Source organism: Coffea eugenioides, chromosome 9 (assembly GCF_003713205.1).
Source record: "Coffea eugenioides isolate CCC68of chromosome 9, Ceug_1.0, whole genome shotgun sequence".
NCBI classification, from domain to species: domain Eukaryota; kingdom Viridiplantae; phylum Streptophyta; class Magnoliopsida; order Gentianales; family Rubiaceae; genus Coffea; species Coffea eugenioides.
In genome coordinates, this window is record NC_040043.1 from 427535 (window position 1) to 492215 (window position 64681).

The 64681-nt window shown below is 34.0% G+C and overlaps 6 protein-coding genes and 1 long non-coding RNA gene across 19 annotated transcripts; 4 read left to right on the forward strand and 3 right to left on the reverse strand.

The window, feature by feature from the left end:
- Positions 1–7887: 7887 nt before the first annotated feature.
- Positions 7888–8820, reverse strand: LOC113782842 (photosystem II repair protein PSB27-H1, chloroplastic). The gene has a single exon (XM_027328775.1). The coding sequence runs from the start codon at positions 8765–8767 to the stop codon at positions 8249–8251; it is 519 nt and encodes a 172-aa protein (XP_027184576.1). The 5' UTR covers positions 8768–8820; the 3' UTR covers positions 7888–8248.
- An 11704-nt stretch (positions 8821–20524) lies between these two features.
- On the forward strand, positions 20525–26931 carry LOC113783507 (probable protein phosphatase 2C 52). 2 transcript variants are annotated; one of them, XM_027329659.1, is made up of 6 exons: positions 20525–20776; positions 22290–22728; positions 22804–23148; positions 23266–23383; positions 23472–23695; positions 26212–26931. In XM_027329659.1, the coding sequence occupies exons 2-6, from the start codon at positions 22474–22476 to the stop codon at positions 26680–26682; spliced, it is 1413 nt and encodes a 470-aa protein (XP_027185460.1). In that variant the 5' UTR covers positions 20525–20776; positions 22290–22473; the 3' UTR covers positions 26683–26931. The 2 variants fall into 2 exon arrangements, with proteins under 2 accessions (XP_027185460.1, XP_027185461.1); XM_027329660.1 differs by lacking the exon at positions 20525–20776 and adding an exon at positions 21546–21665.
- Positions 26932–29800: 2869 nt separating this feature from the next.
- LOC113783162 (putative cell wall protein) lies at positions 29801–30196 on the forward strand. The gene has a single exon (XM_027329228.1). The coding sequence runs from the start codon at positions 29801–29803 to the stop codon at positions 30194–30196; it is 396 nt and encodes a 131-aa protein (XP_027185029.1).
- Positions 30197–32502: 2306 nt separating this feature from the next.
- LOC113783397 lies at positions 32503–35255 on the reverse strand. Its single transcript, XR_003469901.1, has 2 exons — positions 35029–35255; positions 32503–32858 (listed from the first exon to the last, which is right to left on the reverse strand). It is a non-coding gene; the product is annotated as an uncharacterized LOC113783397 (long non-coding RNA).
- Positions 35256–36382: 1127 nt separating this feature from the next.
- Positions 36383–41181, reverse strand: LOC113783784 (protein SYM1). Of its 4 annotated transcripts, none has more exons than XM_027330003.1 (7): positions 40699–41181; positions 40238–40378; positions 40029–40142; positions 39765–39938; positions 38933–39048; positions 38127–38205; positions 36383–36977 (listed from the first exon to the last, which is right to left on the reverse strand). In XM_027330003.1, the coding sequence occupies exons 1-6, from the start codon at positions 41083–41085 to the stop codon at positions 38145–38147; spliced, it is 993 nt and encodes a 330-aa protein (XP_027185804.1). In that variant the 5' UTR covers positions 41086–41181; the 3' UTR covers positions 36383–36977; positions 38127–38144. The 4 variants fall into 4 exon arrangements, with proteins under 4 accessions (XP_027185804.1, XP_027185802.1, XP_027185803.1 ...); XM_027330001.1 differs by having other exon boundaries at positions 36383–37024; XM_027330002.1 differs by lacking the exon at positions 36383–36977 and adding an exon at positions 37172–37696.
- Positions 41182–43952: 2771 nt separating this feature from the next.
- Positions 43953–51174, forward strand: LOC113783783 (pentatricopeptide repeat-containing protein At1g03560, mitochondrial). 9 transcript variants are annotated; one of them, XM_027329990.1, is made up of 5 exons: positions 43953–46317; positions 46877–46992; positions 49473–49657; positions 49905–50244; positions 50833–51174. In XM_027329990.1, the coding sequence occupies exon 1, from the start codon at positions 44109–44111 to the stop codon at positions 46131–46133; it is 2025 nt and encodes a 674-aa protein (XP_027185791.1). In that variant the 5' UTR covers positions 43953–44108; the 3' UTR covers positions 46134–46317; positions 46877–46992; positions 49473–49657; positions 49905–50244; positions 50833–51174. The 9 variants fall into 9 exon arrangements, with proteins under 9 accessions (XP_027185791.1, XP_027185798.1, XP_027185797.1 ...); XM_027329997.1 differs by having other exon boundaries at positions 49970–50244; XM_027329996.1 differs by having other exon boundaries at positions 49473–49561.
- Positions 51175–54619: 3445 nt separating this feature from the next.
- LOC113782394 (indole-3-acetic acid-amido synthetase GH3.10) lies at positions 54620–58561 on the forward strand. The gene is made up of 4 exons (XM_027328286.1): positions 54620–55107; positions 55525–55626; positions 55874–56697; positions 57570–58561. Exons 1-4 carry the CDS (start codon positions 54806–54808, stop codon positions 58112–58114), a joined length of 1773 nt encoding a protein of 590 aa, XP_027184087.1. The 5' UTR covers positions 54620–54805; the 3' UTR covers positions 58115–58561.
- Positions 58562–64681: the final 6120 nt, after the last annotated feature.

Genomic DNA, 64681 nt, shown 5'->3' on the forward strand with positions numbered 1-64681 from the left:
TATTGTAATATTTTTTGTAATGTGATATATATGAAATAAAAAAATGATTAAAAATATAAAAAAATATTTATGATACAAGCGAAATATTTTTTAAAATAATATGATATCCAAACAAACCTGATATCATTACCCTCTCATTCCCATTGAAGGGTGCAAAATCCCTCAACCAAACGCATGGTAATTATTATTCCTCAACCAAACAGATGGTAAAATTGGAGCTCGTCTTCGACTTGTCACGCATCATGATGGGGTCAAGCTTGAGATTCTTCACTATTTTTTCTATATTTTTGCCAATTTAGTCAATTCTATTCCAACTAGTCACAATTCTAACACAATAGGGGGAAAAAAAATCAAATCTTGCACTTGAATACTTTGATCTGTCACTTTATGGAAAAAAATTTTCCAGTCCGTGAACTTGGGCCTAAGCACGGTGTTCACATAGAACCAGACAACTCTTTATGTACTATAGTGCACAAAACAAAATGCATGTAGGGGTATTTCTGGTAAAAAAGGCATCACTGGTTCACTAAATTGTACTACATTGTTTGGTGAGTTATGCAAAATAAATAAATTAATTAATTAAATCGTTGATTTTAGTAAAGTAGGGAAGGAATTTGACTTAAAAGGTTCCACATTCGATCGAATCTCCGCATTTGCACTCCAATATAATTTATCAATAAATAAAAGTGTCAAGTATTGGAACATATAACCTCAAAGGAATTACTGAGCTAGCTACTATCAAATTAAAACCATAACAACGAAGCACAAGAAATATTGATGAGGAAATTGACCCTAATACATGTGCAATCCTATAGAACAAGTTAAAATTACATATAGTAATTCCTCAATAATTAATTGGTTGTATAGAAGCATGAATAAAATTACTAGGTTCGAATGGTAAATTAATCAAACTAATCTCACGTTACCTCATGATCATGAATGCCCTTGTTGAATTTCATTGTATATTCTCAGCTCAATTGCAGTTAATTATCAATATATACAAAAAAAAAGTATTTTTTAAAATTTCATTTTAAGTGTACAATCTTATCCAATTTTGTTCTCATTAAGACTCGGTCCTAACTCTACCACTAAATATCTAGACTTAGGCCTGTCAACGAGTTGAGTTTGGATTGGAATTAAAAATTCTGGACCGGACCGATTTTAATATACTAGACTCAGACCCAATCCGTATACCATACATGTCTTGTGCTTAAAATTTTGGAACCGGATTCGATAGGTCTCGGGTGGGCCTGTGTCACCAGGAAAGAAAAAGGCCCAATATGTATCATTCATTTTCTTTTATCCATGTTAGCAAAAAGGCCCAACATGATCCCATGATGTTTAGCAAAAAGCACTTATATGCAACTGTGATGAATGCATTTCTGGTTAAACAAGTTTGTATCTTTTAAATCCTAATTTCTTAGATGCTTCATCTGGGATACGAGTAATTTGATTAATTTGGTAAAATAATATTTTTGTTAATTTAGTCAAAGAATGTATTTAGAAATATTTATATTTTATAATTATTAATGTATTGTTCAAGTCTGGGTCGGATACGGGTCGAAATCCTATATTCCGTATCCGACCCGCTTCTTTGTTAGCGTAAACGGGTACGGGTCTGAGTGCCAAAATGATTTCTCAACCCATACCCAGAATAAATTACTGGATCCGAGCTGAGTTTGGGTCTAAACCCGATCCGTTGATAGTCTTATCTAGACTCCTATGATTTAGTACTAAATACTAAGTAAATAAAAAGCTACTCAATTATAGTTTTACAAGGTGAAGTTCCGCGATTGGAAAATTTTGGTGGGGAATTTTGGTGGGGTTTTAAAGAGGTATAGAGCACTTATAGGGGCAACACGACCACAAATCACAGAATCATAGGCTGTTTTCTAATACACAACACCCCTTCATTAGTTTTCCTGTATATTTTCGTTTTTTTTAACTTATTTTTAGACTAAAACATGAACCAATCTATTAGATATTCGAATTGAATTGAACTTGATAAAAGCTCGTTCGAGCATGTTTCACTAATTATTAATTCAAATTTAAATAGTATTTTATGTTCGATAAATCACAAAATTTTCTCAAAAAACAAGACAAATAGATTAAAGTAATGAGGTATGCTTGATTAGTCGACAGTTGGTGCAAATCACCACCATGATGATACTTAATTATTGGAGTAACACAACCCAGGAAATAAAATATGAATAACGGTGATGAGTAATGATCCTCCACCGACCATGTCCTCTTTATTTATGAACCTTTTGCTTGGATATCACATCGGCTGAAATCAGACCTTTTGCTTGGTCTTGGTTTATTTTATTCTCTGCCATATCAAATAGCTAGGTAAACTGTTAATTATCTCCTTTACACCATGAAAGATGGAAAGACTGATAGGCTGGCTTTCTTGATGATCCAAAAGATGAAATAACACGGGAACATTTTCACTGTTAAATCAACAAATTAAGAAGGTGCACTAGAGACAAATAGCTATTGAATATTGACCAATTCATATATGCTCTTGAAATAATAAATGCCAAAATTTTTTCTTCTAATAAAATAAAATTACAAGCAAACTATAACAAAGTAAAACAAACTAATTGCAACTCGACAATAATAGTATAAATTATCTCACAAATGACAGAATAAATGTTACTAAAAGTATATAGTTAGAAAACTTTCATTTAGACTGCAACTTGAATCGAGGACTGATAATTTGTGAGACCTCAATTTTGACCATTCAACTAATAAAAAAATTAATTTAAAAAATTGACAAAATAAATTTGTGTTAAGAACGAAAACTAATTATTTGGTCTGCCCAATTAGAAACTTGATATTGCTAGCTTCATCATCATTTTCCTCGTTGCTTTCCTTCTCTTCTATTTCATGGCAGTCAAAATTCTCAAAAGGCCCTCAGAGAAAAACTCAAGATCTAGTAATTAGTATAACCAAATTTTTACAGCACTAGTTTGAAGTTTGAACGTTTTTCCTAAAATTGAACATGAGACTCAGTGGTAGCCATGCCAGTTTCATAAACTAATTATTATTCCTTAATTATCTGACAAATTAATGAACAATCCCCAAGCTATAGCATAGTATTGCTTATAGTTTAGAAACAAGTAGCTAACTCTAGAAGAAAGGAATCACCAAGGCCGCCCCACCAAAAAAAAAAAACAAAAAAAAAAAGTAGGTTAAATGATGCATTTCAATGCTGAAATGGAAGTGAATATCTTATTGGTTTAAAAGTGGTTGAGGGTATTTCTTATTAATTTTGAACAGAAATGCAAAAACTTGGATTAGTACTATCAGAAAAGGAAAAGAAAGTGGGAAAAAACATCAAAGTGGGCTCTGACGTTGCTAAAGAAATAATCAGCACCAAAAGACAAATATTAATGCATGAATTAACAAGACTCAAAATGGCCCCATATTACGATAGACTAATTGTTTGAGCCTGAAATTATTAAAACGCAAAAGAGAAAATCGTCGCCCTAACCAAACTATTGAAAGAAAATCCGGAATCAAACCCCAATTCAAGCCAACAGGCAAACGAAAGAGACAAAAGGTTCAACCCATTAAACTTTTACCTTCTCAGTAAAAATCATTCTGTCATTATATTACCGGGGATATTACAAACTGGGAAGAACTAAACTCATAAGTTGAACTGCAAATTGATCTAAACAATTAGTCCAACTAGATCCTGCCTGCCATGTGCTTTATTTCGTAAATATCACATGGTCCAAAAGGGCGTCCTAAATTTGTTTATCCTAAATTATCGAATCCAAAATACATTTTTTTTTTTTTTTGCTTTTCGTAAGAGTAAAATATTCAAATATTACTTTCAATTTATTTTAGTCAAGCAGCAGATGATCAATTAAATAAGAGATTTGAAAGTAGAAGTTGTAAACTTCATGGATATGCGTCTCTGTATGTTTCAGGATATTTTCAGTGCTGGTGGCGAGACTTCATCAACAGCCATGGAGTGGGCAATTGGTGAAATGATTAAAAATCCGGAAATTATGAAAAGGGCACAACAAGAGGTGAGAAGTATATAGTACAATGTTAAAATCCGGAATGTTGATGAATCACGTCTTCATGAGCTCAAATACTTGCATGCAATCATTAAAGAAACTCTGAGGCTTCACCCAAGTGCTCCACTATTGTTGCCAAGAGAATGTGGTCAGCAATGCAAAATCAATGGTTATGACATACCAGCCAAGGTAGACATAATCGTTAATGCATGGGCAATTGGAAGAGATCCCAAATATTGGATTGAAGCAGAGAAATTCAATCCTTCGCGATTTCTTGATTCAGAAATTGATTATAAAGGGAATAATTTTGAGTATATCCCATTTGGTGCTGGAAGAAGGATTTGTCCCGACAGATCGGCTCTGTTTGTATTAGCTGTTTTTGGAGGTGTTTTTTAAAAACTTTACTGTAACTGTGTATATGAAAAACTTTTACTGTAGATGTTTTTTGGATTGTTTTTAGAGGTACTTTTAAAATATATTTTTGAGTATTTTTATAATTTACAATTTTTTTGGGATTTCTTTTAAATATCTACTGCCTCTGTTTCTATATATTAATATTTATTTATTTATATATATAATATTTTTTATTTCAATTTTGTTTTATAATATGTATAATAATATATATTTATATATAATATAAATATAATTTATAAATATAATATGTATATAATACACATAATTAAAATATACAAATTGAAATATACATATTAATATATATTAATATACATATTATAAAACAAAATTGAAATAAATATATCTATATATTTATATAAATATATATAAATATATTTTAAACAAAATATTTATATTTATATATAAATATATAATATATATATAATATACATATTAATATACATAATTGAAATGTACATATTAATATTAATATAATTTATATATATAATAAAATATACATAATTGAACTATACATATTAATATATATTAATATACACATTATAAAACAAAATTGAAATAAATATATTTATAAATTTATATTAATATATTAATAAATATATTTATATAAATACATATATAAATATATTTTAAACAAAATATTTATATTTATATATAAATATATATTTATTTCAATTGATATAATATATAATATACATATTAATATACATAATTGAAATATACATATTAATATTAATATAATTTTTATATATATTATAATATACATAATTGAAATATACATATTAATATATATATTAATATACATATTATAAAACAAAATTGAAATATATTTATATAAATATATATATGTATTTATAAATATATATAAATATATTTAAACAAAATATTTATATTTATATATAAATATTTATTTATTTATTTATTTATTTCAATTGATATAATATATATAATATACATAATTGAAATATACACATTAATATATATTAATATACTTATTATAAAACAAAATTGAAATAAAAAATATTGTATATATAAATAAATAAATATTAATATATATATATTATAAAACGAAATTGAAATCGAAAAATTTGATTTCTATTTCCGATTTCAAAAACTCCATTATCGAATTCGAACCAAATTCACATAATTCGAAATCAAAAATTTCAAATTTTTTTTTATATATTTAGAGTTGTTTTTGATATATTGTTTGGATATGGTATTTTTGAAATTGTTTTTGTTTGTGTATTACTGTAGTATTGTAGATGAAAAAATTATTTTTCAAAAAATGCTGAATCCAAACAGAGCCTTCTCAAGAAGTGATTGAGTTGGCACTTGCACTGTTGCACAGTTGTGGTTCCATTTTGATTGGAAGCTCCCTGGTGAACTTAAGCCACAAGAATTTGACATGGCTGAGAACCAAGGCTGGACAATCAGACCGAAAAATGATATCCAGTTTATTCCAATTCCTTAGGGTGGTTCTTGTTTGATAAAAGGATAACTAAACTGTCATTTCCAGTACATCTTTAATCTATCGTTATGGTAGTGAGATAAATCAAATTATGTTGAACGATTTTTTAACAATTTGTTAATGAAACTTACTTTTTATCACCAAAAAGGGGGATAATTTTAGAAATCTCCCCTAAGGTTTCCGATAATTTCTCTCAACTCCCTTGAGGTTTACATAATTACGGAGACCTCCCTTTGTATGATAAAAAGACAACAATATCCTTCATTAATTGTCAACTCATTGAAAAACCTATCAACTATTAGAACTCTCTCATCTATTGTCAACCAATAATTTAAACTACGGTATTTTCCATTTAATTCTCTATCATCTTCCTCTTATGTTTGTTTTTCTTCCAAACTCATTTATTTTTTCTTATCAAACAACAAATGTTTTACTATCACTACTAACAAAACCATCATATATACCAAACCATCAATGCTTATCTATCTTGGTGTCTATTCTCAATTGTCTCTTTTTTATTACTATTAAATAGTTTCCTTGCGCCCATTTTTGTTTCCAATTTTTTATAGACATAGCAAATTGAAATTGTCAAATGACAAATTGAGTGATAATTTCATTATAACACTGGATGGAGATGAAGATAGTGCTAGTGATAAAAGAAATTAAAAATTAAGGATAGGAAGTGGAATATGGACTAAATATAGATTATACTGTTATAGTTGTTATGAAAAAAAGTGTTCCTAGTATTTTTATAACTGCATTGTATTTCTAATTTTGATTTACAATTATTGATGTTATTCCTATAGAGAGAATTTGATTGATTTTGAACTCTGTGCCAATGGAGTATATTGGATATTGATATTAGCAGCGATGGTTTAGATTATTTTATATAAAAAAGGTGGCAGCCATGGAATTGAAATTTAGCAATATTGATTAATATTGTTGTATATTAAGCAAAATATGATATTGATATAAGATTGTATGTAAACTTTTAGGTATCTGATGCGGTGTTTTATAGTTGATACAATGGTCTGCATCAAAAAGTTTTAGGTAAAAGAGGAAAATTAGAACAAAGATAAGTGTTAATTTAGTGGTGATTTGGATGTTGATAGGTAGGTAATAGTGATATCAAGTAAAGATAAAAGAAATAGAGACCGTGAACCAATTTTTGCCTTTTTATTTTTGTTGTGAATTATAACTCAAGGGCATTATAGGATTTTTAAGAAAAAGTCAAGACTTTTGGGCCTAGAATGTTACTTAAACAATAAAATAGGGGAGGTAGGTGTTATTTTTAGAATTTGAGGGGAGTTTTCTGCAATTGCCAATAACCTCAGGGGAGTTATATGAATTTATCCCAAAAAAAAAAAGAAACGAAAAAGAGAAAGGATAAGTAAACAACAGGAATGCCTAGTTAACGTTTATCATCCCACATGTGATACTTTAGAACTTGACCTTGATTATCGGCAAAAATGAAGATTAAGCTCAATAGAATATTTAAAAGTGGAGCTCATCTTCAACTCGTCATCCATCACAGTGGTGTCGAGCTTGAGATCCTTCACTATTTTTTCAATATTTTTGCTAATTTAGTCAATTCTGCCACAATTCTAATACAATAGGGGGGAAAAAAATCAAATCTTGCATTTAAATACTTTGACCCGTCACTTCTTAAAAATCCCAGTCCGTGAACTTGGGCCTAAGCACCATGTTCACATAGCACCAAACCACTCTTTATGTACCATAGTTCACAAAAAAAAAAAAAAAAAAGCATGTAAGGGTATTCCTGGTAAAAAAGACATCACTAATTCACTGAATTGTATATTGTTTGGAGAGTTATGCAAAATTAATTAATTAAATCGTTCATTTTAGTTAAGTAGGGAAGAACTTTGACTTAAAAGGTTCCACATTCGATCGAATCTCCACATTCGCACTCCAATATAATTTATCAATAAATAAAAGTGTCAAGTATTAGAACATATAACCTCAAAGAATTACTGAGCTACTATCAAATTAAAACCATAACAACGAAGCCCAAGAAATATTGATGAGGAAATTGACCCTAATACATGTGCAATCCTATAGAACAAGTTAAAATTGCATATAGTAACTCCTCAATAATTAATTGGCTGTATAGAAGCATGAATAAAATTACTAGGTTCGAATGGCAAATTAATTAAATCAAACTCAAAACTAATCGCACGTTACCTCATGATCATGAATGCTCTTGTTGAATTTCATTGTATATTCTCAAACTCAGTTGTAGTTAATGATCAATAGATACAAAAAAAGGAGCTAGGAAAGGGGGAAAATTGCAACCAACTACAAATTATTGGCTCAAATTTTATCTCCCTCTTGATAATGCCTTCTCAGCAGTGTCAACTTCTTCCAAGATTCTTTGCTTCCTCTTAGTAGGGATGGGTGCAGTAGGACCAAAGCTAATATAATGGCCAGAAACAGCATTGAGGGCCGAGTAAATATCCCTAAATGAAGACCGGCCTAATAGAGCCTTTTCCCTTCTATACTTTGCCACCCAAGTATTGGATGCTTCTCTCAAGTCAGCCACTGCAGTAGCTATATTGGGATCATTTTTGTCCATGGTGATGGTGGTTCTAACCTTGTTGATCACCTCATTTGTCTCCTTTACGTACTCTGCATCCTCAGTGGCCCATGCAGCTGGAGTACTACTCAAGGGAAGTATCAATGCAGGAGCGAAAATTCCGGCAGCCAATGATAAAAAATCACGGCGGCGATGGGTGGCAGCATTGGTGGTGGTGGTGGCGGTGAGTTTGGATTTAATAGTAGGTGTTAGTAGGGGTTTTGGGGTGGAGGTGTTGGGAGTGAGCAAGGTTGGGGAGGCCATTGGTCTGGTGGTGTTGTGACTTGTAGGGTGAGAAGAGAAAGAGTGTGTTAGTTTTTGGGAGGAAATTGAAATAGGGGTTTGATTTTAGGCCACGTTGCCTTATCACCTTATCTTGATGTTTAGTTTCTGGATGAGAAAGGATCCAATCAGATTTTGGATGATCTGAAGTGGCTTCCTTAGGTACATGGGATGCCCCAAAGGACTCTAATAAATTACTTGGTAGCTTGATAACTAATTGAAAAAAAAAATCAAAAACTAAATTGAGTTGATGGAATTTAATGCTTTGTACGTTTGACACGAACACGGTTAAATGGTAAAATTTGGATCAAGAATTTTTGACAATTTTACTCACAATCGACCGGATATGGTATTTGATGTTTGAATTAGAGATATAACTCTAAAAGTCTAAAAGGGCTAATAGATGCCAAACATGCTTGACGTTATAATGATTAGGATAACTGTTTTAGATTAATCTTTTTTACACTGATAATTTTATTATTATATTATATGTTTGGACTTTGTTTCTTGGTGTAAAGTTGCAAGCAAGCTTGCCAAAAAAAAATTTTTTTTTTTTTTTGCATGATGAAAGGAATTATCGTGTTGGTGCTTTCTTGTTTAGTTAAATGATGGATTTGAATAAGAAATAGTCATATGTCCTCAAGCATAATACTACTTGTTGTCATTTAATTGGACAATTGTGGCTATAAAAAAAAATCAAAACATAACTTGGAGGTTTGCTAACCTCCATTGTAGGATTGACACACATGGTATTGACTTGGAGGTTTGCTAACCTCCATTGTATGGTTGTGGGCACCATACAAAGGATGAAAGAAAGTGAACTTCAAACCTGTCAATGAGATCGATTCCTTCAACTTTCTATCTGGAGATTATGGGCCCAATTTCCACATTTTCAAGTCCATATATTTGTGTTTTAGTGTCACTATGTGCAACAGAGGCTCACATAAGTTGCAGTGCAGGCACCCAAAAGGAAAATGCTTTTGAGTGCATATGCTGAGTTCGATCTTAATCACGTTGATTATAGTTGAGCATTATAAGGTTTCTCGAGCTTAATTATGCACAATTAATTCACTCGATCTTAACTCAAGATTGATCAGAATTGTCAACTTGCAATGGAGAAAATTAGACGTGAATATTAATGAACGAGTTCGAGGTCAACATGTTTAAACTCAATTAGTACTCAAGATTTTGCCTGAGCTTCAACTTGAGCTTTAAGTCCTGTTTGCTAATCCAATTCAGCACGTAAACTTAATCAATTCAGATTTTAACATGTTTAGATGCGTTTGATAACAACAATAGAACGTTTAAATTAATTAAATGACACAGAATTTTTTAAGCAGAACTTGCTCTAAAAAATAAATGATAAATTATTTAGTTATCATTTAATGTGATATATTTAGTACTTAATAATTTATTACTTAACAATTCAAATGTATCAAATTTAGTACTTAACAATTCAAAACTTGATAAATCCAGATTTCAATTTTATCTTAGTTAAAGTCGTAAAGGTGGTCTCGTAATTGTTTTATAATGCCTTGAAAGAAATACTTAATGAACTAATAATACATCAAACTCTTTTTTTTTTTTTGTGTGTGTGTTCTTTTTTCTTTTCGTGGTCGTGAAGGACAAAGAAACTGGCCTAGGTGTCGTAAAGCCCATTACATCAAATGGACTAAAATTCCCTCAAATCCTCACGTGGGCTTGCAAATGCAAGCACCTGTTCAGCCAGATCCAAACTTAAACTGTCTCTGTTCAAGGTAGTCCATACAGTTAAGGCTATAAATTAAACTCCCGCTCCAAGTCCATCTAAGGATATAAACGAATTTAATCAAATTGAATATTCTAGTGTTTAAATTTGTTTAATTATTTTAATGAGTTTAAAATTTTGTTTAAATATAACTTGTTTATTTATCAAATACAATTTCAACGAACTTTTTATCGAGCATGAAAATTATAGAACATAAAATAGTGTTCAAGTTTAATTTGATTAGTTGGCAAACCAAATTCAAATGAACTCTTATCACACCGAACTTGATTCAAGTATCAAGTACCTCCTGCTTATACTAAAAAAAAAAGTATCAGGTACCTTGATTCATCTTTCAACCAGTGTTGTTAGACCTAGATTGGACTAGCCGGTCCGACCATGAATCGATCTTCTTTTTGAGTTGGTTAGTAGCACCAAAATTGCTTTGTTCAAAAACCAGTCAAAATCGTCAAAAATTGGCTAAACCAGTGACTCGATTCTCAAATTTTTCATTCTTGTTTTTCCTAAACATAATTTGAGTTACCTAAATTGTAAAACTTTCATTTATTAATAGGAATAAAAAATATGTCACCACTTAGTATAAACATTAAAATCACTCACACCCCTAAACGATCTCTAAATCAAGTTTTCATTCCTATCATCTTATCAATTTATCATTAGTGCTTCCAACTTGCATTAGAAAGCCATATTCCCAACAAAAAGATCTTGAATTGGGTATGATTTGTTTTAATTTAGTTTTTTAAGTAGTTTTTGAGAATGGACATATTTTAAAGATGAATTCAGATTTTTATATATACTCTTCAAGTGTATATTTGATTGCAAATCTAATATTTTTGGAACATTTTGTATAGTTGGTCAAAATCTAACCAAGAACTTAATTTCAATATTTCTAAAACTTATAAAAATATAAATTAAGTATAATATCATGCTGACAGTAGTAAATTTTTTAGAACGATCCGAGGGATTCGACCAATTGACCCCGGATCTAGCAGTTTAGCCGAATTGCTATTCGGTTCGAGTTTAACAACATTGCTTTCAGCCCTAAGTTCATCGACTACCATGTTGCTAAATTTTGCAAAATCCAACCTAGCACAGTTAAAGATAAGTCGACTTAGGAGCAATTGGATCATTCAAAATCTACAACGTACATTTGAAAATCAATAATATAATCCTTAAATCCTGAGCAAATTCTCAAATATACTTGTTGACGGTAAGATAAAATATATATATATATATATATATATTTTCGCTTTTCCTAGAACGATCGACCTCGTGGAGGGGATATTCCTTGGCCCACCAAACTTTCTCCAAAGATTTCTATTAACCCAAAGAACGAAAAAAAAATTAAAAGCAAATCTTGTAGGGCATATATCATGAAAATAGAAATTCACTTTACAGATGATGATGATGATGATGCATGGAATTTAGTTATTACTTTTTCATTATATATTTGCAAAATCATTTTTACTATTCATCCAAGTTTTAATTTAGTACATACAATGAAAGTTTGTAAGTTTAGAAACACCACTGGCCCATATTACTCTGCTAGTGAGAGACTATGAAGAAGCAGGCGAACTCCATATTGAACATCATTGCACATTAAAATGCTTGTACCATTGCCTCCCCTTAAACCCTGGCATATTTATGTGTATGTGTATATATGTCAATGTGTGTGTGTCTGTGTATTTGTGTGTGTTATATATTAACTTAGTCCCTGAACTCTCACATATTTCATCCATTCTTTGGGACATTTCTCTTTCTTTCTTTTCTTTTTTTTTTTTGAGGGAGAACCAAAACCTTACAAGAAGGAGAGTCAAATCTCACATAAGAAAGGTTCGAGAATCAAATCAAAAACTTTATGATTACCTACTAAATATTTAGGGATAATTCAGAAACCTCCCTTGAGGTTTCTGACTATTTCAGGAAGCTCCCCTCTGTATTAAAAAATTACACTTACCTCCCCTATGATTAGCATTTCGGTAACAATGTAGACCCAGTATGCTAAATTTGGCTTCAAAAATCCTAAAATACCCCTTTGTTACTTAGAAGGAGAAAAAACTCACTAATAAATTTCTTACACGTTGCAACTACTGTAAATGACATAACCACCACTCCAATAAACTCAATAAACCACTTCAACTTAATCTCCATATTTTCACAATTTTGACAACCTACTAATTCCTCCCCTCCCACCCAAAACTTCCTATGCAAATCAACTGTGACAATTAAAGTTTGCATTCAATCTAATCTTTAGTCTCAATTTTTTTTTGTCTAAATTCGGTGTTTGAATTGACCAATGTCACTATCCAAACTCAATTTAAATTGTTGTAACCTTATTGATTCTAAAATAATCCAACCCACCAAGGATACCAACATGGAGCAACCAAAAGCAGCACTAGAGACCATTTCCCATGTCTTTAGGCAAATCTAATTGCAGTTTTTTAGGCAAATCTAATTGCAGTTTTTATATCCCAAAATTCTTTTTTACACAATTGGCATAATAATGTAACCTTCCTCAATCCATGTTCCCTTTTTAGCTATTATTTTTATTTTTTTGTCTATACTTTGTATCACAACCATCATTTTCATTTTCATTTAGTTTGACAACAAATTTGATCTGGTAACTTGTCAATTGGCAATTTCAATTCAATAATACTTACCAAAAAGGAAAACAATGAAAGGGAGAGAAGATCTATTTGCATAATAATGAGGATTCACAATGTATTAAATGGTTTTATAGATGGGAATTTACGGAAAAATAGCAGATTATGAGGTGTAGAAGAACGAAGGTAGGAGGAAAAATCGGAGAAAGAGAATAAAAGTTTATTTTGTGTGATAACCGTTGCTTTAGAATGAAAGACTAGTTATAGTTGTAGGAACTTTTTTTTGTAGGAATTATTTATAAGTGAAGGATATTATGATCATTTTACTACATGAAGGGAGGTTAGTGTATTTATTCAAATCTAAAGGGAGGTAAGTGAAATTATTAGAAACTTTAGGAGAGGTTTCTGACAATTATCCCAAATATTTATACCAATTGCGTTCAGTCTTGAAACCTGGGGCATATGTTAAATTGTGAGCTTCTTGGATAACTAGATTCATCAATTACTTTTCATTTTGTTTATGGGGGGAAGAATCTGGAGTGGGCTATTGGATTTGTAGGGCTTAAGAAATACATGGATGTCTAGACATATGCGTATGGCTACACACGAGAAAAGCCCAAAGTATAACATGAAAAGATAGACAGATGCATGGCTGCCCCATGCAGATATGATGGAAGTCTCCCTCATGTTTCTCAAACGGTAAGCAGGTGGAAATCATTTGAAGTGCAATTTTAGGATGGGATCTGGGAAGATAGATGTGATCTTTTGGCTTTTGGCAATTTCCTTAGAAAAATTAAGGAGAAATGAAAAGGAAAGATTTTGGAATTGTTCAACCATGAAATAACATGGAGGATTGCATGGTAAAACCATTCAAGGGTTAAAAAAATAAAAGGAAAACTATTATATTATCTTGTAACAACCTTTAATTAACTATTTTGTTTCCCATTTATTCACCTTTGTTTTAGAAAAATGGAAAAAATAATGAAAAGCAAACAGTATCTTGCACTATGGTCTGACTGAATGAAATGATATATGTATGTACTCAATAACAACCTTTGGCTTTGTCAAGAAAAACGAACTAATGTTTCAAATCAATGAGACTGTTTGAAAACATTACCGTGGTTTTTTTATTCATAAATATGTACGTAAGATAAACAGTTGATAAGAAAACGTATTTGACACCTTATATAAGGGATAATTTCAGAAACGTCCCCAGTTTATGATAGTATCACTTAGTACTCTTGAATTTTAAAAAATATCACTAACCTTCCATATTTTCAACTTTTTGAAATATTGTAAATCCATTTTAAAATATATTATTAAAAAATTATTTTTGGATAGAGAATGTGTTTTCATTCTAATGTTGCCCTTTTTCATTGTACCTTTTTTGTTTTCATAACAACCATTGATAATCCCTTAAACTTTTAAAAACTTGGTCGATATGCTTTTGTAGTTAAAATTATAGGGATGTAAACAAGATTGAAGAAAATCTTTTAATAGTTTTCATGTCATCAATCAACATAATAAATATAAAATTTAGAAATTTACAAGCACTTTTCGGTAAAAGATTAATTTCTTTTGGCCTTCAAAAGCATCTCAAATGAGTTTGTAAACATAATTATAAACATTTTTTTTCTAGTTTTTAGAAATTCTAACAAATTGAAAAACTCTTTAAGTTGACTGTAAACACTTTGTAGTAAATGAATAATATTTTTTGGCTTGAAAATACCTTAATTATACTTTTAAAAATGAATTATTCATACCTTATAACACCTACTATTATATTGTATCCTACTAAAATTGCATATTCACACAATTTGTCTATTGATTTCAAGCTTTTCTTAATACATACTTTTAATTTTGAATAAAAAAAAGTAGGACGACAAAGGGCACTTTTGGAATGAAAAAGATCTTCTCCATCCAAGAATTGGTTTTTTAATAATATATTTTGAAATGGGTTAATAATGCTACAAAAAATTAAAAGTAGGAAAGACAAGTGATATTTTTCAAAATTCAGAAATGTTGAGTGAAATTGTTAGAGTTCTCAACGGAGGTTTCTGAAATTATCCCTTTATATAAAAATGTTTTTTACAAAACAAACCCATCAAAGGAAGCTAATATACAACAATCAACATATAAGAGTTTGTTAATGTGGCGTTAGAGTGTTAGGTTAGAGTCTTTATCATCACTCTTATCGTGCTTTGTTTTATTATATGCATGAAAAGAATTGAAAACCTAAGCATCTTTTTTTATTTTGAAAAATACACATGGGACAAAGCAATTAAGGTTGTTTTTCTCCTCTCTTTCTGTCACGATGGATAAGATTCACAAAAGGATTTGATTGTCATCAAGTTACCAACTCGTACAAATAAAACATTTTGTGTATCAAACAATCATACGAGACAAGTTGAGGCTTAAGTCAGAGCAGCCAGGTCCATGAAAAGGACTTAACACCTCCTCGCACCCCTTCCACAAAAACAAAAGAAAGAAATTAATTATGCTCATGTATTTGTCTAAATAATGAACTCAACTCCCTCAAAAGAATCCACAACATGATCTAGATATTAAAGTTGGCAAATCTTCTATACTTTATGTCTCACATTCATTGCAAGAATTAGTCAAAGCCCAAATAGATGAATCAGAATTTTTATGGCTTTTTCCTGCAAAAGAACACAAAAAGCTCTATATACGTTGTTGTTTTAGACGAGTCATCTTCGAGTTATTTTTTGGAATAGATGAAATTACATGTTGGTAGATTATTTAAAATTTGCTAAGCAAGTTAAAACTCAAATAAAAAACGCATTGTACCTGCATCTTGTTCTTGGTAAATAATCAAAAAGCTTTGCACTCTATGGTCGAAAAAGAATATTTGTCATTTTTTTTGATAAATGGATTATTTTTTTAATAAGAAAAGTGCTGCAATATGGCATTAATTTCATTGAGAATATTTGTCATGTTAAAAGGGTCATACAAAAATTTCTTGGGTAAAAATTACAATTAGAGTACAATTCTCATTAGACAAGAAGAGCAAAAAAATCCAACAATTTTACGTAAATATGCATTACACATAAACACAATTTTTATAGTACAAACTTGAATTACTTACTATTTGATCTCCTTGGAGTTATCTTTACGTCCACAAAGAGGTGGAACAACTCAACAAAGTAAAAGACGGAAAAAGGGGCCTACAAAACAAGGTTACTGTTTCTTCAAGGCAACAAGCAACAGAAAAAAGTCAATCTAAAAGTTGTACAATAGATTTTGATATCCCTACCATATCGTCATCAAAAAATGGTTCGAAGATGAAAGGGCCTTGCTACAGAATCCCCTTTGTTATTTTAATCTACTTCTGGATAAGAAAAGTCATATCTCTTCATATAGTAATTTAGTGGGAACATGTGATTGTTCCCCACTTCGCCATATCTGTAAATATATGATTTTATTGGTTCGTTCCACTAATTGTTTTAGGAATGAATCCTATGTGCTCCTGGGAATATATAAATGCAAGAAAAGTTTTTCTTTGGTGAAAATGTTTGAAACCTATTCATGTATTGTATTAATGTGTCATCTTATATATCAAGTCTATCTTAATTTGTTGCCTCAAACTGGTCTTCCCCTAAACCTAACTTATAAGTTAATAGGGACATTATTTGGATAAATATGAGATATTTGTATGGATTCTCAAACTCTCCATTTTTCCCCTTCCTTCTTATAGTAAGGTTTAAAGTCTTTCTTAAATAAATTCACAAACAAAAATTTTTTTTCTAATGGGTGCCCTAAGAGCGTTCGTTAACGCACCTAATATTTATCTAACCTATTATATATATATATATGTACTAACAATTATTATCCTTCATTGCATTTATATACTTTACTTATTTAATCTTGGCTATTCTCTCTTATATTTACTCACTTTTCCTAATTAATATTATATTTTCAAAAATATAACACTTGAAATATATATTAACGAGTACTTTCTTAAAAAAAAAAAACACACACACACACACACACATCCTCCACCAAAGAAAGGCATCTACCTAATGTCATTTAGGAAGTTCAAGTATCACGCGAGACAATCTTTAATCTTTGAAAGGACATAGTCAAGATTATCATGTATTGAAGTTCTTTCAAGTGCTGCATTTTGGTTTGACTTGCAAGCTACAAAACCGATCACATCATTCGGTTACAGATTATGAACCAAATAATCCCTTCCTCAGGCACTTTAGGTCAGATCTTCCAGTTTGACTAAGCAATAAATTGTCAAAAACAATTTCACAATTCCACAATAATGAGGATACTTATGCATTCTTTGACTTTTCTTTTTTGTTTGATAAGTGGGGCATTAGGATATCATTGCCACTGGAAAGTAACAAGGTGCTATGAATATATATAGTTGGCAGTTCGAAAAGTTTTAATTAAAATTTCATACCAAACTCATAGCCATATATTATTGTCAACTTGTCATTGATCATTTTTTTTCTCTCTTCTTTTCCTTCAAAAATTGGGCGCAGTATGGTGGCTGCTTTCTGAGCTTGATGATTCATCACATGCCTGAGCCGGTTGAAGAAACTTTAACCCTTATTAAAATAAGGAAACAAAATCAAGAAAAATTATGCCGAAAAAGTTCACAGAAATCCAAATTTGTGGGTTTTCCTTATCTTATTAATTTTTGTCATGAGAATTAAAAAAAAAGAAATGATACAAGAGAAATTGACTATCAATTTCGTCAAGATGCTACTTTTTTTAAAAAAAATTTTGGGAGAGTGGAACATCAATTCCTTTTGTAAATGCTTGTAGAAAATTTTTAAAACTAAAATCATAAATTGGCACTCCTAACATGTTCAAGAACTTCACAAAATGTTCTTTTTTTTTTTTTTTTGTCAACACAGGGGTGTCCGGGTCAAGACCCGAAGGCGGCCCGACTAATCCCCTGCGCCTGGAGTACAGCGCCACCCCAACCGCACCCAGGCGTTAGGTGAGGTTCGATCCCACGACCTTGCGAGTGGTTTTCCAGCCGCAGACCGGGTGATCTAACCCCGGGGTGATCTAACCCCGGGTGATCAATGCAGGTTTTCCAGCCGCAGACCGGCCCGACAAAATGTTCTTGATTGTTCAATAATAAATGAATAAGACCTGCATTGAAAAAAATGAAAAAAAAATATTGAAGATGGTGTGGGCCGTTGGGAACATGGGGCAAGGACGACGCGGTGATGACGAGTGGACTAAGGAGTGTGGACTGAAACAATAATATTCGGGGTTGGGGCTCATTTAATTGGGCTTATGCCACGTCATGTGGGCCCGGCTTATTTGTCAAATTGTCGACTATCGTGTGCTTTTCGTTTTCATGATTTCATAAGTTTGATCTTAGCTCACATGCCCTGTCAGCGCGTGACAGTTATGCTCCTTTTAAAATTGTTATTATTATTATTATTATTATTATTTTATCAATTGTCACTTATCTATTTTATATCCATTCCTATTCTAACTTATTTTAGGAGAAGGTTCAACACAGAGAAGCCGATGGGACTGAACCATCCAACTGAAACTACGGAGAAATTAACGGAAACTTAACCACCATCGAACTAGACGTATAGATTTAGACATGTATAATGACAAGTGACGGGAGGTAAGATATGAATCCTTGACATCCCATCCCCACAAAGCGTTAAGGACTTTGGTGGTGGGCAACTACCCTTGATAGGGCAATGAACTTACCCTTGAACTTACCTCTTTTGTCACTTTGCCTCCCCGAGAGTTCGATCGAACCAATGTACCCCCTACTCTTTATTCGTAATCAACTGCAATTGGGTCGGATAACCCATTTTGTGTCTGATTCAGTCATGTATAACTCACATGAACATGTGAATTGACTGAGATATATTTAAAAAATCTCGACCGTTTTGTATGTCTAACAGAAACACAACAAACACTAGATGATTTGGAGTTTTCATTTTCCTCCTATAAACTTCCTAAAATTTTCAAATGACAGATTTAAAGACTCTAAAAATTATTTTTAAAAAAACCAATTACTTGTAACCAAGAGTAACCAAAAAGGCAGATTAATAGTAGATAATAGGTGGTTTTGATTTTGGTTACCCTTTGTTATAGGTTGTTAGGAATCTAGGTTTTTTTTTTAGGTTTTTAAATTTTTCGATTAAGAAAATGTAAGAAGTTTGGTCGGGACAGATAGTAGTTCCACGTCGTCTAGTTTTTGTGTATGTTTCAATTTGACCAAGGAATATTTTAAGCATATAAAGTGGTAGGGATTTTTTTTAAAAATAGTTTAGTCAATTTACATAATCATGCAAGTTGTACATGATTCAATCAGACATAAAATGGGTTATCCCACCCAATTACATTTGACTAGGAGTTAGAAGGTGCATTGATTCAATCGAACATTGAGGGGAATAAGGTGAGAAAAGAGGTAAGTTCAAAAAAATTTATTGGAATTAACTCATATTTAGTTTCCCAACACTTGGTTAATTATAAATTTGCTGTAATCTAATCCCCATGTGGTATGCTTGAATATCATTTTGTATTGAAGATTATTGAGTAAGTTTTTTATAATATACCAAACTTGATCATCGACCCAACTAGCGAATAGATTCGGGTTAGTGGTTCAATCGCGGGTCAATTAGCTAAATTGGTGGGTTTACAATATATAACAAAATAATACATTCAAATCATTAAAAATAATATATAGTTACTAAACCATGGTTGAACCGGTCGAATACTCAGATTTTACCGGTTAGACGGGTCATTGACTTTGAAAGCATCTTTTCCTTATTTTGTCCAACCATCAACCTAACTCTATTAAGTGACTGGTGTACTGAGGTCATTGGTTAAACCATCTGGTTGCTTTAGGTTTAATAACTGTGCTAAGCTCTAAAGATTATTACATAGTGGTGGTTGGTGTACTATACGTCAAAGTTCATCTTACTGCACCTAATGCTTCTCTTTAAGGCTGTTCCAGATTTCCAGTGAAAAAAGTAGGACTGCAACAGCACTAGTTGACCAGTTGAAGAAAGAAAATGAAAAAGGCAGTGACGGACTTGGTAAAGTGGTGGACATAATGGGACAAAACAAAATAAATTGATGAAAGCAATATCCATATATGCAGGTACTACAAGACACATGCTAAGGAAGAGCGTGGTTTTGCTTTTTTTGACGTGAAGAGAAAGGAGAAAGAAAAGAAAAGAAAAGGAAAGAAAGATTCATATAGTATTTCCATCCCATCATCATCATTTCAGCCATTTGAATTGATTTGCAACCATCACCAGGCTGATACACACATCTGCTAATAGTACTATTACCGGTTCAAGTAATCAATCCATGTTAACCCCACCACCACACTTCCGCCCTGCTGCTTTTACTCCCAACCCCCCCATCTTCCCACCCTTTCTTGCTTTTGCAATAAATGCATTGCAAAATTTGTAATAAACAACAGCCAAGCTACAGTAAAGCAAACTCTCCCCTGTTCTTCTTTCTCTTCATAAACAAGCAAGATATCCCCTTGTTTTCTTTTTTCGTATTAATTTTGGAGTATTAGTGATTTGATTCAGAATCCCACTTCTTAGAAACATGGGATTTCACCACCTCAATACAGTGAAGTCACTAGTAAAGGTAATGGTCTCAATTTTGCATTTTGCTTGGCTGCAAAACCATTCCAATGCTGGTTTTCACCAGCATTTTTGGGCTTTGTTGTGTCATTTGTGCCTCAAAATTTGGTCTTTCCCTGAATATTGTATATTCCTAACTTGCGTTCTCTATCCTTATCTTTCTTGGTTCATGATTTTCTTTTGATTGCTTACAAGTTTGAGCACTGAAAGCTAAGAAAAAAGCAGTCCAGAAAGTATAATTGCATAATATTTTGGTATCTTAAGTCAAAAAAGTCCTTCCTTTGGTAATCTTGATTGAATAAACTACATTTTTGAAGTATGAAAAAGAAAAAGGGTTGAATTTCAAATGCGGTGTTGAAGACTCTGTTTTTACTTTGTCATTGACAAAGGGGAGGAGCATCAGTGAAAATTACTACTGTTTGTTGTAACTTTCCTCTTGCTTTAGTTGATCTGCCGTTGTTTTTTCTTTTTCTTGCTTTTGGGACTGCGTATGTGATTTTGTTTTGACAATTCCACCGATTTGTTCCGTCCTTTTCTGCTTTTCTTTCGCTTTATTATCCTCTACTACATTCTGTTGTATGTTCAAGGGGGAAAAAATTCAAACTTTAAATCATCCTATCTTTTTCTCTTTTGCTTTCTGTGTATCTATCTATCTACCTCAGGATTATCTGTTTCAGATTAGTATCGTTTTTTTGGTAACATTTTTTTCCCTTTTATATCATCTTAATTTATCAGCATCTGCCATCTGGGCTCTTTTTTGAGTGCGTTTTGTCCAACTTTGTACTCCTTTTTACTTTACCAAAATCTCTACCTCTCTCTCTCTCTCTCTGTCCATGTCTCTGTCTCTGTCTCTTTGAACACACACATACAGAGTCACCAATTATGCATAGTCTGTGAGTGTTTTTATAATCACCATATATTTATTGATTCTTCTGTCTTATTCTTTTGGATTAGTTGTTAAAAGATTGATAATGGTCGGATTATGGTGGAAGCTTTGTTTTTATGCTAAAAATCTAGGAGTAAAATTCTGTAGTTTCCCTAGATGGGTTTGGAACTGTGTTCATTACTGAATAATTAATGCAACTTACTGGGAATGGAAGAGTTGGGTTTTACTTTAATTAGCCTGTAAATCTTTGATAAATATGTCCGTTTGTCGATTTTTACTCAAGTTTGAGCTGTTAATCAACTTGATCTCTTGAGCTTCCGTTGCTTCTGTCTGTGATAGGTCCAGTTTTATACTTGAAAACTGTGAATGTCACTGCTTGAAAAATTTCAAATGTATTTGTTTAATTAAGATTCCCACGGAGAGACAAATGGTCAAGACAGCCTTTTTCTTATATAATAGTCCTCATTCACATGCAAAATCTTTAGAAGAACCTTGTTTGGTTATATTAAGCTCATATACTAGTGTTGGCATTTTCTCTTCCGCTGAAATAATGCATTAAATATTGAACTAATTAATGCGATCGCTGTTTTTTTTTTAACATGTACTCATTATATGTTCATGTCTCTCTCAGTGCTATTGACGTTTGACCAAGATAAGTTTCAAAGTTCTCTTCCACATTGGAGTCTTGTACACATCCCATTCCACTGCATGGTTGACTAAAAAACCAATCCGTTATTATTGTCATATTGGTTTTCCAGAGTATAAGAACATTGTTTTTCCTTCCAAACAAATGGTCTCTTTCTGGGTCTGAGGAAATGGGGGGTTGTGTGTCAACCAGTAGCCAAAGTACTTGCAGTAGCAGGAGCAATGGAGAGAAGTTTGCTCCATCTTGTCTAGAGATGATGTTTGGGCGAAAGAGGACGAGGACATTTTCTGACCATATTACTAAATTGCAACATTTGGCCTCTATACCCAATCGAATTTTCACAAATGGGCGAACTAGGAGTTCTTGCATATTCACTCAGCAAGGGCGCAAGGGCATCAACCAGGATGCCATGATTGTTTGGGAGGTAAGATCTGTTCTTTCTACGAATAATGTCATTCAGTTGTGATCAATTTTGACATTTATAATTCTTTGTTCATAGGACTACATGGCAGATGATGTGACCTTTTGTGGTGTTTTTGATGGCCATGGTCCACATGGTCATCTTGTTGCCCGCAAAGTGAGGGATGCATTACCATTGAAATTATTGTCATTCCTGCATTCTAATGACACAAAGCAAAGTGGGTCTAGTGCTAATTGTTGCAATGGTGACCTAAAATCTGATGTGGTAGATCCTGAAAAGAATGGCTCTGTTGAGGATCAGGTGGATGATTCATGGAGAGAAGCTTTTCTCAAATCATACAAGGCTATGGATAAAGAGTTAAGGTCTCATCCTAACTTGGATTGCTTTTGCAGTGGTAGCACTGCTGTTACTATAGTAAAGCAGGTACGGAAGAAGCAATGCCTGCTCTTCTCCTCACGTTATGGAATGCACTTGCTTTTATCATTGATAAGTTTCTCTCATGGTTTGATTGTTTACTTGTGTTTGTTGTATAATTAAAAGGGCTCCAACCTTTTTATGGGCTATATTGGTGATTCTCGAGCAATCCTGGCATCAAAGGACAGCAGTGATAAAATGGTGGCAGTACAGTTGACTGTTGATCTGAAGCCTGATTTGCCAAGTATATTAATTTTTGTCTGTCATATTTTTAAAAGATATTTGCAGCTTATGTCAACTATGTAGAACGAACGTACACTTTTATGTATCAGGGGAAGCTGAAAGGATTAAACGGTGTAAAGGTCGAGTTTTTGCATTGCAAGATGAGCCAGAAGTGCAACGGGTTTGGTTGCCATTTGATGACGCCCCTGGATTGGCAATGGCCAGAGCATTTGGGGATTTCTGTCTAAAGGAGTATGGAGTAATCTCTATTCCTGAGTTTTCTCATCGGGTTCTTAGTGAAAGGGATAAGTTCATTGTTCTTGCTTCTGATGGGGTATGATTTTCAGTTTCAATAACTGGATTGTTATTTCATCATTTTTCAATTATGCTTTTCTGGGATTCTCTGGTCTGCAAGGGTACACATTATCCGTTTGGCAGAACGAATAAAGGAGCATCACACACAAAACTTTCTAAAATTAGTAGTTGTAGAATATGGCTTGCACCTAAGTGCAAAAAAGATCAAAATATGGTTTGAACTTTTCCAATAGAAAACTAAATTAAATATGATAAATCCTTCTCCTTTGTGCATGTGGAGCATAATGACGATAAAATGTTTCGTTTCATTGCAATTGGTCCTGCTAGACACCACTCTCTGAGACTAAATTAATGAATTTGATATGCTTTTCATTTGCAGTATTTTCTGGTGTAAGCTTGCGTTTGGTTTAAGTAAACATATTTTTTGAATTTTGGCACGCTTTTAAGTAATTCAATTAAGTTGGCCTTGAAAAAGCCTCTCTGCTTCCCAGGATAAGGCTGCTTATGGGATTAAGCCATGCGTGCCCTTCCTAAAAACAACAATGGCAGGATCCTTGTGCATTTTACTCCACATTTTCTTATTCTTTTCTTCCTTTATTTCCTATCTTTTTTTAACAAATAATGAAAACTTGTGTAAGACCTCTGTGGTAATTCCTGTTGCTGACATTGCAACGTAGATTTTGGGGCTAAATTGTTGTCGTGAACAGCTAAGTTTCCATGGGCTTCTATAGAACTCGTGCTGTCATTTTGGATTGGTTTTACTTCTGGGTCTACCTTTTTACATTGTTATCTTTCCCTATTTTAGCTTTGTTGACTTAGTTATAATGGCATGCTAAGGGTGAGGACTTGAACACTATGCTACTGAGAATGGAAAAAGTTTATACGGAATCAGTAGGATATCATTGGTTTGGCTGTCGTATTGGTTTGGCTGGAAAATTCAATACTATGTAGTTGTAAAGCATTTACTTAGCAATGGTCAGAATCTTTAATCCACAAAAAGGACACCTCTAAGGAAATTATCATTAGCTCTCACAAACAAAAGCACTCTTGATCTGGCTTATCATCAAGATGATTGATACCATGAAGACTCAGAATTATCCTGGATGCATCTGATTGAGAGATGCTACTGTAAAGGAAGTTAATTTTCTTCGTTACTTCTTTCCTTGCTTGCCAAAAATCTCCGATCCCATGGCAAACTCCTAGGTTTGATGTACTTGATTTCTCTGGCTCCATTTCTTTGACTTCTCTAAGGTACACTTCCATGATATAGCGTAGGTAAACATTACATGCCATATGTGGATAATACCATGCACAATTACTTTCAGTTTGACATTGCCAAAGCTAGGTTATTTTCTCACTAAAAAACCATCATTCAATTGGTAAGCTCCAATCGGATTTAAGAAGGCTACCATTTGCTCATCTCTTGCTAAGCTTCAAGTTTCAAAATTTATGCCTCTTTCCAAATTTAAAACGTGGGAATTTGTACTAAATCTAATCGTACACGTATCTATATGCTCATTTCTATCTCCTTGCTGATCCTTTGCCATTTAGTGTCAATTAATCCTGTTGTGAGAGACTCATTTAATTGTTCCTTTCTTTTTCCGCATCCACATGAAGCTTTGTATGCATTTTCCCCGTCCTCTTAATGAAATCTTTATTTCTTTTTTCCACTTTTTGCAATTATAATATAATGATATTGTACTTTTTTCATGTCAGTTTATTTTTCTTCATAGGGATAGAAAGTGAGAAAACCTTTAAGCTAGTTGCTTTCTTACTAGCCTTATTCAAGAAACCATTCAGTGAAAAAACTAACCAAACTTCTGAAGTAATGAAAATTTTAACCCATGAGAAAAGTTTTATATATACTTCTTTGTTCACCTATAAATGGCATGAGAACATGAACTTTTGAAGTAGAGTTAATCCAGATAGAGTTTTATTAGTGTACGAAGAAATGATTAGAACTTATTGTATCCGAATCTGGAAATATATTCTTTCTTGTATTATTTTATTCGTTTTTTAAACAAAGAAAGATTGTTTTACTTGCTTGGACACAGCTGTTATCTGGATCTTAATTTTGGAGGTAAAATGAAGCATGCCAGTCAAATGCCGGCTTACCTATTAATAAGTGATGAGAAAATATGGAACCGATTGAGGTGAGAATACATTGAATTTGAAAGCTTCTCTAGTAATACTCATGCGAGAGGGCTTGGAGGTCTCAAGAATGAAGGCGCTGACTCAGGAGCAGGGGAGAGATTGATATAAATTTCGCTTCGTCAGCAAATTAGGACTAGATATACCCTAGATTTTGAGTTGATTGATTGAATAATTAGCCTAGTTGTAATGTGAGGACCAATTAGTTTAAAGACAAACTCTAGATATGGTTTTAACTATTCTTCTTTCTCATGTGTGCTGAACTATAGGTGTGAAGATCTGTATAATTTTTATGATTTTTGAGTCCATGGGTTGATAACTGGCTACAGAATTGTTGTGCCTTTGGGCTAGAAACTCAAAATAGATATGTGATTCTCATTTCAGGTCTGGGATGTATTGAGCAATGATGAAGTGGTAGAAATTGTATCTTCAGCTCCAACACGGTCATCAGCTGCTCGGATCCTGGTTGAGTCAGCTGCTCGAGAATGGAAGGCCAAATATCCAACCTCGAAGATGGATGACTGTGCAGTAGTCTGCTTATATTTGGATGGCAAGATGGATTCAGAGTCTGATTATGAAGATCAGGGTTTTTCTTCTGCTACTCTGCAAAGCTATCATTCTGGCAATGCTGCAGAATCCGACGATGGGCAGAACTCAGAGCCTTCTTTGCAGAGAAACTTCACTGTCAGATCAAGCGAAGAGAATGAAGGGTACAAAAGAATTCCCGTTGAAGGAGAGGGAAATGGGCAAGCTGTAGTTCCTGAAGATCTGGACTGGTCAGGTTTAGAAGGTGTTACACGGGTGAATTCTCTGGTTCAACTTCCAAGATTTTCCGAAGAAAGACCAAGACCTTAGTTTTGTAATTCTATCCTCTTTATTGTAACACCACTTTCATCTGTCCCAAGGTCTTAAAGGGATAATGTCCTTTAGGTTCGGAAGCATTTGGTAGAGTTTTTACTGCAAATACTTTTTGCTGCCTGTTCCATTTTGTTCATATTTCTTCTACTCTCTTAGCATCATGGTTGGATACTCGTATCATCGAAACTCAACTGTATATACTCTTTGCGAAGATTTTCTCCAATCTGCTTCTCTTGTCATTTCTTACACAGTTGAAGTTGGAAGCCCAAGCATAATAATGAGAACAACAAAGTGGTTGGTTCTTGTGATTTCAACTGCATTGCTCGTCCGACAGAGATTTTCTTGTACCTAAAAAGTGGTACTATACCATGCCATGTGAACTGGGTAAGAGTAAAAGCTGAAATTAGTCGGTAGAATTAATTACGTTTGAGTACCAAATGGTCGGTGTTAGACTACTGGTGGTGGCATCTTCTTATTCTTCTTCAAAGATGAGTTTTCTGTTTCTGTAAAGAGGGGCAGGAGGGGTGCTTCTGTTTCCATTATTGTTTCAAAAGTAAATATTGTATGTACATTAGATGGCTATCCCTAGTAAGTTGTCAAATAATCAGAAGCAACAACAATAGGTCAGAGAAAATCCTATACTAAACGATATACGATTTAAGCGATAAAAATAAATTAAAGATGATACATATAAACGATATACGACTTAAGCGATAGAAATAAATTAAAGATGATACATATCGATTGTAAGACACCATATATGGTATTTTTTAAAATAGGAAAGGCAACCACGAGAAAATGCAAAAGCTCAAATTTGAATGTCCCTTAAAATTACTACCAACTATGAGTTGGTTAGATAAAAACTGAGACAACAAAAGACCTACCCTAGCAATCAATGGTTGATTTAATCCACATTTATATTTGTATGTAGAGGCAAAATTTGCTTGACTTCTTAGGTGAAGGGCAATTAATGAATTGTAACCCACATAAAGTAGTATTGATCTTTTTTAGAGTGACAGTTTCTAGAAGAAATTCAAACTAGAAAACGTTACAATTTAGGGAGACAGACTGAGTGGTTCTGATGAATTTATGAACTGTGAATGCGAAGCAAATAGCATCTAACTTAGTTAAGACAAGTAACCAGTACTGGTGCAGCCGTTCAGGCAGATCAGAAGATCCCTTTTCCTGCTAACGTGTCAAACTTAGCAACCACCAGAACAATGGCCAGAAAGCTCTAAAACAACATTTGCTGATGGGGCATTAAATTCATCCAAGTACATTATACATAGTATGGAAGGTTGGCCAAGAAGCAAATACCTTTCCTCATGAAAACACTGGACTAATCCAGACGGGTGTGTAATGCACCCATCTGGTCCGATGGTAGTTCAGTCCCCGTCAGTCTCCCATAGGCTCAGTTGAGTCCCCTTTAGAATAGGATAGAGTAGACAAATACCAAGTGTTGAAAAAAAAAATGAAAACACTGGATTAAGTTTGAACTTTTAACCATGCATGGCACAATTTGTGCTAATAGCTATATGGGATCAAGGAGCTCAAGTTCTTTCCTTGAATCATCCAAATATTATTGAAGTTTGCGCAGCTGATTCTCAGTTGTAAATTGTTTCAAAAGACCCCAATTTTGAATCTTGTAACAGTTACAAGAAAAAGAACAAGGGTCGGTATACTTTGGACAAAGTAATATCTAGCACTTTACTAAACAATCAGCTAAGGGGTTAATTCGATGGAAACTTTATTTTGTCCCCCAGCCACCTCCTTCACCCCACCACCACCACCACCAGACTATCGCTATAAAGAATGTAAGGAAAATATTGTGGCAGTCATTTTGTTATGTCATTCAGTTTGCAAATATTTGAAGCAATTGGAAAATTTGAACCCATGAAGAACAAATGGCCTTCAAGAAATTATGTTAAAAGAAGTGATACTCAAAATATATATAGCACATTTGCATTAAGATAAAAAAAATAAAAATAGAACCACTAAGTGAAAGGGATTTTTTTTTTTTTTAACTGAGATCCACAATAACATACACACGCAAGGACAAATTTGGTGCAATAGATGATTCTAGCATAATCAAGTGATTCACTTGGGTGGTGCATAAACTTGCTTTTGTTTGTTTCTTCAGGTGATCAGGAGATCCTTCGGCTCTTAAATCTTTTCCTCCCTTCCCCGTTATAAAGTTTGGAATCTCCTTTGAGCTGAAAAATTAAAAAAATTAAAAAAAAAGAACTCTTATAAAACATAGATAAATTTCTTAAAAATTCCAAGCCTTTCCCTAGTAAAAAGAAAAGAAAAGAAAAACTCATGCATATGCCAAAACAAGGTTTCCTTTTACAAGTTTTGTTGTCAAGATTGATTACTTTCTAAGCCGTTACACAAATGAGAAGCAATTAGTTGATTATTTCGAGGAGGTACTGTTTTAAACCTTCATTTATAGTACTAACCTGGGTTGAGAGCATGTGCTGCAAGCTACATGATAATCAAGAAGGTTGATATAGCCCTGAGGTTTAATTTATTGAGAATCTAAATACTGAAATCCATCATGTCCTTTTCACTTGAAAGGTTGATTAATCATGCAACAAATGATGAATATAAGACGAATTAACTCATTAGTTTTCTGCATCTTTGTTCTTAACAACCTCCAAAATCATCGCTTAGAAACATATTTATGCACAAGTTTTAATTTGGATCATCATAATATGCATCAGAAATTGTACAAGCAAATGCTTGTACAATTCTAACTTTTCGTAGTTAAGATTCATCTATTGCTACCAAATTATGCAGCTTTACTTCATGAACATGCATTTATTAGCCGTATAATCAGCTCGTTAGGTTTCTATGGCCAAAAGTGTGCATTGCATACAACACATTGTTCTCGTCACCATCAAACCTGTTCATGCCACGTAAAACTTTGTTCTCTAACGAAAATTGAACCAACTTCTTGAACTCTTAAATGGCCGCCAAAGACATCAAACTTGCCTAATTCTACCCTATAAAAACATGTCTTCACTTCCCACATTCCCCATCCCCAACTCAATCCATCTCCCGTCCCTTCTTGGCTCTCTCAAGGCAATCCAACAACTTTTCTCTCAAAGAAAAAATGGGAAAAATCCATCCTTCTATCGCGGCTTTCCTTTTAATACTGAACGTGTTACTAAGCTTAACAGGGGTTGCATTTTCGGGCCGCGAAATCCCAATGAAGGATTCCAAAAATTTGGAAAAAAAACAACCAGAATCCTTCATTGGTAATGATGGAAGTGTCCTCATTCCAGGCATGGGCAGGTACATGTTCCCTAGGCCAGGCACACATTTCGATCCAATCAACTACAATCCCATTACTGGCACTAATGGAGGAAATGGTCTGCCCGGAATCGGCAGCTTTGGCGGCCCTATCCCCGGCCAAAGCTATATTCCAGGCGGTGATGATACATCTGTCCCCATTCCTGGTGTTGAGGTGCCAGTTGGCGGCAGCATTCCTGCATCTGCTCGCCCTTGATGATCCTTTTTGGCTTCTAAGCAAATAATAATGAAAATATTTAGCTTATGTGTTGGGTGTACGAGGGTTCTTTTGCTGTTTGTCATTCTCTGCTTTCCTGATAATAAAAACTTATTTTATCAATAAATTTTCCCCCTTTTTATCGTCTTTTTATCAGAAACATGTCCAGAAAATATTTTAAGGATTAGCATTATTGTTGCATTAACCGTGTATACATTATTGGATTTGAATGCATACGACTTAATTATCAATCTGAATCTGAATTTCAAAATTTGCACCTATGACAAACATGCATTCATGATCACCAGTACCTCCATAAAGACATGGCCTCTCAAGTAGATCGAGTTATATTCAATTCAAATCAATTGATATAATTCCTATAACTTTTGATGTAAATTCGTACAATTTGAGTGTAAATTTGAATTTGTCAACTCATATAACTAAGTTGGTGCCAAATTTTTTGATTGCACTAAAATTGTACAAGTTTACACAAAATGTAGTAAGAATTACACTGATCAATTTGAACTCGATAGAACTTAATTTTTGTGAGATCCCATTTACAATATACTATCAATATAGAAAAAATTAATCTACAAAATAAAATAAATGTAAACTAGGTTACATGAAATCTTGATACAAATATGGAAATAAAGAACCGTGGGGATTGCATTCCTCTTATTAGCATAGTTGTGAAGTACATTGGCTCAGACATAACTCCTATTTTTATTTAATGCAACAATGGGTTCAAGGGGCAGTGAAGAAGTGTAGGACAGAATGTTATTTTTGCAACTTCCAACTCAGGGAAACCTTTTCTGGTATCCCTTTATAGTATAAAATGACATAAATTTTGTTGTGTTTACATATTACAGAGAATATGACTGACTGAAACAAATTAGCATTTGAACAACCGTAAATATGATATAAACTTCACTCAATCAAAATTTTACTGCCTGTGTGAAACATTTTGAGGAATTTATGCAAGGAAAAAGGAGAGTGCAATATGTTTGAGGTCATCTTATGTGAGCCATTTTTGAAGCACATTCATGCTTGTTGCCTTGTATTGTTTGATCTACTGCTTGTGATCTCAAAGATTCATCATTACATTTTCCCTTTTTGCTTAATGAACCAAAAGTTAGGTGGTAATATTTGGAGGTGGAACGAAGCAAAATTTTGTGATATAAAAGGATCTATTGATAAACAAGTGTCCCGCTAAAAAGAAAAATGAGTTAAATGCATTAATTCGATCTGTCGTAATCCATGTTCCTTCATTTGAAGAAATTAGTAGTTTAAGGGACAAAGCAACTCATTGCGGTTAATGAAAAGCAGCAAATTATACCCGGATATCTTGAGGAAATCATAAATTTAAGGATGAATTACAAATAACCTCCCTGGCTCCCTGTGATTTCATCTTTTGTCATATGATCATTTTAATTTTTCAAAATGTTCATGTCACTCCCTATAAGTTACATGTAAAGCCGAAACTTATGTAACATCATTAGTTGAAATGCTAATAGTGCACTTACTTAAATGCTAGATCGAACGACAAAAATCATAGGAAGGTTATGTGGATAAATGTAAAAACCACAAAGGAATAAAGTGAATATTTATGCAAACTATAAAGGGATTAACTAGATATTATGATTTCATCACACGTACTTTTAGAACGCCCCTCCTATAGTCACCATAACTGATTGAACATTCGATATATTTTTCACTTTACATATAATCACAGGGAGTTATATGGTTATTTTGAAACTTTAAAGGGGTCATATAGCATTGTACAAAACCACAGAGACATATGTAATTTACCCTAAATTTAATAGCACAAAAGGTTGTAAAAAGTCGTTAAACGATCTAGACACATCCTTAATAAAATGCATGGTACTTATCTGGAGTCACATGATTTTAGATGCCATATATTTATGAATCAAAAATTGCTTTCTGTACATAAATTAGCAACCAAAGTTTTGGAGGTTTTTTACAACCTTGGAAGCATCCCTATCACTCAAAAGACAATGTGACAAATCCTGACTGGTAATATAGTCAGTTCCACTGTTCAAGGCTTTCCCCACCACAAAGACAAGGTTCCCTCTCCGTCTCTATTAATGTCATCTACCCTTCATTAATACACATCAATGAACCCTTCTCCTTGATCATCACTCTTCCAACTGCCAAGAAAGAGACATTGCTTGAATTGTTAGTTTCAATAGGGATATGCCCTGCAGTTCATGTTTGCCAAGGGCAATGCCCTTTTCATCTTTGCATCCAAGTTCTTCAGCAGTAACAAATGTTTAATGCAAAAGGAGTTACAAAGATCCTCAATTATCTAGATAGGATTATCGCGTACACTGTTTTTTACTGCTCCATAGATATGTCAAAAGAGCTATTACATTTTTCTCAAGGCAAAATCAAAGTAGAACTTAACTTCCCACATCATACTAAGTGAATCAATACTCAATCATACAAAGTCAACAACTGAGCTTGTACAAGATGACTAATCAAAACAAAAAACTATGATCGCTTATCAAAGAATTTAATGAGTTCTTCAAATATAAAAACGACATAGAATGATATTTAACCAGCCATGGTGAAGAACACATTCTGGAATCACCAAATCTGCAATGTTTAATGGTTCTCTATGCCACTTGGACTTGCCGTATATCTGAAATTTAAAAAAAAAAAAAAAACCTCATAAACAAGCCAGGCTAGGAAAAGTAGTTGCAAATTTAGACAAAGCAATGGAGTCATAAGCATCACGGAAGGGCCCAACATTAGGCAGTACATGAGAAAGCAGTAGGGCTACATTTTAGCAAAAGTTCAGCACATGACGAAGCTTTTCATAGGAAGAAAAACTTTCAGGATTCACCTAATTTACTTTCAAGCTAAAACAAATTCACATTCAGGTCAATAATTTTTTACAGCACAACTAGCTTTGTCATTTATCCATCACAAAACTTCAGGTGCATTTTTTATCAGCTAGAAGTTTGCCGGAAGCTTGTAAAGTTGGAATATCATAGTGCTTCACTTTCAATAGTGTCATCAATTGGGATATTATTTCCGTTTCTCAGATTACCAAAAAAGATAAAGCCAGCAACCATTACTTAGCATATTAACTGAAAAGAGAAAAAGAATAAAAGAGTCTGAAAGATCTAAGTGAACTTGAATCTGACCAGTCACACTGTTAAACAAGAAATTTTTCTTATGCAGAGACAATCTGTCGTAGACTTGAAAGAGGCATAAGGTTACCATAATTACCAAGATATCTAAAATGCCCAATGAAAAGGGTTCTTCATGTTGTTGTAAAATATGTAAACCGTTGCACAGCAAGCACATGAAGCATGAAATTGGCCATCTTCCTATTAACAGATGTTTACAGATAAATGTACAATCCTCCATACTTTTCATGAATTTCATCTTATTTCTTAGGTATTATTCTCATAGCTGGGGCATCAAAGTCCATTTCAGAGGCTTCAACTCCATGTAATGATATAATTGATGGAATGCTATGCATTCCTACCTAAGTCTTAGAAGTAAAGGTCTTCACTTTTGCAAAGTTAACATGGGGCAACCATGTGATAAATGAGTTTTAACTTTACTGAAAACTCTCAAGAACACAGAAATCAGCATATGGAACTGCACTGCTGTCGATAAGTTAACACTACATGAAATCTAAGAATCACCAATTCCTAAGGAATACTAGTGTCAAATGTAGTTATCGGTCAAGTACCAGATACAAAACAAAGTTGCCACCAAGTATATGAATTCATCCAGATGAAGGGCCATAGTTCAACTAAGAAAATCTTCTCCTATAATACAAGAAGTTTACTGCAGATCAAACTTCACTCAACTTTCACATCCGCATATCTTAACTGCTCATTCCACCACAGTGTTAACTCAAACCACAAAGTGTAGGATTTGTTTGGTGGTATTAGATCACAAAAAGAAGAAGGATTTGAATTGTGCCCTAATCAAAGTACCATCCATATCCAGCCAATAGATCTATCTCAGAAAGACGATTGCTGCAGTTCATTCACTACTAATGACCAAAAAGTTTAAGAGCTACACTTTTGATAATAAGAATGTCCCTAATCAGCATTTTTAATCTACTATTAGTACCTTAAAATTTGCACTTTCGAGTATTGAAGGGTTACATTTATCATACTAAAAGATGCCCATAATCAGCACAAATATCAATTACGTATAAAAAAGAATTTCAGCATAACTGGTTAGGCTCAAATTTATGCATTTCTTCTTAGCTGTATCATCATCCTAATGGGAAATTACACTCAGTTAAAGCATAACAGATCAAAAAACAATTTATACACAAAAAGTCACCATCATCATCTAATCTAAAGTACAGCATATGAAAGAAAATTCCGTTAAACTTGAACAAGCCCTCCCTCACCATGAGCGTACTTTTTTTTCCCTTTTTCTTCAAGGTGCTTAATTGCAATTGTAATCGATAGTTAAGCCCTTCAAAAACCGAAGTTAAAGTCATTGTCTTGTAACATTAGATCATCTTTTACATGAATTTTCACTATTCTACTAAAATTGAACAACGTTTCTCTTTTGTATTTCAATTCAGAAGGAAAATTCAACAGAAAATCTAGGCAACCGTTTATCAGTATATTTAAACACATAAGTTTGCATAGAAATCAGACAAAATGTAGAAATACTGAACGAACAGATACTTAAAAAAAGTGTGGAATATGGATGCACAGGAAAATCATAGACCAAATAGATAGTACACAAATTGCCTTCGGATTTGCTAAAAAATCAATCTTTAACCAAAAGGGCCTCTCCAAAAATCGTCAGAAATGAAAAATAATTACCTCAACAAATCAAAATCCAATCAATTTGAGGAGGAAAAAACAGAGGAAACCAAAGAAGACTATCAAGAAAAGGTAATCTACAAAGACGAAGAACTTTGTTGATCCATGATTTCTCTTCACATTCTTTGTCTGCTTCTGCTTTGTGGGTTCCTGATACTCTTCAATCTTTGCCATCTTTTCAAGGTCTAAAGATCTGCCGCGGATTGAAGGATTTCTCTAAGCGTTTGTTGGAGCTTTGTTTTGTGAGCATGCCCACTGATAGGCAGTCACGTGACTTGCATGTGTTTGGAATTTGTGCGAATTGTATTTTTTTTTTAAATATTCGTTTCTGCTTTCTGGAAAAAAAAAATTTTTTTGGGTGAAGTCTTTCTGGAACATTATTATGAATTATGTTTTGAAAAGGAAGAAATATTTAAGCTGTGCAATTAAGGATTAAGAACCAAGTCCTTGATACATAATTTGGCCAACTTTTTGATGTGACAATGCTAATTTTTTTCCCTTATTGGATATGATTTACACTGTTGAGTTCATTTGGCATCAGAATGTCACATATATACGGGAAAGGCAAAAGATGATTCGTTTGGCATTTCAAATTTGTTATACTTATTGAGTAGAGTGAATTTTTTTTTTTTTTTTAGAGTGAAACTCTTACCTAGTCTAATAAAAAAATTAAAAATTATCAATCCCTTTAGAGAACAATTCTTTCAATTTATATCCAATCACTGAATGTCACATGGTTCAACAACGGTGCCAATCTACATATTAAATAATTGAAATTATTGTAATTTAAGTTTTTTTTTTTTTGGTAAGTGGAAGTTTGGGAGATCTCGAACTTAAAATCTTGATACATTTGTCCATCTTTTGGGCCTCACTATCTGACCTGCATGAATCAATTTTAACTTTAGGGCCCTCAAAATCTTTTAGCCCTTTTTTTGAGCCCTTAAATGTGTTAGAAGTAGCTAATATGTAACAAAATAGAAAAAACTTTTGTGCTTATTTTAGTAGTACAAGAATAATTATGTTCTACATTTGTTAGAACCCAACCCTCCTCCTCTTTGGAGTCTATGCTTTTTTAATTGAATTAAGGAAAAGGTGACACACACAAAAAAAAAAAAATCTTATTTGGTAGAAAGCCAGTTAGCAAGTGTTTTGGCTTTTATGGAGATAGTATTCATGATAATAAAATTATTAGGCTGTACATACACAATAAAATAAAATAAAATAAAGTTTGGTCGGTTAATTAGATGTATGTTAACTTTCTTTTCTTGTTTCCTAAGGAAACCAAATTGAAAGTATTCAATAATAACCAAATAAAAAACCGAACCAATCAGATTATTTTTAATATTGGAACAAATATCCAATGCTCCAACAGGCTTCATAATCCACTGACTTATAATTATAAACAACTCAAAGGGTCTTTAATTACATAGATTTTATATTGTATTCCAAGTCCAATACACAAATATGGGATAAGGAGATTAATAAAACTTGTGAGGTAGTCTAATCTTCTTCTCCCACTGGATTTCGGAGATCAAGTAAAATTTGATCCCTAATGGGATTGGATCAGGTTTTGAAGTGGACATGTATATAAATAACACAGGTTTTGAAGGTCAATTAATGCATAATAAGCAATTTTTACGTACACCTTTCTCTTTTTTCCCACTGAAAAGAAAAACCCTATTCCCTTAACCTGAGATGGCAAAAGCTAAAGTGTATAAACAGCCACTAGAGAAGCTGAGCAGAGCAAGAACAATAATGTCACAAGGAAGAAGAAAAGTGCTCAAGGATTTGTCCCTGTGCATGTCGGAGAAGAATGCAAGAAGGTCATGATACCAGTTTCATGTTTGTCTTCCATAATGTTCAAGGCTTTGCTCAATCAATTTGAGGAAGAAAACCAGTTATCTATACGTCTTTCTTGCTCCATTTGGATGTTCGAAGCCATACTCAATCTTGCAAAAGCCGAGACAGAAGGCAGTGATGAAGATTAATTTGATTTCTTGATGAAGATTGTTCGTTCAACAGATGAGAAGATAATTAATTAGTGGAAAGACTTGACAATTTTCCACGAGGGATGTATATATATCATGATGTTCAAGAAGACAAAAAAAAGGAAGAAAAAAAAGATGTTGCTGAAGAAGATGCATGTCCAAAATTGCCTTGCATGTAATTAACATATTTTACACCTTTAATAACATTCAGGGACACTGCAATTAGATTTTTATCCTGAATTTCTTGAATGGAAGTCTATCTTGTTCGAATACTTAGGATTACATCTCCAACATTATACTGCACTCCTTCAAAATCATCTGGTATAAGAAACGAGTCAAACTCAAGAAAATTTTCCTGCTACTACTCGATGTTGAATATTTATCATGGTTTTTCTGGTATTTTAATAAGAAGAAGCAGGGCAAAAAATAATAATAATAAAAGATTACAAATTTATATATACTGCATCCTCATGGCGTATCTAAGTAGCATGACCAGCTAATCATTAACTAAGGGTGTGTTTGGATTGCAATTTTTCATCGTTGACACATTTTTCAATCACTTTTTTATCTCACATATATCAAATCGCTACAGTAATTTTTTACAAAAAGTCCAAAAATGCAATCCAAGCAAACCCTAACCCTTCTGCAACAGCACCGGGCCAACCTGGGAGAAAACCGCTCTAGAGTACAGGAAAAAGAGAGTGTAGAATTCTAAGAAAATGGGAAGAAGAAGAATAGACAGATTCTTGCTGTCCAAAGAGGAGGCATACAGATGTATAGCAACAGCATAATTTTTTCCATTAACTGAGCAATCTTTCAGCTGAAAGAAAAAGAATGTGCTTTTGGCCCACACTTTCTTCAATTCCCAGCATCACATGACGGAATACAATTTATTTGCCAATACTCCTACCAAATGAAAGAAGGGAAGAATATCATCGCATATAACCGAAGGATGGGCACTAAAGTAAACATTTTAGAAAACTAGTGATAAAAAGGCGTCACAATATGAGTTAGTTCACGTATTGACATTTTCTTTCAACAAAGAAATGAAAGCATATTCAGTAGTCCATTGTCATTATTAAAACTTCAAGGCTAGTACTTGCACTTTACCTTGGGTTTGCTTGATGCTTAGCTAGAGTCATCTTCTGCTGCTTCAGACAACCGTGCTTCTGATTTCTCATTTGAGAACCTTCAAAATTACATATAAAGTTGTATGAAGGTGATTCTCAAAGAAAGCATTTTGAAGACCTTTCAGTTCTGCAGGGTAGAAGAGTTTGCAGATCTAATACTTTTTGCAAGAATTCTTGCAGAAGAACAAATATAGCAAAAGACAATTATGTCAAATTTTAAAACTCAATACCCTTCAACATATGAAAAAGATAGGACTTAACTATTGCTTATATGCATTACTATGACTAAACATTATTAGGTACAGATCCTGCTTAAGGAAAAACGGCACCATATGAGCATGCAAATGCACCTTCCAAACTTTTTGGAATAAAAGACCACAACAAACTTGTCTGAATTCAACTATGTGTTCATCAACACTGAATATTTTCACGGACATGACCATAGCCGTTTTAGATGCCTTTGTCCTTGCATGATAATCAAGCCAACAACCACTCAAAAGCTCAGGCATTCACATAAAGAATTGTATGTAAAGCAGTCAACATTTTTCCCATCAATGCTCACTTTGGATGCTCAAAGCACTAAGGGAATACCAAGGACAGTTTAAAAAAAAAAAAAAAGAATAACATTAAAGAAAAACAAAATTCTGGCAAGATTCAAGCACAACAAGAATTTCAAACTAAATAGCTAAACTTTCTTTCTTTCAGATGATACTTGTAACAAAATTTGGGAGATGCAGTACTCGAGTGTGGCTGTGTGTGATGAACTTCTGCACAATATATACTTACCCTGAGAGTATGGTGACCCAAATAAGTTCCATACAGTCCACCCAAAGAAGTCTTTGCTCTACTGGAATCACGCCATAGGTGATTACATGAGCAAACGGCCAAAGCTTCCATCCTGCCTGTCATGGAGATGAAGACAGTTCATTATTTTTCCCCATAACATCCAGATGAACACAATTTGTGTCAAATGCAGTATTTCTCAGAGGCTGTACAAGTACAAACTGACGACTTTTCAATTCAACACTTCAACCTGACAGTGTATGTCTAACAAGTTAGCACATCAGCAACAGTCTGGGACTGAATTGGGCTATTGGTTAGAATTGTGGAAACCATGTTCTATATTGTGAGAAATTCAGCAACATAGAGTATATACCAAAACTGGGACTTCTTGAACTTTGCAGTTCAAAAGCCATAACAATTATCATAATAAACACGCACAAATTTAGGATACATCAGACAAAGAAATGTCTCCCAATATACTCTGGGAGAATCTTGCTTCAGATAATCATTTGAAGATCATTGAAATACTAATTTTGACAATGCAGTGACCATAATTGCCTTTACTGCATAGATTTGCCATTCATCTGACAATTGACATATGTAATTGAGCCTGAGAACTGACAATTTAAATCTTAAGCAAATGCAACATTGAGAGTGCAAGCAGCCTTTGACATGTCCTACACTAAATGACCAAAAGTTAGGTAGGTGGGACATAATCTTGCATGATGACTCCAATTCTCAACTTGATTAGAGAGATCATTAAAACAGGCCACTTACTGGAACTTAACAAAATGGACTTCAAGTAACAAATAAGTTCATTTGACGGAGTACTTACAGTTAACATAGGCCAAAATGTTGACTTCAGTTCATCGAATATACTAGCCGAGGACTCAGAGCGCAAAAACCCCAGAACCACATAGTAGATGCTGTTCCAAACTGCAGACCAGATAGTTTGGTCAACTACTACTTTGGCAGGGACAACCCACCAATCATTGAAAGGAAAAAGAGCCTGCACGTGGAAGTAATAAAAGCATTTGCAGCTACTCAAAAATTTTATATATCAATAGCAACAAGAAAATATATAAGCCACAAATCTCACCTCACAAAATTGGTAATAGTAGTGAGAAAGCGATCCATGAAGGGTGAAACCAACAAGACCTGATCTAAATATCCTCTGTCGGTCAAACTCGAAAAGCGGTTTCCCTTCATAACACTGCATCAGGGCCATATTAGTACGCAAAAAGCAAGGCAAAGCTGAAACAGAAAGTAAAGAAAATACTAGAATTGATAATTAAAATCACACCATACTTGTGCAATCCAATCTCCTACAGAGTAGACAATCCCACTAATCGTCATTTTAGCCACAACAGGATTGGATTTAAGAGCTTCTTCATATGCAATCCAATTGTGCTCAGGGGCATACTTCAACACTTCATAAAGGGTCCATCCCTAATCAAAGTAATCAAGATATTTCAACTCCAATATACAGAATCCACTGCAATAACTTGAAAATTCAATCTTGATCCTGCATCTTTCCCTTTTCACTTCATCAATTTGTACAACAAATGAGCAATATATATATATATATATATATATATATATATATATATATATGAAAATACGGAACTTATGACTATCCCATCAAAAATATCAACAAATAAACTAATTGGATATGCTAAACAACCATCAGAACAAAAAAAAATCACACAAATTGAGCATTAAAAAACAATAAGCAGCCCGCGAGAGAGAGAGAATTCTAGAGAACCCACGTGCCAATATTCATGATCAATGGAGAGCAACTTGGTAATGGCAAGAGTACCAACTCCAAGTACAATAGCAGCATTCAGCAACCTTTCTTTATCCTCCAGTAGAGTAGATAGTATCCTGCCCTTTTCCTTCACTTCTCCACCACTAATTGCTTTCTCCTCACCATTCTTTTCACTAGTTTCAGCTGCGACCAAGTCTTTTTCCTCTTTCGTCACAACATTGACGGGCACAAGGCGTAATTGATGCCTACTGGTTTTAGACGAAAATTTTGCATCAAAGTTCAGACTTTTATTGGTGAATATGGTTTTCTTGGCGTCTGAACTTAACGGTTTTGTGGAATTCGATGATGAGAGGATCTGGAAATGGTTGATGGCCTTTAAACAAGCCATGATCGGTTTGTGAGTTAAATTCTTAGGATTTGGAAAAGAGAGATCAGAGTTTAGAAAGCAGCTAAAATGGAATGGTGGATTCTGGGCTTTTGAAAGAACAAGTAAGATGTGAAGAAAGCGTGCCGTACTAGAGCGTTGACAATTGAACTCCACGTGTTTAATTGTGGTGTAGCTTAACACGCTTTTGAATTGCAGCCACAACTCACAAGTAAAATCACAAATCTCATATGCTATGGTAATTGGTAAGAACTAAGAAGAAGAAAGTTGGACTGTAACGAGTGAAAGTTGATACTATTTAAGATGATAAATCCTCGTTCCTTCAAAAAAAAAAAAAAAGGATGATAAATCTTCGTAAATTGAGAACCATGCATTGATCAAGCAGTAAGAAATTCTCAACAATCATAAATTGTCATAAATAGTGAATTTGAATCCTTAACATCTTAAAAGTTGACACACGTTCATCCTAAAAACAATTCAGCCAGTCTATCTTGATGGTTGGCATATTTTTGTTCTAAAAAATGATTCAACTACACCGTTTGGATTGAGGGAGTAGGAGGGAAAGGAAAGGAAAGAAAAGGAATTGGAAGGATTTAATCTTTGTTATTTGAATTAAGGAGAGAAAGGAAAAAATAGGGAGGGAAAGAGAGAAGAGTCTAATTGTTTTATTGAATTATAATTTTGTCCAAAAATAGAACGGAGAGAAATAAAACTAAATTAATTGGAATAATTTAATTTTTTTAAAAAATATCATGTTTCTCTATCTTTTTCAATAAATTAATACTTTGATCTTTTCTTTCCTTCTTCAATCTAAATAAAGATTCAATATTTTCTTTTTTTTCCTTTCATACTTAGACCATACAAGTGGACAGAAGACACTTTCCTCTATTCTCTTTTCCATTTTTTTATTCCATTGCTATCCTCTCTCTTCCTTTCCTTCAATTAAAAAGGTGCATTAGCTTCTTTGAAAATCACTCTGATCAAACAAGCTAGTCAGATCTAGGGATACAAATGACTCGAGTCGAATCGAGTTTCGACCTAATCGAATCGAGTTTCAATATAATTTTATGAAGTTCAAACTCGAGTTCGAACTTAAAAAAGTATAAAAAATAAATTTTTTATTTTTTAAAAATAAATAAAATAATAATTTTTTAAATAAATAATAAAATATTAGAAATATATATAATTTTTATTTAATAAAATTATATATATATATAATCGAGTTTAAGCCAACTCGTGAGTTAAAAAATTTAATATTTTTGAGTTCGAATTCGATTTATCTTTTTTTCTTTTGTCAGCAACGATACATTTGTATAACCTACTCTATCCTAATCTAGGGGGAGAGGGAGCCTAAGGAGGCTGTTGTAGGAGTTAATGGGTATACAGACCCAACTAGACCAAGAGAGTGCTATGACACAACCTTTAGATTTTTTTTCACTACTGATGAGATTTGAACCCTCATCAACAGTCCAAGGAAGGACCTGGTGGCCACTGAGCCAATGGCTCAGTGGTTGAATTCGACTTATCAACTCCATCTCAAGTTCGTGCCACTCGGGAGCAAATGGATTCATTTGCAGCTCTAGTTAGGGCTGTCAACGGGCCGGATCCGGGCCGAAATTCATTATTTCGGACCCGGACCGGCATATCAAATCGGATCTGGATTCGATCCGTTTACCCGACGGGTCTTCTACTCTATGTTTCGGATCCGGATCCGGGTCTACCCGAAAAAAATTATGAAAATTTACAATTTCTAATAAAAATGAGAAAAAAATATATTCGTACACTAATTTCTAACTAATACAAAAAAAAAACCAATTAAGAAAATAAATCAAATTGACTTTACTCAAATACATCGCTCTAATCAAATTATATTGATAAATATACATATTTTAAATTATTAATCCATTTATATCCGGATCCGGATCTAATACGGGTCGGAATACTATATTCCGTATCCGATCCATTTTTTTTGTTTGACAAAACGGATTCGGATCCGGATAATGGAATTAAATCCCTACCCATACCCGCAATAATTTCACGGATCAAAGCCGGGTCCGGGTCTAGATCTGAACCGTTGACAGGCTTAGCTCTAGTCATATCATTATAAGTAGGGATGGCAATCGGGCGGGGTTGGGGTGGGGGACCCTTCCCCCATCCCTCGCCTCGCTGCCTACAAACTCCCCTCGTCCCCGCCCCACCCCCATCCCCCGCTCCCCCCGCCGCGCTTCCCTCGCGGGTGCCCCGGCGGGGCTAATAGGCTAATAAAAATTTGTTATATAATTTTATTATGATTAAATTTTAGCAAATAATCAAGTACTAAAATATCAACACATCATCAAATTATTATTCATTGTAATTTTACAATTGAAACTTATAAAAACAATTAAACAAAAATTATTTGAATACAATTCAACATGATGAAATAAATATAACAAAAGTAGTCAAGTTTTCATTTTTTGCACAAATACAATCACTAATTCATTATTGTGCTTGTGCTTTTTTTAAGAAAAAAATGTTATTGTATTAAGTGTAATTAGAGATTTAATATAAATATATTAGTAAATTTAGTATAACCAACTAATAATTTGTATTAGTACACATATATAATTATTAGTATAATTAATAATATCAATTATATTATATACACTAATAAATATTATATAATACATATAACTAATAATATTATTATCATAAGTTTGTAACTAATTAAATTATATATTATGTATACAATTATATATATATTTTATATATTTATTTTTTTAAAGCGAATGGTGGGACGGGAGATGGAACGGGGGTACACTCCCCCGCCCACGCCCCACTCCCGCCCCATTGTCATCCTAATCGTAAGTAAGAAATTCGACTTTCATTTGCCATAGCCTCAGCTCTTAAAACCGTTATTCTAAATAGCACTGGCAACGGTAATGACGTCCGCTTCCCGTATCACTTTTTCCAATGCTTCGTGAGAGAGGAAAAATAGTTTGGGAAGATTATACTGCATTTCCTTGCTGTTACTGAAGCTCATAATCATGCGCCACAATCTTCTTCTTTGCCTCTCCACCCAACAAATCAAGCCACTGATGAGAAAAACCCTCAATAAACCCCTTCTTACCTTCACACCATCTCTTATACCCCAACACCACCACTACTCCAATGCCAAACCCCCTTCTCCCGTACCAAAACCCAATAACCCATCTGCAAAATCACATTTTATCTCAAATCCCAAGTGGGTTTTCACGAATACCTCTCCTCTCCCACCGCCTGAATGGGTTCAACCCTTTACTGATCTCTCAGACCTGATTAAAGACCCCAGAAACCTCCAGCCTTCCCCATGGGTCCCTCAAATTCTCAATCTTTTAGATGGTTCACCAGCCATGGAGCAGAATTTATCCACTTATTGCCACAAGTTCTTGATCAAATTGTCACCAAATTTTATTGCTTTCTTGCTAAAATCTGAGAAGCTTGCTGAGCAGAGTGTCAAAGATACCGCCTTTCGGCTTTTTGTCTGGGCTGGTAAGCAAACAGGCTATGCTCACACTCTTGATTGTTATGTTTCTTTGATTGAAGTTTTGTCTGTTTCAAGTGACTTTGATAGAATAAGTTGTATTTTTGGTGAATTGAAAGATAAGAGCTTTTTGATAAATGTGAATGCTGCTAATTCTTTGATTAGGAGTTTTGGGAATCTAGGATTGGTTGAGAAGTTGTTGTGGGTGTGGAGGAAAATGAAAGAGAGTGGTGTTGAGCCTAGTTTGTATTCTTATAATTTTCTGATCAATGGGTTGGTGAATGCCATGTTTATTGAGTCAGCCGAACGGGTTTTTGAGGTTATGGAATGTGGGAAGATTTTGCCAGACATTGTTACATATAATACGATGATTAAGGGGTATTGTAAATCAGGGAAGGTTGTGAAAGCCTTAGAGAAGTTTAGAGAAATGGAGGTGCAAAATGTGGAACCAGATAAGATCACGTATATGACCTTGATTCAGGCATATTACTCAGAGGGGGATTTCAATTCTTCTTTAGGACTTTATCATGAAATGGAGGAGAAAGAATTGGAGGTTCCACCCCATGCCTATAGCTTAGTTATAGGAGGACTTTGTAAAGATGGAAAATCTTTTGAAGCATATGCTGTTTTCGAGAATATGTGTCGTAGAGGATCTAAACCTAATGTGGCTATTTATACTGCTTTAATTGATTCATATGTTAAGAATGGGAACCTTGAAGGAGCAATGAAGATTTTTGACAGTATGAAGCATGAGGGTTTTGAACCAGATGAAGTTACATATGGAGTCATTGTTAATGGTTTATGCAAGAATGGTAGGTTAGTTGAAGCCATGCAATGGTTCGAATATTGTGAAAGTAATAATGTCCCTATTAATGCTGTGCTTTACTCGAGTCTCATTGATGGCCTTGGAAAGGCAGGGAGAGTAGCAGAGGCTGAGAAGCTGTTTCATGAGATGGTTGAGAAGGGATGTCCTCAGGATTCTTATTGTTATAATGTGCTTATTGATGCCTTGGCTAAAACTGGGAAAGTTGATGAAGCTTTGGTATATTTTAAGAGAATGGGAGATGAAGGTTGTAATCCAACAGTCTATACGTACACAATTTTAATAACTGGCTTGTTCAAAGAGCATCGCAATGAAGAGGCCTTAAAGTTATGGGATGCAATGATTGATAAGGGCATAACTCCAACTGCTGCTTCTTTTAGAGCTCTTTCAACTGGGCTTTGTCTTTCTGGTAAAGTTGCAAGAGCTTGTAAGATTTTGGATGATTTGGCACCAATGGGTGTTGTCCTGGAGACAGCTGTTGAAGAAATGATTAATGTTCTATGCAAAGCAGGTCGTATAGAACAAGCTTGCAAGTTAGCCGATGGGGTAGTTGATCGTGGTCGGGAAGTTCCGGGTAGGGTTCGCACTATTTTAATCAATGCCTTGAGAAAGGCAGGAAATGCAGACTTGGCAATGAAATTGATGCATAGTAAGATTGGTATAGGTTATGATAGAATGGGAAGCATTAAACGACGAGTAAAGTTTCGGATTCTGGTTGAAGATTGATTCTTGGGTTGTGGCAAACTTTGTATGAAATGAAGTGTGGGTTCTTCACTGGCTACAATATCTCAGAGCTTGCTATCGTCAAACGAAGCTCCAATTTTTTAAAGCTGACTGAGCCTTTACCATGCTTCTACTTTGTTGATATGCCCTCTTTCTTCAGTTAGACCTTGAATGGTCCGGTAATCAGGTTCTCCTAATATATTTTTCAGCAAATTCTATGGTTTTAATATGCGACTTGGTTTTGAAGACATCCAAAGCATTCTTGGTGATTGATGCATACGTTAAAATTTTGGGAAATTGTTCTGAAGAACCGACGTTGAGTCCCAGCAATAGTGAAATATTATTTGATGCATTTGAGATAGGCTTAATTAATTGAATCTAACTAGTAGTAACATTGTGCATAAACTGTTAGATAAGAATGGCCTTTTTTATTGCTGGCTAGATATAGATGATACAAGATATTGGCATGTTTCAGCTATTTTATTTGTCTTCCTAACAGACAGGATGCAGTGGCCAGAAAAAAGATATTAATAATAAGTGAAGCAGACTTGAGAATGTTTCATTTATAGATCGTGTTTTCATTTTCCTTCAGAAGAAAGTGCTGTAACCAACTAGGCCCTGGCTGAAAAGGTTTTAAAGAGTAGATCTGGTATAATCTTATTTAGGGTACACTCACAAGATGTCTGCGACTAAGTTGCTTGTAGATTATAATCTTGTTGCACTTAGGAATGGCCTTTGTTTTTCAGCTTCTTATAACCATCCAAGTCAGCCTACAACTGCAAGATTTAGAAAGGACTAAATGTATGCAAGTTTCCTCTGCCTGATTTTGAACCATGGAGACCATGGTGAAGCAACCTTGTTGGTATGTCAAGGCACTCTTATTTACTCTTAACAACTTATAACAATTTTATGCCTAAGTACTGATAATATCTCAATCATAATTTAAACAAATAATCTCATAATATGTCATGCTGGAGTGCTTTTACAGCTTAACAGGTTGCCTGTCACTTCAGTGGTTTAAGTTTTTGCTTGGTAGATGTTGCCTAGTTAGGTTTAAATGTTACTTAAGCTGTTTCCTCTGTCTTTGTCATTTTTAGTCTTTAAGAATTTGGTCTTTACCCCTAATTATCAGGCTGGACTGATGATGTGTACTTCATAGAGACCTCACTGCATTCTAATGGTATTCTGTTAAGTTAATGGCTAACATAATGGTATTCTGTTAAGTTAATGGTTAACATAATGGAGTTTATGATTCATCTTGCTCCTCTTCTAAACTGAGGTGCAATGCCTCAACAAGTTGTTGTTCCACTACTAGGCTAATTTGTCAGTTTTTGGAGGTGCTGATTCTCCTTTCTTGGTATATCACCAGACGCTATTGGTCTTTATAACAGGAGTATTGGAGTAATATGTTGTAATGGCACATGAGGTGGACTGTTAAGATGTTAAGCCATACTATTGTTGCCTTTTTCTATCTTGTTTTGCCACTGTTCTACCATTCAACATAACAATAGGCTATAAAAAGCATGTTTTTAGAATACAGACATTAGGGAAAAAAAAAAGTAAATCGATGACTCTTTGACCCATGATTATATTCATTTTAAGAAAGATCAAAGAATAAATTATGCTAGAGAGTCCAGATACTCCAGCATAATTTGAAGAATAATGATAATAGCTGCACATGTAGCACTGTAGAAAAGGTTTTCACACTGGGAAAAGTTTTTTTGGTTAACATTGTTTCAGAAAAATATAACCAGTTTGCTAAATTTAACTTGAGGAATTTTTATTGGTTTTTTGCAATTGACCAACATTTCAGCAATTTATTGACGTGTTTCTCTTGTGCAGTCCCTGAGTTGATAACTAGAATTTCATCTAAAAGTCTTTTGCCATCTACTATTAATGATGTTGTTGGTCTCATTAGATGGTTCATTGATGAAGAACCAGCCATAAGAAGAGGTAATGACCTTCACTCAGCCTTTGTTCCCGACCATATCTGCCTCAACCCACTCTCATAGTTCTGAGCAAAGGAATAATTGTAATAGTAAAAGAAGATAAATGGTCTTCATAAGTGTGCTGATTTCAGTATGATTTCTACTTGGTAAGATTTGCTTTGAAATAGTAAAATCAAAACTTATCCACTGTAAGATTGTTGCTGTGGCTGTTGCACTTTTTACTAGCAATTTTGAGTAAGTTTTCAAGGGATATTCTATAGTGTGATGAACGACTACAGTGACAGCCTGGCTTCCAGGTTAAATAATCTGATAATCATGCACTGCAAAATAACCATTATCATCTTCCTGAAGGAGAAGGAGCCCTTTCCAAGTCTTTCCTATTGCCCAGGGCATAATATACCATAAATGCAATTAAGTTCTATCTTTGAGTATATATTTCCCATTTTAGTTTTCATGTCTACCTTTTGCTGCAACAGTAGTATACTTTTTGTATGCGAAGAAGAATACTTTGGCAAATTTAAAGGGCTTGAATTGCTGATTGCGAAAACCTTGATGGAGGAAATTTTTGTTCCACGAGATATGCTCCAATTTGTTAGTATTTTCACTGGCAAGTTGTATTGAGTGTGATATCTCAGCATTAGTTTGAAGTCAAGTTGGGCTGCAACATGATAATATATTTAGCATTTAGGTTGCTGTAGTTCAGTTACATTTTCACCACGAAATAATTTGCAAGTACAGAACAAAACCATCTTTGCCTTTTTTTTTTTTCTTTTTCCCTGCAAGGGTGGTTGGGGATTTGGGTTAAGCCATGTTTGCCATTCTTAGATGGAAATATTCTTGATTTCATTAAATCAAAACACTTGTGGTACAGAAATAGATGTATTCCCATGTTATGCTGATCTTGGCTCGATCTCACTATTCTGCTCCTTAGGCGTATATTTGGATTTCCAAATTTCAACCTTCAACTTTCTACTTGATTGTATCATTGTGATAATGGAATAATTTTGCTTCTTAAAAATTTGATTTTTTTTTTGGGGCCCAAAATACTCCCAACTGCTGTGTAGTTGGGTCATACTTTTGTTGTTCTACCCATCCATCAATGATCACAAAGGAATTACTTGTAATGATTTCTGTATATTTACTGTGTGGGCTCTCCTCTTAAACACATGCTTGTATATTTCTGGTTTACTTTATTCCCTGTCTTGGAATGTGCAGCTTTACTGGGGATATGTCTTAACAATAAATTGATACCAACATAGTAAGCAGGACTGTGAATTCGGCATGAGGTTGTCTTGCATGTTTAAAATTATTGATGTTGGGTTGAAACGCCATCTATATCATTACCAAATAATGTAGAGCATGTAGTAGCTTACCTATTGTTTTATATTCTCAGGATGACGGAGGAGGAAGGATGCTGTACATCTGGAGACAAATGGTGCAGAATCACAATAAACAGATGTTTCAAGCATTAGAGCATAAACGGTAATTGCATGTGACACCACGTGATATTGTTTGATCTTCTTTCCAAGATTGGAAATGATCTTCTTATATGATTAGGGCGATGCAGTGCGTGGCCAGGTAAACTGTCTTAAGGGCTGAAAGTATTATCTGGACATATTTGGATTAGTAAATTTTTGCCTATTTAACTCTTGAGAATGTAAAATGTTTTCTGAGATGTAGTTCTTTGGGATTACTAGGTCTTGAGGAGATAATTTTAAGGAAAAGGGGGGAAAATTGTAATTAAGAAACAATGTGCAAAATAGTTGGTTCTGCAAGCTTTCTGATGCATGATTGATCAGTAACATGGTTTGTTCTTCTCTGGTAGGTGCAATGTGATCTGGTGGATTCCGATTTGTCCATAATGATTGTATGGTACCTTGATGTCTACAGGACACATGGCTTGCCCAATAGAGTGACGAGTTGCTTTCGGTATAAAAGTAAAACAGGTGGTTGTTGTGGAAGATTTCCTTCCATGATTTACCATGTCTGGGATTCTCAGGTCCAATATAGCAAAGAAGGGCGGATATTCGTCTGTCATTTGGCAGTTGACAAGACATGGTTAAATTGTTTTCTACACTGAAGGTATTGGTACAGTTGCGCATGGTGGGGAATGAAGCTCACATATGAAGGTTGTCAGCTGTCCTGCTTGTATGCACAAACAAAAGGTAGATGTCAATTCCACCACTTTCCTTTTCTAGTGGCATCAAATCGGAACAATCTAGATATTTTAAGAAGTTATGCTCCTAAATGATAATGGCCCCTATCTGCTGAGAAGTTGGATCAGTTTTATAGCAAGTCCATTTCTTTTTTGTACTTGGAAGTTGGTGTTTTTATTTCCTACAAAATGTTTACCTAATCAACTTCTCTCCAGCTTGTTTTAAATGGAAAACTAAAAATAACCCTGAAAAAATGTAAAGTAAATCTCCTATAAAGCTGAACATGCAAAGCCATGTAAGTTGCTGGAATGATCCTCTGGGATATGAAAGAGACTTGCAAACTTTTGAAAATGCAGATAACTGTTGAATCAGCTGGGAGTGGATTTTGAGAACAAAGTATGGAAAACATATGGTAGTTGTAATTTGTAAATGCTTGTTTCTCTTCTGAAAGAGAACTAAGATCCGGCCTTCAATAATTGATGCAAGTAGTTGTGTGGTTTGCTAAACATTTTCTTGAAGAAATCATTGAAGAAAATGATTGTCCAAGTGGCCATTTTTCCTTCATCAATGACGTGGGCTTGAATCCTTCACTCACAGGATGTGGTGCTCGTTTTCCTCCTCCAATGAATGGCTATGACTTGAGAGTTCAACCCACTGTGCCCTTGTCTCCAACAACTCTCTAGCAATGTATATGAAGAATAGCTAAGTTGGTAATGGCTGCCTTGTAAATGTTGCTGTCTCAAGTGTCCATTATAGCAAGAATGTTGTCCAGATGGTGACATTAAAGGGTTTGTTCCCCTTGTTCTCCATTAAAGATAGTTTTGATCATAGGTCAGAAAATGATGAAATCTTAGTACAATTCTTTTGAAAAAAAAACCCTGAAATTTTGGAGTTATTGAAGAAATTCAAGTGAAATATATTTCAAAACAAATTCTGTTACATTTGATGGTTGATTGTCAATTGCATGATTATAAAAAGATAAAAAAAAAAAAAGAGAAGGATATGCATTTTTGTTTTGTTGTTAGATTAAAGCTACCAGCAAGAGAAAAATTTGTCAAGTTATTCAACTTAACTAACAAGCTGTTTCAGACAGATGGTCTTACTTTTTAATGGAATAAACTTTTTGAGCATAATTATAAGTTTCTAAAATTCGATCAATTATGAGGATAAGACCAAAAGTAGTGAACGGTCCACTTAATCCTGTCCTCCACTTTGCCTCAACAAAAGCTAATCACATCTAAAACAGCAAAAAATATGTGGACAGATCTTACGGTTTTGAATCTTTCTTCTCCAAAATGGTACAAGACAAACTGTACTTTTGGGGTTGAAGACAAAATAATGCCTTTCTGATTGGCTCCAACAATTAATGACCATAAGACGTGAGCTAGGAAAGCTTGATAGATCATTAAGCATTTCTTGCATCAGTAATCCCATCCCCATAATATGGTCCTATACATACAGCTATGTGTTTATATCTATCTATACAAGGACATCAACAGGCAGAGCCCTTTTGTTCTTCTTCTTTTTCTTCTTTTTTTTGAGGGAATACAACCAACTTCTTAAGATCTCCAGCCAAAGTAGTTATGCTTTTTTAATGGAGTGCCAATAACATTTATCCTTTAAAATAGTAATTAAAAATGAAAAATATTATTCACACTCCACTTTTTTTTTTTTATCATAAAGTCTGATAAATGAAAACCATATGATACAAATGATAGTGAGAGTGACATCATAAAAAAGTGATGTGCGATTGACAGTTACCTTAAAAATAATGGCGGGTCTAATTTACTCACACATGAATCAGTCAAATGGTATTTTTGCAACATCACTCAAATGCCAATTCTAAAATAGAAATCAACCATAATCTCTCTCTCTCTCTGTCTCCACGTCGAATTGATGTTATTGATGCATTTTTCAAGCATAATTCATCGAATACTGCTTTGTCAAGCAAAAAGGACAGCAACACACGTGAAATATGATACTACATTCTTTATGGTAAAATACGAAACATTCATTCATAACCAAGCAAAAAAAAACAGAGACACTAAATACTTTCTTTATAGAAAAGATTATGGTAAGTTATCGTTATGCTTTCAATCTATAGATTTTCTTGTTATTTCTTTTCGTAGACTAAACATATTAGGCAATTAAGACAATATCATTCCCATCACGGTCAGTTACCATGATAATATCATCCCCCTTTATTTTCTTGATTGTACGCTGCACCTGGCCTCATATTAAAATTTTTTTTGGTTGGCAATTATTAGGATTCAAAAGCTTCCAGACTAGGTGAATTTTGGCTTTTTCATCCAAATCAACATCTTGTTCGGATATTGGTACACGTTTATAATGTTTATATAGTGTGAATTCAAAGATGGAGACGCACAGTTTTAGGTGTAGAACTAAATTTTACCGTGTACAGTAGCCTCAACGCTTGGGTGTCACATTACTTGGCTTGAATATCTAAATCAAGGTTATGGGAGAAAGGGAATGGCAAGGAGTATAAGGACTGGATATTCCCCATCATCACAATATAGGTACTTATAATTTTTTCTGCCATAAATTAAATTGACACAGCATTTTTCTTTATATATATATATTAGCACTTACTAAACCCTTTAGTTGTGTACTCACAAGCATCAAGTTGGCCTCAAAAAATCTAAACACTGTGTGATGAGTTGGTACTTCATCAAAAGGACCACCATCTGAAGGTTCTTGCTGATATATTAATGGTGAATGCTCAAAATCCTGCTGTTCTCTTGCGCTCTTCAATCATGACATCTCCTTAGATTATAATGGTGAAAATGATACCTCATGGCTCTTCAGTCATGTCTTTAACAGTTTTGTGAGGTTTGAGGTTTGTGTTAGGCCAAGTTCATGTCAGTAAGTTAAACCCACAATGTCTATGACAGAATTTTTTTTCAGAAATGAAAGAGAATGAAGGTCTTGTAAATTTCACCTCTCATGTTTTGAGCAAATAATGGTACATGTCTTATGAATCCTCTTCTTTAATTAAGGCTTCCTCTCATTCTGATTAATTTGTCATGAGAACGGATAATTTCCATGATTAATTACTTAACTATCAATTGGAGAACAGTTAAAATCTTAACAAGGATCATTTGGCAAAATGTTATCAACAGAAATAATTCTGGTTATGCAACATGTAACCAAAATATCAACAAATCTCCTTAGTAAATGTGCACTTATCTTGAACCTGTACACAATCAGTTACCATCCATATGCTGTTCCATTTCCTCTTCTATTTTTTGGATTTATGATGCCAGTTCAAAATAATATCATGGCATGAAAAGTAATCCTGTAATTCCAGTAAAGTTTTACCCAAGATTTTGAACTAGTTTCCAGAGAATATGTCTACTTCCTTGTGAAGTATTGAATTTTGGAAAAGTCCTTAATAGAATCCCATATTCCTGTGCTTCCAAAATCGTACTTTTGTAGCATTGTGTCAAAAAGGATAAAGTTCGAAGTCTATCCTGTTTCCTAGTGATATAATATGGAAGAAACACCTCGGTTTGCAGGGCCCGAGCAAGATTTGCCCCAAAATGCTCAGATAATTGCACTAGAACAGTAAAATAGAACTCAAGAGTCAAGATCAGCCACCTTCAAAGAAACTTTTTTCTTTTTTTTTACTTCCTCTTGTCTTGCTGCAAAATTTCAAGCTGGCCTACTCTTAAATTGTAGCCCCAGCTTGTAGCTTTCATACCGTAGAGCTTCGGAGTTAAGATTATTATGGAAGTAACGATCAAAGTAAGATCTTTAGACTTTACATCAGAGTTACATGTGTATGTTTTTTCTTTTTCATCTATAGTTTATTACATCTCAGCCCATATCACTTGTGTAATAAGAGAGACTTTAATTGGTGCAACCTCAAATTAATTTAGTCCAATTAGTCTAATCTCTAAACGAACAAAGATGAGTTCAGAAAACTTTCTCAGTTTACGAACTATTTGATCATTAACCAACTTGTCATACTCAGCAAGGATATACCATGAATTGCTTAATTGCATGTCTGAAGTTCACCTAGTAGTTGCATCATCTTACCATAAAGCACCAGGACATGAAAAGAATATCATACTATATACCTTTTTATGGTCAGAACCTAGTCCACTGTAACGTTAGCATTTAAGGTAGGAAAGGGAGGGAAATGAAGGTAAAGTCTAGCTGTCAAAAATAATAATGGTTTTTGGTCCCGCGCTCATTCGTCTCCATCCATTGCCAAAGAATCTCACTCGAATCATACACACTGTCTCTCTCTTTCATACAATAAATCCGATAAAAAGAAGCCCTGTGGTCTACAAGCAGTCGTACAAATTGTGTTTGAAGATTTTGTTAGACTTGTTGAGCTTTTTGATAGAGGACAAGATCAAGGACAAGATACCAAGAGGATCTTTCAGTATTCATGTGGGCACAGGGCACCTATTGTGGTTTTTTTTTCCTCGCTTAACTTGAATTGGCAGAGAAAAAGATAACTTCCACTAACAACTATTGCATTTTTGTTGCTTATAAGATTGAGCAATATTGCTGCATGATAGCTGCAACATCATCAGCCTAAATGGAGAGAAATGGAGAGAGTGATATCATCGGTTGGTTTGATGAAGTAGCTGAAACCGCAGATTCAGTTCAGACTCAAACACTCAGCCAAATTCTTCGGCTGAATTATGGAGTTGAGTATCTCAAGAAATGGTTTCGGGACATCAACATTCAAGAAATGGAAGAAAATGCATTGGAATCCCTTTTTACCTCTTTGGTTCCTCTTGCTTCCCATGCTGATTTAGAACCTTATATTCAGAGAATTGCTGATGGAGACGAAGCTCCTCTACTCACTCAAGAAGCAATCACAAATCTCTCGTTGAGGTAGAGCTTTCTTACTTGATTTCTTTATCATCTCTGAGGTTGACCTTTCTTACTTGATTTCTTGATCATCCCTTTCTTTTCCTTCTTGATTGTTTTCGACATGCAATCGAATGATTACACAATAAAGTACAGTTTCGAAACATTAGAAATTGATGGCTTCATGTTTCCCATCTTCTTTCTCTTCTTTCCCATCCGGCGTTGCTGAATAATTAATTGAGAAACAGTTCAACTTGAACTTGCAAGAAGACAACAAATCTATACCAATTATTGGTATCGAGAAACTAATAAAAAATGTATCTTTCAGATAAATTGAAAGAAAATCACCACCTACCACTCAATACTATTCAACAAAAAGTTTTTCTCATTTGTTTTCACTTTGGCCAACTATTACTTCGATGGACTATGAAAACTAACCAGCTCTGGAACAACCGAGGGACGACAGAAGTTTGTACCATTCACAAAGCATAGTTCAAAGACTACTCTTCAGGTTTTCAAGTTGGCAGCAGCTTATAGATCAAGGTATCTCTCTCTCTCACTCTCAAAAACAAACATAGAGCAATATTCCGTTTGGAATTCCTCTAGTTATTCCATTATCCCAAACATAGAATCATGGAATCCTAGAATTCTTCCTTTACCATGAAGTAGAGCATAATATTAAATCAACTTAGAATTTTCCCTTACCTAGACTTAGGACCATACGTAGATACAATCCATAATTACTTTTGTTACTTCTCATCCCTTTTTTGGCTTAACACGGTGGCCGTAGGATCTATCCAATAAGGGAAGGAGGAAGAATTCTTGAGTTGATTTACGGCAGCAAGCAGTTCAAAACAAAAGGTGGATTAACAGTTGGCACAGCCACCACACACTACTATGCTAGTGAGGAGTTCAAGATCAAACAGGAGCAGACAAAATCATTTACTTGTAGCCCTGAAGCAGTGATTTCAAGTGGAGATTACAATCAATCCACCTACTGTCACCTCCTTCTTGGACTTCATTTTCGCGATGAAGTTGAATTCATTACCTCAACATTTGCTTATAGCATAGTGCAAGCTTTCAGATCATTTGAAGAGTTGTGGAGGGAGATATGTGATGACATAAGAGAAGGAAGTTTGAGCTCAAGAATCACGATAACAAAGGTGAGAAATGCCGTCTTGGATATCATTTCGCCAAATCCTTGTCTGGCCTCGAGGATTGCATCAACTTGTGAGGAATTGGAGGTGAAGGATTGGTTTTGCATGATCCCAAAGTTGTGGCCAAATGCTAAGTATGTCTATTCCATTATGACAGGATCAATGCAACCGTATTTGAGAAAGTTAAGGCATTATGCTGGAAACTTGCCTCTTGTGAGTGCTGATTATGGGTCCACAGAGAGCTGGATTGGAGTAAATGTGAATCCTTCTTCTCCTCCAGAGAAAGTTACCTTTGCCGTTATGCCCACTTTTTCTTACTTTGAATTCATACCTCTTCATAGCCAAAACCAACAGAACGCAAATTCAAACACAGATGACTTTATAGAAGAGGATCCAGTACCACTCTCTCAAGTCAAGCTGGGGCAAGAATATGAGATTGTTTTAACCACTTTCACAGGTCAGTAAATGACGGTAAAAGTTAAACTTTGATTTGCATTACCTACTATTTAGGGAACAAAATTGCTAAGTATGGCTCCTTGGAATTGACGCAGGTCTTTCGGGGCCGCCTTCAATTTTCATTATGGGTCCTGAAAGTGACTCATTAATCCTCTTGTGATCTTTTAGCTCCATCACCGCATATAGTAAAAATATCATGATCCACAAAATTTCTCCATAGCCATTCAATTTATGAGTAGAAAAGTAAACTGTCCCATCTCTTAATTTAAACCATGAAGCATGGAGACGTGTTTGATATTACCATGCTAGTACCAGTATATATTTGTGAACTTGTTTCTCCAAGACGCTGATATTTTCCAGTTGACCAGAAACATGGACTGTCTAGGACGTCAAAAAACACCAGATCTTTGAAGAATCTAAATCTTTATGTTTATTAACAGTTGTCTTAAAGAAAATTGGAAGTGATACGACACTAGACAACGGAGTGAAATGAAAATGAAAATATTATGATGATTACAACTAAAGTTATGGTGCAAATGCATTTGTCTCTCTCAAGTCTAGATACTTGTCCTTTGTCATTTGCCCAAATCAAGTGTAGTTGAGTTGATCTTCCTTTATCTCATGGAATTTGCCTGTCCATTATTGCTTTCCACACGTTACATGACATTTGCACCTTATCTCCAAAGGGATGATTATATTCAAATTATATGGCATTAGGGTTTCTCACTTTCTCTTACCTGGTCAATTATATTTCTGGCTTCATATTCTCAATCAATAGACTTGCAAAAGAGATGGGAAATTTTTTTACTGAAAAACTCCCTGGGCTTATGGTTCCTTATTAACACTCTCCCCTACCTCTTATCTATCTTGCAGGGCTATACCGGTATAGGTTAGGAGATGTGGTAGAAGTGGCTGGTTTCCACAAAAAGATCCCCAAGCTGAACTTTATATGCAGGAGAAAGTTAATATTAACAGTGAACATTGACAAGAATACCGAAAAAGATCTTCAATTAGTGGTGGAAAGGGGTTCTCAAGCACTTAGCAAGTCAAAAGCTGAGCTAGTGGACTTCACAAGCCATGCTGATGTAGCTAAGCAACCAGGCCATTATGTAATATACTGGGAAATCAATGGAGAAGTTGAAGAAAGGGTCCTAAGAGAATGTTGTCGCGAAATGGATGCCTCTTTTGTCGACCACGGATATGTTGTCTCCCGAAGAACAAATTCCATTGGCCCTCTAGAGCTCTGCATTGTGGAGAAGGGTACTTTCAAGAAGATTTTAGAACATTTCATCAGAAATGGAGCAGCATTGAGCCAATTTAAGACCCCTAGGTGCACTAGCAACCAAGTCCTGCTTAAAATTCTTGACGCCTGCACAATTAAAAGGTTTCGCAGCACAGCATACGGACAAGAATTTTGACTACACAGATTTGCAACTGTTTATTTCCAGCCAAGCTTTTCGTTACTGTTTTCATATCTAGGGAATTAGCTGGATCAGATTCACTGATGTGGTTATTAGTGATTAAAAAATCTAGACATTGGAGAAACTGATAGTAATAAAAGTTGAAGATTTAAAAAAAAAAATAATCAGATTTTAAAAGTTGTAGATTTTCCTGGATGATCAGTTTGTCCGAATTAAAATCTTCAACTTTTATTTTTAAAGGTTGAAGATTTTAATACGGACAATAAAAGTTGAAGATTTTAATACGGACAAACTGATCATCCAGGAAAAATGGAGCAACCTATGGAAGCATGATTGTACCACCAGCTCTTTTTGGTCAGTAGGTAAATGCGTGTTCACTTGGAATTAGAAAGCTTGTCAAGACATTACTCACTTTCAAATTTACTGTGCTTTTTTTTCTTTTTTTTTTCCGCTCTTTTCAGTTTTGCCTGATTCTCTTAACGCCAGATCACTACTTTGAATTTGATTTCTCTTAGCAATTTTCAGAATTGCTGTTACAGATACAATTGGTGTATGTTTAAGATAGCACATAGACAAGCATAATATCATCTACCGTGAAAGAAGGTTTATTACAAAGTGTATGAGCTCTAATCAACTATTATTTGGATTATTGCCTTGCAATGTTGCCTAAGAAAATCTAGAGAAATTGTCCATGTGATTTGAAGTAGTATAAGTTTATTTATGTACTCCAAAAAGGAAAGAGAACTCAAGGGCCAGAAAACCAAAAAGAATTATTGGCAAGATAATCAAGAAAAATATAAAAAGTATGCATTAGATCAACCTTGTTCAAATATGAAAGAGTTCTTGAATCTGTGCATGACCACCATATCCTAGGTCATTAAACCAACCATTGCAATGAAAACTACATTTGATTAAAAACTAAACCCAAAACTATCTTTACGCAAAGCAAAACTCCGTCCCTTGGTCTCCCTCCCTTCCATGTCTATCTTTTTTCTTTTTTTTTTAGTTATTTTTGTGTATTTGAAATAGAGTATCTTCTAGAGTTTCCTAGTAAGAGTTTTTTTTCTTTTAGGGATTTTTAGTGAGACTTTCCTCCTCTCTTAGGGATTTCTCGTGCGAGTTTTGTTAGTTTTATATTTCTTTTATTGATTTAAGTTTTCTCATATTTAATTTTCAAATTGAGATTTCTTAGCTGTATCTCGTCGGATCTCACATTAACATTTGCACTTGAATCAGTTTATTAATGGATCTGGGAGAAGGCAAGCGATGCTATTGAAAACATACACAAATGATCACGAGACAATAAATGTTTTATCTTTTAAGTATATTTTGAGTTTCACAGTGTAATATTAACTCGATCTTTTAAGATCTATAGTGTCTAATTTTGTTCTTCAGATCTGTTTGTCTTTGTGTATGGTTCATGTCATTTTTGCCATTAATGCAGATGCAATGAATGATGAAATGTTTATCAAAAAAAAAAAAAAAACTTTACCTGGGAAGGGCATTCCTGGTTATCTTTCATTGTCAAAAGGTTTCATGTAGGGAACAAGAGAGATGAAGAAAAAGTACGAACCCATAAAGTAAAAGTCTAACAGTTGTATCATGACTTTACTCTTTTGTAATTATTAATATTCGTACTTGTAATTTAAATCAACCACGAAGAAAGTTGATTAGTCCAAAAAAAAAAAAAAAAAAGTGCCATGCATGTATAACACCTTAGACATTATAAGCACTATTTGCACAAAAGACAATTGTTGAGACATGGATAATCAACTTTCCGACCCTAACATAATGATGATCAACTTTTGCCAGCAAAAGTTTAATAGTAGATTCCAATCAGTTCATATTAAGAAATTAAGATTTAAGCTGTCGCAAATAAAGGAGAAAGCCAACAGAATCAAGAGTCTCCTTCACTGCAAATAAGGACAAGATCTTGAAAGCACTGTCACAAGTTGAGACTCTGTAATTCTTATAACAACATTTGATGTAGAAGTAGTACAATTTTAGTGTAAGACTTATATGACTAAATTTATGCAAAAATCAAGATTATACCAAAACTTAGGTAAAAATTTGCACCCGCTTGTTAGATTTATAGGATTGATTTGAACTGAAACTTGTGAGGGTCCAAAATGGGAAAGCACATTCAGCTAGTAATTGGATTGGTGGTGATATCTTTTCGTCGGTGACAAAATCATTATCCACTTGTACTTTTGGTCCAATTTGTGATGATTTTGAAAATTATTTTTGTCAGCATTTGAAATACAGAGTCGAAGAGCTACAAGAATAGCCAGATTTGACAAAAGAAACCGTCATATTCACAAAAGCCACAAGTTTGGACTTGTATGCATGCATGAATAATTTAAAAAATTCGCTTGAGATATGCATTAAAGAGTGCAGGATTCGAACCAAAGGAATTTGTAGTTACTAAAAATTGACAAAGATTCAAAGATGCAGGAACACCAAATGGTTATAACAACATTTGCAAGAAAGAAAAGTTGCTGCTTGATTTAAGATAGAAAGAAAAAAAAAATTTACTGCATTTATTGTAGTTCTATACAATATCAGCATTTGAATTTGAAATTCAACTGTTGCACACATGTCATGAATCCAACGATGATAGTGTATATACCGTCAGTGTAGGAAAGATTTACTCTTAAAGAAAGGATTAATCTTTCCTACACTGACAGTGTATACACTATCAGCGTTGGATGATTGACAACTATGCAAAATTTGAATTTGAAATTCAACTGTTGCACACATGTCATGAATCCAACGATGATAGTGTATACACCGTCAGTGTAGGAAAGATTTACTCTTAAAGAAAGGATTAATCTTTCCTACACTGACAGTGTATACACTATCAGCGTTGGATGATTGACAACTATGCAAAATTTGAATTTGAAATTCAACTATTGCACACATGTCATGAATCCAACGATGATAGTGTATACACCGTCAGTGTAGGAAAGATTTACTCTTAAAGAAAGGATTAATCTTTCCTACACTGACAGTGTATACACTATCAGCGTTGGATGATTGACAACTATGCAAAATTTGAATTTGAAATTCAACTGTTGCACACATGTCATGAATCCAACGATGATAGTGTATACACCGTCAGTGTAGGAAAGATTTACTCTTAAAGAAAGGATTAATCTTTCCTACACTGACAGTGTATACACTATCAGCGTTGGATGATTGACAACTATGCAAAATTTGAATTTGAAATTCAACTGTTGCACACATGTCATGAATCCAACGATGATAGTGTATACACCGTCAGTGTAGGAAAGATTTACTCTTAAAGAAATACAAGCATTTCATGCTTGTGGTTTACTAAATCTACCTAATTCCAAAAGTTAATAGAATTGAAAAACATATATTGGCTAGGACTTAATTTCTTTGTCAGAGATGAAGAATTTGAAGAAAAACAGAATAAAGAAAATTTCTCCAGGTAGCTATAGCTCAAACTGTGCTTATGCTAGAAGCAAAGATGGTGAGAATGTTGCTACGTGCGGAAATAGCCTTTATATGTAGCTGTGGCATCTTAATATATGACCTTTTGGTAGGAAGTCTTATCTGTGCTGAGAAATTTGAGTAATAAAATCTAAACATTGATAAAACAAACTGTTAGGAAATTGGCTTAATTTTTTTTAGTCAGATTTCTTTTAATTTTTTTTAGTTTACTTATTAGTTTTAATTATTTGAAGAAGTAGCCAAGAAATTTCCTATTTTGTTTAGGATTTAGAACCTATTTCCTATTCTGTATAAGTATAGGAATTAACATTAGTTTCCTGTTGTTATTTGATTTTTGGTCAAATAATATTCTCTATAAATAACTGGGTTGGCAGATTATAAAGTGGTACACAAGAAACACATAAGAATGACATGTAACCTTACACATGGGGTGAGAGAAGGTTTTTGAGAGATGAAAGATGGTATACAAGGGTTGAACTTAGGTTCAAATTGTATTATTGTATAGGATTTTACTCTCATAATAAAGAACGGGTTTCTCTCCGTGAATATAAGTTCAATGATGGAACCGAACCACATTAAAACTTGTGTGTTATTTATCTTTCATGCTTTTGGTTTATTTGTCATTAAATTGTTATGTTTGATATTTCAATAGTCATTTGTTACGCGTTTAGATCCCAACACAAACTCAATTTTCTTGACGTTCAAACATCATTATTAAGGGATTGATATGACAAATATTAATTGATAGATGTTACCGAAGAGGATAAATACCCAATAACTAAAATGCACTCTAAATAATGTGGCATAATAGGGTTGTTCTCAGTTAATTATTTTAACTGATTATAAATTTTGATTTTGGATAATCATTTTTTTTTATGTTCTTGGTTACTTTTATATTCTGATTATAAATTTTTTAATGATCATCCAAAAAAATTTAAAATTTATAATCACTCAAAGAGTAGGTTTTGCTATTATGATTATTAGTCTTTATAATCAGTTTTTATGATTAAATTTTGTAAAATCTAAAGCAACCGAAAACAAGTTCAATATGTTGGCCGATATTAATGGTTTTGTCCTGCTATTATTTATTTATGTCTGGTAGAGAATGATTGAATCATAACACATGAATCACGATCATCAAAAACACATGAATCACGACCTTGGTTGACCACTGTTTCTTTTGCGGCTTCTACCAGGGTATCATTTTCTATTATGTATTCCCACCTGCAACTTTTCTTTCAACCTTTATTCTTGTTCGGGTTCTCTTTTTTTACTTTTAACTAAACTGTTTAATTAGTAAAGTCATTCAAACCTCCATCTTTTCAGACATCAATATCTCAGTCGATTTCTTGGACTCAAGAGTTAAGTTGCTGACTATTTTGTACCGAATACTACTTTTGTCGGTCCCATAAAAAAATTTCAATCATCAAGTTAATCCAAGATGATTTGAATGCTATTAAATCAAAATTTTTGCAAATGTGTCTAAAAGTTTACGAATGATCATTGAGCATTACTTACATGACAGAAATATGTTAATCAAGGTAATTATGATAAACGTGTTCCTTGCCTTGAAATATTAGTAATGTAAAATCATTAATTAGGCCAAAAAAAACCATTAGAAAAATCCACTAAAATTTTATTCTAAGGTGCTTCTAAAGGGGAGATTGTCGTTTGTTTGGATGACTCTGGTTCTTTGAATTTGTTTTTTTTTTTTTTTTTGTGCTTTGAAACAACAAAATAGTACTGTGAAACGACTGAAATTTCAAGAAAAAATGGCCACCTTTTGACCACCGCCCATGCCCCAGCTCCTTGGAGGAAATGGACCTATGAGAAGCATAATAAAAGACGTCGTGAAAAACGAAAATGGCCCACGTAGTAGCAGCTTAACCATGCAAAAATAGCAACAAAAAGAAAAAAGAATTAGACAGTTTTCCTTTTCCACCACATATAATATCAAGAAAATTACTGCTCCATCATCTTGTGGGGAAATCCAGTAGAACCCTTTTGAAATTTCTTTCAGTGGTATCCAGTAACTTATTACTAATTACTACTTCTGTTTGCTTTTTTTGTTTTTTGACTGTTTTTATGGTTTCCTTGTTCTGTTTCTTGATCCAAAAAGCAGATAAAGTTAACAAGTATGAAGAATGTTCCAAAGTCAAGTTAAAACATATACAGTATTGAGTTATTTGCAAAAAAAATTTTAGAATGGTTCATTGAGATTTCAAATCCTATCCTTAGTAATCAACTCTTGCGAAATGTGTGGTTTATCGAAATTCTAACCATCTGACTAATCTTCATGCATGCATCCAACATCACTAGGCATTACCTGCTTCGTGAAGAATTTCTTGCATCCGATGATTAGATTCTGGACCAGTACTTCCACTGTTAAAAACAGTTTCTGATGACGAGGTCGATTTCTACTTCAAAAATGAAAAAAAGAAAAGAAAAGAAAAGAAAAATTTATCATGCATGAAGGATTTGATGCAAAAGAAAGTGACTTTCACGTTGGATCATGGAATCAAACCTGCCCCTCAAAGGTAAAATAAACTGAAACCACCAAAACCCTATCCTAAATTCCTAATCATTGATGTTTTCTACATAATTTGCTATTTATTTTAATTTTATTACAAGTAAACCATTCCAAAACTATCTGAAGATTAAAAGCAATTGACAATATGAATTCTCAACCGTAGGTGTCTTATTCCTCTTGAGTTTCTCTCTCAAGCCCCAGTGATGGAGAACAACGCACATCTGTATAACATGACTCTGGTGGGCATGGATGGTCTAAGGGGTCCATTTGTCTGGTTATCAACTTTGCTGTCGGTGATATTTTGGAAGCCACAGAAACTCCAACACTTGCAATTCAAGGAAAGCTTTGGGAGACATTAATAGCCGGCATTGTTTTGTTAGGCATAAACCAGTCTTTTCAATCACTTTAGGCTTCCAAACCCTACGACCTTAACTAGCCTCCATGGTTGGTAGTCTTTTCCCCTCAAACACCAAACCCCCCCACCCCCGCAAAAAAAAAAAAAAAAAAAAAAAAAAACACAACAAAAAACTCCCTCCTTTTGTTTGGCTTTTTTTTTC

What these genes read in the sequence shown, in the direction of transcription:
- LOC113782842 (XM_027328775.1), bottom strand. Translation starts at nt 8,767, where the DNA reads ATGGCCTCCCCAACCTTGCTCACTCCCAACACCTCCACCCCAAAACCC.
- LOC113783783 (XM_027329990.1), top strand. Translation starts at nt 44,109, where the DNA reads ATGCGCCACAATCTTCTTCTTTGCCTCTCCACCCAACAAATCAAGCCA.
- LOC113782394 (XM_027328286.1), top strand. Translation starts at nt 54,806, where the DNA reads ATGGAGAGAAATGGAGAGAGTGATATCATCGGTTGGTTTGATGAAGTA. An exon ending in ATCACAAATCTCTCGTTGAG is followed by an intron (nt 55,108 to 55,524) that starts GTAGAGCTTTCT and finishes AAAACTAACCAG; the next exon opens with CTCTGGAACAACCGAGGGAC. An exon ending in GCAGCAGCTTATAGATCAAG is followed by an intron (nt 55,627 to 55,873) that starts GTATCTCTCTCT and finishes CGGTGGCCGTAG; the next exon opens with GATCTATCCAATAAGGGAAG.
- LOC113783784 (XM_027330003.1), bottom strand. Translation starts at nt 41,085, where the DNA reads ATGGCTTGTTTAAAGGCCATCAACCATTTCCAGATCCTCTCATCATCG. An exon ending in CATTTTGGCCTATGTTAACT is followed by an intron (nt 39,049 to 39,764) that starts GTAAGTACTCCG and finishes TCTCCATGACAG; the next exon opens with GCAGGATGGAAGCTTTGGCC. An exon ending in TGGGTCACCATACTCTCAGG is followed by an intron (nt 38,206 to 38,932) that starts GTAAGTATATAT and finishes GTAATTTTGAAG; the next exon opens with GTTCTCAAATGAGAAATCAG.
- LOC113783162 (XM_027329228.1), top strand. Translation starts at nt 29,801, where the DNA reads ATGGGAAAAATCCATCCTTCTATCGCGGCTTTCCTTTTAATACTGAAC.
- LOC113783507 (XM_027329659.1), top strand. Translation starts at nt 22,474, where the DNA reads ATGGGGGGTTGTGTGTCAACCAGTAGCCAAAGTACTTGCAGTAGCAGG. An exon ending in ATGCCATGATTGTTTGGGAG is followed by an intron (nt 22,729 to 22,803) that starts GTAAGATCTGTT and finishes CTTTGTTCATAG; the next exon opens with GACTACATGGCAGATGATGT. An exon ending in TTGTTCTTGCTTCTGATGGG is followed by an intron (nt 23,696 to 26,211) that starts GTATGATTTTCA and finishes TTCTCATTTCAG; the next exon opens with GTCTGGGATGTATTGAGCAA.